This window comes from Manduca sexta, unplaced genomic scaffold (assembly GCF_014839805.1).
Source record: "Manduca sexta isolate Smith_Timp_Sample1 unplaced genomic scaffold, JHU_Msex_v1.0 HiC_scaffold_63, whole genome shotgun sequence".
In the NCBI taxonomy this organism is placed as follows: Eukaryota; Metazoa; Arthropoda; class Insecta; order Lepidoptera; family Sphingidae; genus Manduca; species Manduca sexta.
In genome coordinates, this window is record NW_023595440.1 from 64,323 (window position 1) to 127,274 (window position 62,952).

Below are 62,952 nucleotides of genomic sequence, written 5' to 3' on the forward strand. Positions count from 1 at the left end.
AATAATAAATAAATTATAAAGCTTTGAAATTTGGTGGAAAGGGAAGCTGTCAAATTACAGTAATATTGAAATATGACGTCACAGTACTACCGGCCATAACGCTATGTGAGTGAGAAAAGGACGGCGCGATAACTCCACCACGCCTCCACTTTTGCTCACAACAATATTTAAAAAATCAATAACTGCTTTATTTTTTAACCAACTTTGTTGATTTCACAAAAGAATTTCTTACTATTTTCTGTTACATATAAAATAATAAACTAAAACGTAGGAAAATACTCGATTGTGTGATGGAATCTGAAATATTTTATACATTAACTATCTGTCTTACTAATAAAAATTTTACATTTAATACATTAACAGTTACTTATAAAAAATTCTCAAAACTAAGTTAAAACACAAATTTACTCGATCAGCTGTAAGTCAAGCCGCCATCTTTCCATCTTAATAAGGTTTAAACCAGGAACCGGTGATATTCTTGACATCTATTTAAGTAAATTTAACCACCTCTAAATGCTAAAACAAGTTTATAGGGAAACTGCATTTATACAATACTAGCTGACCCGACAGACGTTGTCCCGCTCTACTATGAATTATCAGCGCGCATTCTGTCAATCGCAGAAATTAAATTTTCTAACGTTCCGCTCAACTTCATTATTTTTTTTCTTTCATAAGAACCTTCTCCTGACAATAACAAACACAACAAAAAAAGAATTAGCGAAATTGTTCCACCCGTTCACGCGTGATAACGTGACCAAGGGAAATAGGGATTCATTTTTATATATATAGATTAATATAACATTTACCTAGCATTAGTAAAACCATCACTCCACGGATCTCTGTTCTATTTTAGTGTTACAGTACACCGTCCCGGATACACGCCAGATCAGGCCATGTGGTATTTGGCGTGTGCCTCGTACGCCCTCCATGTTCCGAGCGGGATATTCCTGACGTTTTAGTATTGTTAGGAACAGAAGCGATTTTTATAAAAATACTAGCTGGCCCAGTGAACGTCGTACCGCCTAACAGACAATATTGATATTTATATTTATAATACTAACGTCACTCAATTGTTTTGTCTTCCCCGAACCCTTCCACTAACACTTAACTTTATGGTATTAAAGTTCAAATTGACTTTTAAGTCTTATTACGAATCTTTTGTATGGGAATACAGAAAAGTGTTTTTAGACTTTTTCAGGCTTTTTTCAATTTTTTCTCTCCGTAAGAACCATCCTCGTACTTCAAGGAATATTATAAATAAATAGCGAAATTGATTCAGCTGCTCTCGAAATTTGCGCTTAGCAACACATTCAGCGATCCATTTTTATATTATAGAATAAGAAATATCAGTGACTTTAGATATAGTTTCATAAGTATTACACAAACCTAATGACCGGTACTACTTTTAATGACCTTGATGTGTCAAGCACCGTATTTTATAGAAAAACATGTCAGAAATACCTTCACAATTTTTTTCACATCCTAACAGTATAATATTATAATAATATCAGCCCTGTATCATATACTATCCCACTGCACGGGCCTCCTCTACTGAGAGGGATTAGGCCTTAGTCCACCACGCTGTAGTGCGGGCAGACATCACACACCCTCAAAATTCTTAGAAAATTATTACTGTCCCACTGCTGGCCTCCTCTACTAAGAGAGATTAGGCCTTAGTCCACCACACTATAGTGCGGGTAGACTTCACACACCCTCAAAATTCTTATAAAACTTCCCAGGTTTCCTTACGATGTTTTCCTTTACCGTATGGTCGTATCGCTTACCATCAGGCGAACAGCAAGCTCGTCTCGTTATTTAAAACAAAAAAAAATCATTCCCACTCTGTCCCAGCTCTAACCGAGACATGCTCACCCTCTACATCACTTAATTTATGTTCTTCGTTACCTATCGATATTGATAATAAACTAATGCGTAAAGAATTCTAGTTTTATAAACTATTTTTAATAGACTAGTTAATTCAAAGACTATGTTTTGGTCGCGGTTGTGCCTGAAAACCTTTCTGTGAACACAAAAGTTGTTTTTTTAATTGCTTTGAATAACGACACGAGCTTGCCGTTCGCCTGTAAGCGATACGACCGCTCATAAACAGTAGAAACACCATGCAATACCTTTAATTGCAAAATATTATTTGGTATTCCACTGCGCTCGCCATCCTTAGACATGAGATATTAAGTCTTATTGTTGTGTATGTGGGATATTTACTAATAATAGAGGCCGGCGATTGGTTTTTACTGCGAAACGTGTTTATTCCTAGAATGACAAAATGAATTGACAATTGACAAGCAAACATAGACAATCACATAGACACACACATATATAATAAAACAGATTAAATTAAATTGGACTTTTACTCAACACTTATTATGTCCAGTAGTTGCACTGGCTACAATGTTCTAACCGGAACACAAGTGACTACACACTGCTGGCGGCCGAAATACACATTGCTGTGGTACCTACCCAGACGGACTCTCGCATATGAGAAACCTACCACCAGTAAAAGTACAACTTAGAACAAGATAGACAACTTAGATACTTGCGTCAGAGGAAGCCCGCAGCCCCTAATGCGATGAAGAGAGCTACCGTTGTAGTCATCATCATCATCTCAGCCACAGGAAGTCCACTGCTGAACATAGGCCTCCCCCAAGGATCTCCACGTCGACCTGTTGGAAGCGGCCTGCATCCAGCGACTTCCCGCGACCTTAGCTAGGTCGACCATCCACCTTGTAGGCGGGCGTCCGACATTTCGCTTGCCCGTACGTGGCCTCCACTCTAGAACATTTCGACCCCAACGGCCATCGGTTCTTCGAGCTATATGCTCGGCCCACTGCCACTTCAACTTGCTAATCCTATGGGCTATGTCGGTAACCTTTGTTCTCCTACGGATCTCCTCGTTTCTGATTCGATCTCGTAGGGAAAACCGTTGTAGTATAGTAGTTCAACTTTTTGCCGCACCATCAGGCTTTGGAATAGTTTGTCGGCGTTTGTGTGGGATCTGGGATCAGCCTGTGTACATCTGGTTGGATTATGACTATATTTGAATGAAATTGAGCAAGATTTCTTTTATTTACATTTATTAACTCGTACGTTAAACAAACTGTTCAATACACATTTTGACACACGGAACAACAACGCTACTCGGCGGATATCAATAGAAACAAAATACGTTTACGAAGACACCTTTAAATACATTATCTTTATTCAACACAACAGACATAATTGTGTCGACTGAGGGGTAATCATCTATCGTCAGTCGTCATTCTATTGGCCCCCATTCCACTTACCATCAGGTACAATGGAGTCAGCCGTGCGCGTTTAAAAATATATTACCATCTTTTGGCAGTCGGGTAAACCTCGCAAAGATAGCCCAGAGGCTTAATTAGTTAAATACGATGTTAAATCAACGGTTAAGTAATTATGCACACATTCCCGCCATTTATAACTAGGTAGACAGAGGCGTTAGTGCACTCTTTTTCGCAATGTGTATTTCATGATGTGATAGCCGAGTGTATTTTATATGCTTATCCATAAGGGTCCGTTCAAGTATTACGTAACGCAATTTTTGAAGATTTTTGAACCCCCCCCATGTAACGCACCGTAACGTTTTCCTGTACGCCCCCGCACCCCCTCCAAAAATAAGTAACTAAAGTTAATATTCTTTTCTAATATTCACAATTATTTTACGCAAAATACCGGAAAGTCGCTAAAATACCTTTGTTATTGTTTTTAAATATAAAATCCAATGTTACATAACGCTTTGTACGAACCCCTCCCGCGCCTGTTACGCATCGTAACGTTTTTCAAGATCCCCCCCCCCCCCCCTTGCGTTACGTAATACTTGAACGGCCTTACCCAACAAAATTCGGTGTTACAATTATTTTTTTCAAAATTGGAAAAAAAACACAAGAATACTTAAATAACATAATATTTATTTCTTTGGCAATTTCAGGCTACGTTTAAACATTAAATACAATATTTTACAGTCTAAAACGAATATAAAATAATTAACGTTTAATACTAAACTATCGTAAATCGTTATTTAATAATAGTTACTTCAAATAATTCATACAACGGTTATTCCATACATACTTAAAGAATGTATTGAATATTTTCACAAAATGAAATCTGCGTTGGGTAATACCGGATAAAGGGGTAATTACGTTATCTCAAGATTACAGCTAAACTGTTACTAACATTAACTATAGTAAACAACTATGGTGTATAATGGCAAAATAATACTTCAGGAAAAGATACAGTAAGAAGTGAAACGGGCTGCCAAGACAAATGTCCGCAGATTCAAAACCCAAGCAGGCCTTTGACTTTTCTAAATTTATGAATATTCTTTGAATTATCGCTTGCTTAACGACGGAGAAAACATCGTAAGGAAACCTGCAAATCTGATAAGTATTCTATAAGAATTTTGAGGGTATGTGAAGTCTGCCCGCACTACAGCGTGGTGGACTAATGCCTAATCTCTCCGTAATAGAGAAAACCCCCGCAGTAGGTCAGTATATAATATTATAATATTATTGTATATTTCAGGCTATATTTTCTGTATTTACAAATATTCTCGCATTTAGCAGTAACCTTGAAACAATGGAATTACCCGTTAATCCGGTATTACCCAACACACCCAATCAACCACATTAGACACACACAGTGACTGCTTTATACCTATCTCTTTACTACACGGCAGTACTATACAGAAACAAAAACGACGGACTTATTAGACAATGTATACAGAGTCATTTTGACTTCGCGTTACTAAATGAAACCACATACTTATCTACTTGAAAATAACACTACAATAAGTTACTCGAACCGTAGATGTCAATAAATATTAATATAATAATAATATCAGCCCTGTATTATATACTTGCCCACTGCTGAGCACGGGCCTCCTCTACTACTGAGGGATTAGGCCTTAGTCCACCACGCTGTAGTGCGGATTGGTAGACTTCACACACCTTCGAAATTCCTATAGAGAACTTCTCAGATGTGCAGGTTTCCTCACGATGTTTTCCTTCACCGTTAAAGCGAACGATAAATTCATAAAGAATACACACGTGATTTTTTAGAAAAGTCAGAGGTGTGTGCCCTTGGGATTTGAACCTGCGGACATTCGTCTTGGCAGACCGTTCCACATCCAACTAGGCTATCGCCGCTTAATATTAATAAAAAGTAATTTTAATTTTACGCGCCCTAATGCCACTACTTCTACTTTAAGAGAATTCGTCGCAGCGACATCATACTTTCAGTCAGAAATACACGCAAACGCCATATTAGCATTAAACTACAAAATGACGAAAAATCAAAACACTAAAACCTTGATTTTTCGTCAAATATTAGTTATTAATGTATTATTTTTGGCATAATGTCAGCGAGGGTGAATCGTATGTGGTTTCATTTAGTAACACAACGTCAAAATGACCCTGTATATTTCTACACTGACTATTGAATGCAATTGACTACTTGGGCCTTGATTCTCTATGTCACGCGTTATTTTTTCAGTATGTATGTGTGGTATATATATCCGCTCAGATAGCGACCTTACACAAGGTATTAAAACCCGCCATAGTGGCCCACGTGTCGCGTTCCGGGATCAGCCTGTGTATATCCAACAGGCGTAATTGTCTTTTAGAGTATTATTTATCCCAGAAACATTATTTCACGCAAAGCTATCGTCGGTTGTAAGCTAATTGATTTAAGCGAAATTTTTTTGCGAAACTAATTTTCATACATAAATAAAATCAGCACTTTTTTTTGTTTTTTTAACGTAGTTAAAATTTTTCGAGAAAAAGTCGCTAAGTCAATTATCCTTCAACCGTGGATATTAATTCGCACTCTTAATAAAATAATGACCCATTCTAAAATTGCCAATTTGTGGGAATCGTCAAACAACCAATTTCTGTTTGCGTCCTTTTAGTTTTTTCCCTTTTCTTTCATGCTATAGGTTTCATTTTTTACCTATCTTTAATAAGCTCAATTTATAGCAACCTAAAAATAAAAGGTAGCAAACAAAAATTAGTTTTCCGACGACTGCCACAAATTAACAATTTTGAAATAGGTCATTATTTTATTAAGAGTGCGTTATATCGCATTGAGTGTAATTTCAATAAATATTGTAAGATTTCACAAATATAACCTGACGTGACTCTTACGACTGTCATAGAGAAAAAAGGGCTCAGAATGTTTCAAATCACTGTGAGGTTATGTTTGAAGGTTTTGCTCGGTCTTCAGTTCTAGTGCCCAAACATGTTGCGGCCAGCCGGTTCTTCCTTTCCCCCGTTTCTCTGCTGAACTTTGCTGTGGACAAAAGGTATTGGTTACTATTTTTAATACATATTTCTATAATATTTACGCGCTGGAGAGACTTGTTAACGTTCGCAAACCAGGCAAAGATTCTCGAGGCCAAAACCCGGCCCGATGGACATTTTTTTAATGCCTTTACTGATGAGACGAGCGTACCGTAGTTCGTAATTTTTACTGGTGATAGGTCTCTCATATGAGAGCCGGCCTGGGTAGGTACCACCGCAATGTCTATTTCTGTCAAGCAGAGTGAAGTCACTGTTGTAGGTTTGAAGAACATTGTAGCCAGTGTTACTACTGGACATAATAAGACTAAACATCTCATGAATGGCGAGCGCAGGGGAATACCACTTTGTAATTCAACGTGTTGGATGGTGTTTCTGCTTATGGATCGTATCGCTTACCATCAGGCGAACGGCAAGCTCGTTGCCTCATTTAAAGCAAGAAAAAAAACTCGAATAAATACAAATGTCATACTCCAATCTTCCAAATAAATGGTAAGAAATGAGTAAGGAAAGGAACCTTATTTCGTCTATGGGGTATATCCGTATTTTTGCAACCACCGGCATTCTCATCAAAGGACAAAAACTAGTGTCGTCCTTCAAAGCAATAAAAAAATAAAAAAAATAAATCGGCGATAGCCTAGTTGGTTGTGGAACGGACTGCCGAGACGAATGTCCGCACGTTCAAAACCCAAGAGCACACACCTCTGACTTTTCTAAAATTATGTGTGTATTCTTTGTGACTTATCGCCTGCTTGAACGGGGAAGGAAAACACCGTGAAGAAACTGCACGCCGGAGAAGTTCTCTATAGGAATTTTGAAGGTGTGTGAAGTCTACCCGCACTACGGCGTGGTGGACTAAGGCCTAATCCCTCTCAGTAGAAGAGGCCCGTGCAGCAGTGAGACAGTATATAATACAGGGCTGATATTATTATTCATTTATATAATAAATAGATTTGAATGACACCCAGAATATAATACACATCCTGGATTGACGTATATATAAAACTGCTTGCGGAAATCGACTTCTGCAAGTTTAAATTGCCAGTATTATCAAATGCAGCATGCGGAGATCTATTTATATCTAAAAAATGCTGTAAAATCTCAACATCCATAACACGTGTACCTGTATATAAAAAATTAAACAGTGTTTACGTTATAAAAGTTTTACGACTTCCTCTGTTTGTTGTAAATATCTACTGACTTTTTGGTAAACTGTATCTTTTACTTCAACTTAGATTATCATCGTTGCAGTCCACAGCTGGACATGAATAAAATGAATCCGTCCTAGCCGAATTTCAGCCACGGCGGCCAATCTCAACGGAGATCAGACAGATATTATACTGCAAGAGTGGGTGCAATACACAAGCACTCTGTTCCTTCTCATAGTCCGGTGAGACGACATGACCGGAGAGAGATCAGCTGGACCAACGGCTTTACGTGCTTTCCGAGGCACGGTATCACACCGCCAACTACCTGACCGAGCTGCGACTGAGTAATTTTTAAGATGGAAAAACCCAGTCACAATTATTTTGTCCCGGGATTCGAGCCCAGGACCTCAGCGCAATAACCGTACATATACCGTGTACAATTTCAACTACGCCACCTAGGCAGTCAACTGCTGGACATAGGCCTCTTCCAAGGTCCAGAGAAGAGCCCGGTGTGCTGTTTTATGCATCCAATCGCTGCCTTCTTGTAGAAATCCTTCCGCCATCTCACCTTGTAAAATTTTCTGACGCCCAGCGGCGGATCTCGGCACACGTTGCGTTTACCAAGTCTTTCTGTTTCTTTCTTTTAATTATCTATACTTATATTATAAAGAGAAACAGTTTGAGTTTGTTTGTTGGTTGGTATGAGGTAATCTTTGGAAATAATGAACTGATTTTGAAAATTCACTAATAGGAAGCTATGTTACTCCTGAGTGCTATATTGCTGTGCTAAGCGCAAATGCGATATCAGGGAAACCTTATTTCGAGATAATCGAAGTTTTGTAAATATAGTTTTGTATGTAAAACTGGGATAGAGAAACTCTTTTAAGGTTTTTTTTTAATAAGTTCTAAACAAGATACCGTTATTTAAGTAAGTTCATTAGATGGGTATCTCTTTAAGCTATCTGACGACGTAAATATCAAGATTTTGTTTTTTTTTTGAGATACCGCTTTTGAGCATAATGGCCCACGTAAATTTCGCATTCCGGGATCGACCTGTACATATCCGATTCCAACAGACATAATTGGGTACCGGACTCATTTTTGTTCTTTACTATTATCAAATATTTACATAATATAAATTATAACACAGAAGGAATTATTGAAATCCGGTAAACAATCAACAAGTTATAAGTCTTTGAATTTCGGTGGAAGGGGTAATTGAAAAGAAACAGTAAAGAGACAAAATACCCACATGTGACATCATCGGGAATTACGACGCGTGCGAAAGAAAGAGATGAAGCGATATCCCCACATCGCGCCCACTTCTGCACATTACAATATTTTAAATATGAATTACTCGCGCATTTTTTAACCAATATTTATGCAGTTTTCGCAAGAGTGCTTCTTTTTCGTATTATTAACCGTTACATATAGAATAATGTACAAAATCAAGCATAGGCCGGTCCCCTATTGTGTTGACTGGCGAGGAATAATAATCTCTCGTCAGTCGACTGTTTATTGGACCCGACTCAATGACTAAATATAAAGAGGACAGGCCTCAAAAATTAGCTATATGAATAAGTTATATTTATGTTAGGCAAATCGACGCAGAATTGTCAATATATATGTCTATCTCTTTTACTCAAAGCTTACTTGGAACGCAACAAAAAGACAAAAATAATTGCTTTCTTCGCATATGGGACTATTTCGTTTACTTCAACACACTGGGACCGCCTTGCGGCAGAAACGCCATTTGTTGCAGGCGAGTCAGCAAGTACATGTAGTGTCAGACGATGTAAACAAATCTTCATAAATATTGAATTTAAAGTAATATAATCATATTCTCAATTGTTCAGTGTGTTTATTAGTGTATTTGTTAAGTTTCGAAAATGACTCAGTGTTGTGTGAAAGGATGCAAATCGAATTCACGCAAGAAAGACCCCGAAATATCTTTTCATAGGTTAGTAACTGTTTTTACCGAAAATTAGCAAATATCTTTGTATATTTACTTTTTGGATTTGTTTTTATCAATTAAAATGATATGTGGATCTGGTTTGTTAAGCTTTGGACTCTTTTAGGCGTGATTTATACACATTAAAATCATTATGTTTGTTTACACACGAGCTTAGGGATGGGTGGGTGGATTTGTTTAGAAATTATTGATATCGATATTTTAACAGACGCCCGTTTATCAGTTACGGTTTTGTCTTTGAAAGAATGTTAGAGCACACATCAATATTGTATTATCCAGAACGACAAACTAAGTGAAATTAGAATATTTTTTTAAGATAACCACAAAATTTAAAAACCAAGGCAAAATGAATTGAGAATATTGAGCGACGTGATTGGAATCCTACACCAAATACATATTTCTTTACATTTTGAGAAGATATGCATAAACCACACGTTTAATTAACGCGAGTAAAGATAACTGTTTTCCAACAATATTCCCGATAAGTAAAATAGTAATGATTATTATACTTCACCTAATAGTAATATTACTTTAATATATTGCTATGAATAAAATTAGAATTGTTACATAAAAGAATAGATAAACATAAAAGAAACAACATAAAGATGAAATGTAAGATATATTTTTACAATTGGCGGTCTTATGTTTCGAACAACCTTTGCATGCACGGAAATAGATACATAATCATATTGTTGTTATTGCAAATAATTATTATAATTGATTATCTTAACCACCATTTTACGGTCATTGATTTTAGTTTGCTGAACCATAGTTATGTTTCTCGATCAAAGAGCATAATAATAAAATAAAATAAAACCAACCAAATAATTGCTGGCTACGCTATCTTATTCCATTTATCATGTATTAAATAAATATCTTAATCTGTAACTTAAATTTTTAGCAAGGAATAGTGCAACATACAAATATAGATCAAACACAACTGGATGTTTGTCACAACAGGTACTGCTTTGTTTAACAATTGTTACTTATAAATCACTTTCAGTTTGTTTGTTTACATTATGGTTTGTTATATTTATATTATGGTAGTTCCTAACCCCTTTCGTATTTGATCTTTTTGGGGCTTGTTTGTCTCTCTTAATTCTTCGATGTCGATACAAAATTTTCGGTACTAGCATATCACTATTGTAAGGGGCGGAGTCGGCGCCATTTTGTTCAGGAAATGTGCCGCATGTCACGTGACCATATTACCCATCCTCTATACTTCTTTTATCATTGACCCGACTCCACTTAAATCAGGTGCAGTGGCTCTTTACTACGCATAAAAAATGGTATTCGTATATTTGTTCAAATATCTAACAAGGATTCTTTCCTTTCTGCTTTGCCATAGTGGTGTAAAATACGAACATCATCCAGCTCTGAAATGGCTCCGCCCAGACGCCTATTGCAATGTTTCCACGAAATAATTCAATCAGTATTTTATTGAGTTTATCTGTGGCGCAGAGGGCCATGTGGCTCTGAGTAATTACGAACCGCGAGTGACGAGAGGGAGCGGCTGAGAGGGAATATTTATTTTTTTACACACAAAACAGGTTACAACATCGATATATCGCAGTCTTAATAAAATAATGACCTATATCAAAATTGTTAATTTGTGGCAGACGTCGGAAAACTAATTTTTGTTTGCTACCTTTTTTTCGAAGTTGCTATAAAATTGAGCTTATTAAATTGAGCTTATTATATAGGTAAAAATGAAACCTACAGCATGAAAAAAGGGAAAAAACTAAAAAGTCGCAAACAGAAATTGGTTGTTTGGCGATTTCCACAAATTGGCAATTTTGGAATGAGTCATTATTTTATTAAGAGTGCAATATGTACTACGTACTAGATTTAGCGTTCCGAACATTCACTGTATTCAACTGAATTGAACTGCAATTCATTCAAACTGACTAGTATTGTCAATATTGACAGCTTGTGGTTGTGTTTGGAGTGGTGCTTATAACATAAGAACTCGAGTCTAAGTGTAAACCTGGATGTCAATAAAAAATATTATCCAAAAAAGTAAAATTATTTGTTGTTCAAGTGAATAAATAGGTCATAACAGTGACGTTTCGGTTGTCATTTTAGTTCATATTTTGAACTAATAGTTTATATGGACGTTCGTGTCTATAGAATATACGTCAATGGGTTACAAACATAATATAGACGGTTGTAAGCTAATTGATTTAAGCGACATTTTTGCGACACAGTTTCATACATATTTTAAATCACTCACTCACTTTTTTCTATAAGCGGCGATAGCCTAGTTGGGTGTGGAACGGACTACCAAGACGAATGTCCGCAGGTTCAAATCCCAAGAGCACACACCTCTGACTTTTCTAAATAATCATGTGTGTATTCTTTGTGAATTTATCGTTCGCTTTAACGGTGAAGGAAAACATCGTGAGGAAATCTGCACATCTGAGAAGTTATCTATAGGAATTTCGAGGGTGTGTGAAGTCTACCAATCCGCACTACAGCGTGGTGGACTAAGGCCTAATCCTTCTCAGTAGTAGATGAGGCACGTGCTCAGTAGTGGGCAAGTATATAATACAGGGCTGATATTATTATTATTATTTTTACTTTTTTCTATGTTTTTTTAAACTAATTAAAATTTTTCGAAAACAATGTCGCTTAAGACAATGAGCCTTTGAACCGTCTATACGTACTTAAAGCTACAAATGAGATTCTTTACATAATTATAACCTAACTTGTGTTTCGCAATAAACTTATAATAGTTCGAGTGATATTACTAAGTAATAATGGTAAAGAAAAAAAAGTAATACTGGAATCCCGGGTCGGGCCAAAATGATAGTCACTTAGTTGTTCCATCTTAAATATTATTCAGTCGCAGCTCGGAGTCAGGAAGTTGGCTGTGATACCGTGCCTCGGCACGTAAAGCCGTTGGTCTGATCTCTCTCCGGTCACGTCTCACCGGACTATGAGGAACAGTGAGTGCTTGTGTATTGTACACACTCGTGCACTATAATATCTCCTGTCTGATCTCCGTTGAGATTGGCCGCCGTGGCCAAAATTAAGAAGGAATCGTATGTAAACAGTAGTATTGAAACAAGTTCCGGATTTATATTTTTTATGAGTGTAGGCCACTTTATTTCCGCTGCCCCATGTATGTTGTTTTGTAAAATACTTAATAATTTTCCATTTGTTTGTATTATGGAAGGCACTGAAGTTAAATAAACGAATAATTAAATCGAGTGAGCGTCCTCTGAAATCTGCCGGCCCTAAGTGGCTGCCGTCCATAGGCCGCGGACTATACGGCCTATTTACAAATCCAGGACTGATTGGAACAAAATTGTATTGTACAAATCGCTACATCTCTAGTCTCGCACCGCCCGCCGCCACGCGACCAGATCTCACTAGTCTAATAATAATTATGCTGAAACACTGTAAATCGAGTTTTTATTGATGCTAAACAGTTTCCCGCCGTTCAAAGAACGTTCTGGAACTTTCCCCAGGGAATGAAAACTCCTTTCATAAACTTTATTAAGTCTATATTGTGGCAGAGTTCTAAGATTATATAAAGCGGACATTGGGAAGAGCTATACAAATATTTTGCGCTTGTGATGGTTCAATCTACCGAGAAATATCAAAATATCAATGTAAAGTACCATTTCTTCCATATTTGCACGTTTTTAATACGCATTTCTTCATAATTTCTGTAAATATGTCACTATTTTTTTCCATGCCATAATTTGCAAGTTTTTAATGTGAGTATTAGCATATTTACTGTAAATATTATTTTTGTATTAATATCTAAGGACTTGTAACACGAACAATCGGTAATCACTTTTGGAGCAAAAATTTGATCCTGATGTTTAGTTTATAACTAACTACTAATATATTGTTTAATGTCTGATAGCTATTTCACAAAAAAAATTACCGCGGCTCACCTAGATATAATAAATTTATCGACATGATATTAAAGGTAAATGATTTTATAGTATTTTGTTATTGCTTTGAATGAGAGACGAGCTTGCCGTTCGCCTGATAAGCGATACGATGCATAAACAGTAGAAACATCAACACCTTGAATTATAAAGTATTGTTTCGTATCCCACTGCGCTCGTCTGAGACATGAGATGTTAAGTCTCATTATGTCCAGTAGTTACACTGGCTACAATGTCCCTCAAACCGAAACACAACAGTGACTACACACTGCAGCTTGGCGACATTGCGGTGGTACCTACTCAGGCGGACTCTCACATATGACAGACCTACCACCAGTAAGAATTTATTTATTTATCACACACAAAACAGTTTATAATCGGGTACACATTGTATGCAAAATTGCTTAGTCTTTTAATAGAATCATAATTCAAAACTTGTGTTCCGGAATTAATATTAAATATTAACGAGATATCAAATGTGAAATTATCTAATAGTAACTATTAAAAAGCAGCGATAGCCTAGTTGGTTGTGGATCGGACTGCCGAGACGAATGTCCGCAGGTTCAAATCCCAAGGACACACACCTCTGACTTTTCCAAAGTTATGTTTATATTCTTAGTGAATTATCGCTTGCTTTAACGGTGAAGGAAAACATCGTGAGGAAACCTGCATATCTGAGAAGTTCTCTATAGGAATTTTGAGAGTGTGTGTAGTCTGCGCCCACTACAGCGTGGTGGACTAAGGTCTAATCCCTCTCAGTAGAGAAAGTCCGTGCAGCAGTGGAACAGTATAGAATACAGGGATGATATTATTATTAACTATTAATGCTAACTGCAATGTAAATTAAAGTAGTTACACCTCTACCTACCCTGAAAAGGGAAAGGCTTGCTATAACTGTAGCACTATCGGTACAGTAGTACTGGCGCCTATAAGTGCACGCACAGACACCGTTATCTACATTTCAAGAGCGTTCCCCAGTGAATCAGAGTCAAGTGGCAACGTGTGGTGCAGTATACATACTTTATACATTTCATTTTTATATTAGTACCAGCTTTTGCCCGCGGCTCCGCCCGCGTTATAAAGTTTTTCGGGCTAAAGTTTTCCGTTATAAAAATCACGCTATATATTTTTCCGGGAACTTATATTCTTCCTAGGGTCTCAAACTGTCTCCATACCAAATTTCATCGTAATACGTTGGGTAGTTTTTGAGTTTAACACGTTCAGGCAGACAGATGCAGCGGGGGACTTTGTTTTATAATATATTTTTGTAGAAATGGTAGTTCCTGAGATTAGCGCGTTCAAACAAACAAACAAACTCGTCAGCTTTATATAATAGTATAGATAATTGGTGCAGTTATATATGTACTTTTAAGATGTCCCCCCTTATTCATAGACGTTATTTATCTAAGGACGGAGAATTGCTGTGATAACAAATCTGTTTTTCAGCTTTGTTTATCTGACAGCCAACTAGATTCAAATTGTATCTCGATATTAGCCAATCACAACGGCCTTATGTCTACGCACTACAAAGGCTGCCATGCCGTCAGCACTGAGACACAGATTTATAATCACAGCAATACTCCGTCCTTAGATAAATAAGGGCGTTCATTTTTATATTTGTATAATATCAGCTCTGTATTATATACTGTCCCACTGCTGGGTCTCTGCTACTGAGAGAAATTAGGCCTTAGTCCACCACGCTGTAGTGCGGGTAGACTTCACACCCTCAAAATTCCTATAGAGAACTTAGCTATGCAGGTTTCCTTACAATGTTTTCACAATCAAGCGATATTTCACACACACTTAACTTTAGAAAAGTCAGAGGTGTGTTTGCGTTTCGCATCGGATATTCGTCTCGGCAGTCCGTTCCACAGCAACTAGGCTATCGCCACTCAAATAATAATAGTTTTATATCAATGTCTAACATTCGCGTAAACATAAGAAATCATTAGGGGTTTTATAAGTACCTTAATAAAGTGTATTAGTGTATTTCGAAGGTTGAAAGTCTAATTTACTTAAGCAACATTTTTTTTACGCCACTAGTTTCACACATATTTAAAATCAGCACGTTTTATCCTAAGATGTTTTATTACATAGATACGTTGTCCGAGCTCAATACTGGCAAGACGAAAGCAAGGTAATTGCCCGACATTATAGTCAACCTCTAACCACTGTCGCGGCTAGTCGGCTTACTAACTTTTGTATTTTTATAAATAAAATACCTTCCTGTGTTTTTAGACAATGTACAAATTATACTCCAACTGTGAATGAAAAACCTTTTCATTTCATACGTTAGTAATAAGTATACACTATTTAACCTATTTTTAAACTAATAAATGCATTTTATTCGACTGTCATGGCGACGAGGCGGTGGACGCTCGGGTCCACTCGGGCTCTCTCGGGTCCACTCGGACTCTCTCGGGTCCACTCGGGCTCTCTCGGGTCCACTCGGGCTCTCTCGGGTCCACTCGGGCTCTCTCGGGCCCGCTCGGGCCGTATCAATGCGAGCCGCTAGGGCTGTGACTATAGTAAATACTGCGCTGTTTTTATGTGCAATTTTGTTAGTGTATGACGCGTCTATTTGTAAACGTCAATGGTTTTATCTATGTTTTTTTAAATTAGTTAATTTTTTTCGAAAAAGTATGTCGCTTAAATCAATTAGCCTTGCAACCGTCGATTTGTATGTCTGTCTGTGGTTTTGTAGCTTCTATTCTAACTTAGAACGGACCATCGGTAAATATGTACTACGTACTAGATTTAGCGTTCCGAACATTCACTGTTTTCAACTGAATTGAACTGCAATCCATTCAAATGGACTTTAGTATGGTCAATATTGATAGTCCCTGGTTGTGTACGGAGTGGCGCTCATGATATAAAAACTCGAGTCTAAGAGTAAACCTAAGAAATATTAATCAAATAAGCAAAATTATTTGTTGTTCAAATTAATAAATAGGTTATAACAGTGACGTTTTGGTTGCCATTTTGGATCAGCTTTTGAACAAATAGTTTATACGGACGTTCGTGTCTATAGAATATACGTCAATGAAATGGACCAATTGTGATACGATATTTAAATTAGTTTTAATATATAAAAATCGTAGGCAAAGGACATCAACATACAGCCAACTAACCTGAGCGTCAGCGGGTCTTCTCCTCGGAGGGGTGTGGTGCAGGTCGGCTCTGAACCCTCCCGCGGGCTCTCCATCCGTCTCCAGGACCTTCAGCAAGTACGAGATGTAGGAGGTCGCCAGCCGAAGTGTTTTGATCTGGACAAAAACAAAACGGAATAAAACATTAATTTAATTTTGGGAATATCTCATTGCCTCGGAAGAGAGCTCAAACTTTTGATCAGTTATAGACGGGTTTTAATAATATTCTTAACAGTTGCTAGTTATGGACAGTTTTTTGACAGATACCAGTGATGAACAGTTTTTTTTACTTTTTGACAGTTACCAGTAATGAATAGTCAGTTTGTAGACAACATTCACGTATTGGCTGAGTATTAAAATACAAAAAAGCATGGGAATGATATCGATAAGTCTCTTGCTATGATATTTCATACCCATACATAATTTTAGTGTTAACGATTGTCAATGTGCATATCGCTACAACCCTGATAGAGTATTGATTATCATCTAATTGGTGTAATTATGCCGGCCTGTTTGTATCAGAGGCTGATCTCAGACGCGTACGTGGGCCACTATGGAGAGTTTTAGTTGTGTGCGATCACAATTCGGACGAAAACAAGTAATTATATTTTACATAAACGGCTAGTTTAAACTTTTTTAATGTTTCGAATTGATGTATTTTTAATAATCAAAATGGCAGTGAAATTTGTGTCTCCCCCCCTGTAGTTTAAACTTTGAATAACCGTTTATAAAATCAAATACAAAACCCGCTATAGCACTCCACGTAAGGCTCGCATAATTGTGCTAAATAGCAATAATCATCTCTCGTCAGTCAACACTATTTAAAACTCTGCGTACCATCAGGTGCATTGGCTCACTTTGCGTGCCCTTCTTAAGCAATATCAACCCTGTATTATATACTGTCCCACTGCACAGGCCTCTACTGAAAGGGTTTAGGCCCTAGTCCACTACGCTAAAGAGACATTCGAAATTTAAAAAAGAATAACAAAAGAAGGGGCCTCTATAATATACTGTCTCATTGTTACACAGGCCTTTACTGAAAGGGTTTAGGCCCTAGTCCAACACGCTAAAGTGACATTGGAAATTTAAAAAAGAATAACAAAAGAAGGGGCCTCTATAATATACTGTCTCATTGTTACACAGGCCTCTACTGAAAGGGTTTAGGCCCTAGTCCAACACGCTAAAGTGACATTGGAAATTTAAAAAAGAATAAAAAAAAGGGGCCTCTATAATATACTGTCCCATTGTTACACAGACCTCTACTAAAAGGGTTTAGGCCCTAGTCCACCACGCTAAAGAGACATTCGAAATTTAAAAAAGAATAACAAAAGAAGGGGCCTCTATAATATACTGTCTCATTGTTACACAGGCCTCTACTGAAAGGGTTTAGGCCCTAGTCCAACACGCTAAAGTGACATTGGAAATTTAAAAAAGAATAAAAAAAAGGGGCCTCTATAATATACTGTCCCATTGTTACACAGGCCTCTACTGAAAGGGTTTAGGCCCTAGTCCAACACGCTAAAGAGACATTCGAAATTTAAAAAAGAATAACAAAAGAAGGGGCCTCTATAATATACTGTCTCATTGTTACACAGGCCTCTACTGAAAGGGTTTAGGCCCTAGTCCAACACGCTAAAGTGACATTGGAAATTTAAAAAAGAATAAAAAAAGGGGCCTCTATAATATACTGTCCCATTGTTACACAGGCCTCTACTGAAAGGGTTTAGGCCTTAGTCCAACACGCTAAAGAGCCATTCGAAATTTAAAAAAGAATAACAAAATAGGGGTTTCTATAATATAATGTCCCATTGTTACACAGGCCTCTACTAAAAGGGTTTAGGCCCTAGTCCAACACGCTAAATTGACATTCGAAATTTAAAAAAGGAAAAAGCAAGAAAAGGGGCCTCTATAATATACTATCCCATTGTTACACAGGCCTCTACTGAAAGGGTCTGACTTAGTCCAACACGCCGAAGAGACATTCGAAATTTAAAAAAAAAAGAGAAACAAAAAAAAATTGGGGGTAAAAGTTTGAGTCTCAACCGTGAGGCATGGTTACCTTGGTCATCTTAGTGTCAGGCAGCACATGGGGTATGTGCTGGCGTAACTTAGAGAACGCCGTGTTGATGCTCTGGGAACGTTTCCTCACCATCTGAGTAAATGGTGAGATGCTTTTAACCTATATATATATATCAATGTTACTTGTTTTAGCGTCAAGAGGTGGTTAAGAATTGCTTAAATAGCTAGTAGTCTTCGAAACGTTGGGAGGAAACTAAAACATTAAAACCGCGATAAAATCCGAAAAATGTTTAATTTTAATGCTTAAATAGCTGTCAAAACATCACCGGTTCGTAGTTTAAACCTTATTAAGAGGCAAGATGGCGGCTTGACTTACAGCTGATCGAGTAAATTTATATTTTAACTAAGCATAGCTTTGCCAAATTTTTATAAGTAAACCTGTATTTTCCCTGTTTTTGCAACATTTTTCATTATTGCTCCGCTCCTATTGGTCATAGCGTGATGATATATAGCCTATAGCCTTCCACGAAAAAAGGGCTATCCACCACAAAAAGATTTTTCAGTTCAAACCAGTAGTTCCTGATATTACCGCTTTCAAACAAATAAACTCTTCAGCTTTATATAATAGTATAGACTAGACCTGGCGTTTCGCACACTCATTGTTTTCAACTGAAGTGTACTGCAATGCGGTATTGGTTGCCATTTTACTTGCACTCTATTTTAATCGCTTTAGCACTGCATGTTTATAGTTTGGTCGACGACTGATGTTCATATGAACGTGTTAGAACTAATGAACGAATAGTTTATATGAACGTTCGTGTCTATATTATAATAGTTCATTATTTTATTAAGAGTGCGATACTATGTTTTAGTATGTACTTTATTCTTACCTTAGATAACTTCGTATCCGGCGGCACATTAGGTATACATTCTCTGAGATCTGAGAAAGCCGTGTTTATACTCTGAGTCCGTCTTCTCTCCTTCTTGTTGGCTGTGGTTCTTCGTTTCGCTACTCTGATGAAGGAGGGCGGCGCGGGGCGGTCGTAGCGTAGAGGGAGTGCTTGCATGTCGCAGTCGAGTCCTGGGAGTGATTATGTTAGTTAATTCTGGGTGTGGTTATTTTATTTAATTCTGGGTGTGATTATGTTTTTTAATTCTGGGGGTCGTTATGTTATTTAATTTTGGGAGTCATTATGTTATTTAATTCTGGGTGGATATGTTATTTAATTCTGGGTGGATATGTTATTTAATTCTGGGGGTCGTTATGTTATTTAATTCTGGATGTGATTATGTTACTTAATTCTGGGAGTGATTATGTTATTTAATTCTGGGGTATTTATGTTATTTAATCCTGAGGATTGTTATATTTGGTCCCGACTTTTGGGAGAGCTAATAAGATATTGGAAATGACAGGTCTGGTATGGTACACTCTACGTAATACTCAATAGGTTATCGTCGTCAAGAAATGGCGATTACTGCTACGTAATAAAAGTTTAACAATAGAATGAAATAAAGTGACATTTAGTTCTAAAGATGCTAGTCTTATTCTCTACCCGCCCTGTGGAATGGGGGCGAATTTTGGAGAATTCCACCACGGTATCCCCTGCCTGTCGTAAAAGGCGACTAATAGGGGCCATCGGGGGGTCGTCGGCGGGCGGCTGGGGGCCGTCCGCCCTTAGTGTACGTTGCGCACATCTCGCACAATGTGATGACCACCGAGATGGACGGCAGCGTGGAAGGTAAGCCTCATGCCGCCGTTGACGCCGAGAGCGTCCTTCGGTGCGCGGGGGCTTCGGAGCCCCCCTCCCCCCATAGGAGACTGGCCGCAACAGGTGGCACCGCGCAGGGTCGACTGCAGACGAAAACTTAGACATTTCCGTCAGAGGAAGCCCACAGTCATCCCTAATGCGTCGAAAAGGGCCACCGCGGAGTTTTAATTAGTATACCGTGCGTTGTATACAGGTTAGGGACTCGGCCCATCCCTTTTTAACTTTTGTAACAAATTTAATTTTTTCTAAACAATGTCGCTTACGTCACTTAACCTAGAGTCGATGTATTTTCGAAAGTAGACTACAATCTTCCACACATAGCGAGGCCGACTTCCAGCCGGCCACCCCCCACAAACACCAAACTCTCACAGTGACTCTTAGCAAACACACTACAGTGAAACACGGAAAAAATACACACACGTAAACTAGATACAGTGATAAGTTTCCACAAGGACATTACGGACACTTACCAGCATTGTTCTGCCCATACGTGTGGTGTAAAGGATGATGATACGCGTCGAATGCCTCGTTACTCGTTATTTGCATCTCTTCGTAACCTAAAATGAATAAGTTATTAAAAAACGGTCCTATGTACTTAACAGTTTGTTAAACAGACATATGGTTGTAGTTTGCGAATTCGGAATTTGCGAAAATGGAATTTTACCGATATGGAATTTGGCAAACCTGGAATTTTCGAATATGGAATTTTATGGATTTGGAAATTTTACGAATATGGAATGTTGCAAATATGGAATTTTGCAACATTTTTTAAGCATTTCGCTAAATCCTAGAATCAATAAAATGTAACACTTACCATAATTTCGTCCTATGTAATGCGTATTGTCGTGATACACGTCTTGGGAATCGAACTCTTGACCATCTGCGTTCGTGGCCGGCCAGTACACTCCACCATCCATTGGGCTGCCTGTTAAAAAATCTCAATTTTATATATTAAGTAAAAGATGCTTGGAACTAAATTTAGCTAAATTCAACAGACTTTAACTTTACCCTTAGCACGAATGACTTTGTTTAAATTAGTAAATTATGGCCATGAATTTAAATCTACAGAGAATAGAGCGTTCAAACAAAAAAGTTTAAGACAATAGAAATTGGCATACAGAATACCATTCCACACTAATTTCACGATGATACCACGGTGTTACGAGTTTACTTTCATAGCGAATGGGGCTTGTTTACGGGCACAATGACACCACTACACCTGATGGTAACGAGTGGGGTCCAATACGTCGACTGACGAGAGATTACCCCTCAGTCGACACAATTATGTTGGAACTGGATATACACAGGCTGATCCCGGATCGCGACACTTACGTGAGCCACTATGGCGGGTTTTAACACCTTGTGTATTTACAGTACTATTATATTTAAGCTCCTTTGTTGATAAGACCATTTTTAATGTGGTATTTACGTATATTTAATAAAACAACGTTTTTCAGGGTCTTGTCAGTTCCTCTTTTTTATCTTTATTTAAGCAACTTCGTCATATTTTTATGACACTGTCCCTGCGTACGTCCGTTTTTGTTTGTGTTTACTCATGTTTCCTACATCTTTCTGCTGCCAAGTAATAATGTGTAGTCACTGTTATGTTCTGGTTTGAAGGACATTGTAGCCAGTGTAACTACTGGACATATAATTAACATCTCATGTCTCAGGCGAGCGCTGTGGAATAACAAACACTTTGTAATCCAAGGTGATGGTGTTTCTACTGTTTATGGATCGTATCGCTTATCATCAGGAGAATAGCAAGCTCGTCTCCATTCAAAGCAAAAAAAACCTGCGTTGCAATTAATATTTCATCAGTTAGTGTTTTGAACTATATATAAAATACATATTATCCACAGCACCCAAGTCAGATACAACTCCCCCATCGTCTGCCTTACGTTAGCTAACATATTTTATATTTATTATTATTATTTTGTAACTAACATGTACGTGTCACCTAATTTGAATAAGTTGTATACATCTATTTGGATTCTGACTAGCCATTAATCCACTGTAATGTAATTAAGATTATTATTGTCAGTAATATGTTTAGTGTATCTTTATAAATAAATATATACCTTGGTGCGACGGCTGACAGTAGAATGGCGGCTCATATCGCTCGAAGCACTCGTCTGATGGTGACATGCTGCCGTAGCTGGACATCTGGCGTGGTCCTAGCAAAATAATTACAATTAACAATAATATGAAATTAAATGTTTTATTTAAACCCGTAAAATTTTATACATTATTAGCTTTAATTACTGTTCATACGTTCATTATAATTTACTAGATTTTGCTCGCGGCTTCGCCCGTGTGAAGGAGTTTTCCGGAATAAAAGTCTTGCTAAAAAAAGTGTTACGTGCCGCTATCCTAGCCGATGACATCGGGCGTTTCCGGAAGTATTCGGCTGCGCGGGCAGGCTGGCAGAAGAGAAGATATGTCACGCGGCGACTATTCTATTATTATTCTCTCTGGCTGGACGTTGTCAAAAGAATGCCTAAAATTGTATTCTGTAATTATTTTGCTAATATAATGTTTACTGTAAAAGAGCGTTTTACATTCAGAAGTGGGATTATACAAATGATAATTTGAAGTTACATTGAATTCGAATGTGAAGAGAACTATCGGAATAAATCTGTGGTGAATCATTGAATGCCAAAATTAAAATTACCAGATTCTCAGATTTTAGTTACCATGGCAACGTCTACGTCTGTTGAAGTAAATATGTTGGGAATGCATATGGAATTGATGTCTGCACATTACTACGATTCACGACATTCATAAGAAAAACTTCGTTATGCCTGCTGCTTGGCTCACTGAAGAGGCTGTTTTTTTTTAGAAACTAAATCATTGGAGACAGGAATGATTGGAGTCATGTGTAGTCAAATCGGTGGCGCAACACTTCAGGCTGACAATGCGAACGTGCGTAACTGTTTAATTTATTTAATCTGATCTGTCTGTGGCCGTGAGCCTTTTGATCATATTCTGTCTGTAGCCATGACCATTCTGATCATATTCTGTCTGTAGTCATGAGCCTTTTGATCATATTCTGTCTGTAGTCATGAGCATTCTGATCATATTTTGTCTGTAATCATGAGCATTCTGATCATATTCTGTCTGTAGCCATGAGCATTCTGATCATATTCTGTCTGTGACCATGAACATATTCTGTCATTCATTGTCTGTGATCATATTCTGTCTGTAGACATGAGCATTCTGATTTGTGTTGCTGGGCCCCTATTTGTTTTAAAAATATAGGTACCCAATTCAGTTCTACTTTCTCAAATTTATTTTTGTGAATACCTTACGGTATTCACTTTGCAGGATGGCCGATGTTACGTGCCGCTATCCTAGCCGATGACATCGGGCGTTTCCGGAAGTATTCGGCTGCGCGGGCAGGCTGGCAGAAGAGAAGATATGTCACGCGGCGACTATTCTATTATTATTCTCTCTGGCTGGACGTTGTCAAAAGAATGCCTAAAATTGTATTCTGTAATTATTTTGCTAATATAATGTTTACTGTAAAAAGAGCGTTTTACAAAAGGATCCGATTTAATTATATTTATGGCTCACTATTTTGGTCATAGTGGCTTCCACATAAAAGATATATGCTGTCGCGGACTTTTATTTCTATCTATTTAAGACCAACAATCCTACAGTACATCATCTTTTTCTAACTCCAACGGTTTAGGCAGCGTACGCTAAGATAGCATTTTTTTTTCGACTTACTTGATATGTATAGTTTATATTATGAAAAAATTACACAGAATCATTATAAATTGTAGCCTATGTGTTATTCTGATGTATAACCAATATTACTGTAAAGTTTCACCATCTGGTCTGATGTATAACCAATTTTACTCTAAAGTTTCATCCAAATCAGTTCAGTAATTATTTCGTTAAAGAGGAACATAGAAACATACATCCATACATCCACCCTCACAAACTTTCGCATTTATGATATTAGTAGGATGTTTAGCATTCAGGTATATTCTATGGACACGAACGTCCATATAAACTACTAGCTTTTGCCCGCGGCTCCGCCCGCGTTATAAAGTTTTTCGGGCTAAAGTTTTCCGTTATAAAAGTCACGCTATATATTTTCCCGGGAGCCTATGTTCTTCCCAGAGTCTCAAACTGTCTCCATACCAAATTTTATCCTAATACGTTGGGTAGTTTTGAGTTTAACACGTTCGGGCAGACCGATGCAGCGGGGACTTTGTTTTATGATATATTTTTGTAGAACTTTTTAAGAAGAACAATCCCGTCATACATTATTGTTGCATAACTTTAACCGTTTACGCAGCGCACGCAACAGAAGCTCTCAAAACTAATAAATTGTCCGCGTTTTTGCATCATGTTTCATTACTGCTCCGCTCCTATTGGTCATAGCGTGACGATATATAACCTATAGCACTCCAGGAACACAGGGCTATCCAACACAAAAATATTTTTTCAGTTCGAACCGGTAGTTCCTGAGATTAGCGATTACTGCTCCGCTCCTATTGGGCATAGCGTGATGATATATATAGCCTATAGCATTCCAGGATCAAAGGGCTATCCAACACAAAAGAATTATTCAGTTCAAACTCCTAGTTTCTGAGATTAGCCGTTACTGCTCTGCTCCTATTGGTCATAGCGTGATGATATATAGCCTATAGCACTTCACGAACAAAGGGCTATCCAACACAAAACGAATTTTTTGGTTGAAACCGGTAGTTCCTAAGATTAGCCATTACCGCTCCGCTCCTATTGGTCATAGCGTGATGATATATAACTTTGAGCACTCCGCAAACAAAGGACTATTCAACACAAAAATATGTTTTCAGTTCGAATCGGTAGTTCCTGAGATTAGCCATTACTGCTCCGCTCCTATTGGGTATAGCGTGATGATATATAGCCTATAGTACTCCACGAACAAAGGGCTATCCAACGCAAAAAGAATTTTTCAGTTTGGACCGGTAGTTCCTGAGATTAGCCATTACTGCCCCGCTCCTATTGGGTATAGCGTGATGATATATAGCCTATAGCACTCCACGAACATAGGGCTATCCAACGCAAAAAGAATTTTTCAGTTTGGACCAGTAGTTCCTGAGATTAGCGCGTTCAAACAAACAAACAAACAAACAAACAAACTCTTCAGCTTTATATAATAGTATAGATTTGGTCAAAATCTGAACTAAAATGTCAACCAAAACGACACTGTTATAAACCATTTATTCACTTGAACAAAAAATATTTTTACTTATTTGCCTAATATTTTTTATGCAAATCCAAATTTACACTTAGACTCGAGTTCTTATATCATGAGCGCCACTCTGTACACAACCGCAAGCTGTCAATATTGACCATACTAATCCGTTTGAATGGATTGCAGTTCAATTCAGTTGAACACAGTGAATGTTCGGAATGCCAAATCTAGTACTTAGTATATATCGATGATGTTTAGAGTGAGTTACCGCAAAAACGTATTTTCTTTCTTTCAAGAAGCTTATCAAGAACCGGATAGCTAGTAGCTTTCTTATTGCTAAAAGAAACTCAGGTACAATACTCCGACAGCTAACTCAAACAGATACACGGATGTCTATTATCTGAAGTATGTGGAATATAAACAGTACATGTGTGCCCCACGTGCGCGCTCCGGACACTTGACACAGCTTCATACTACAAAGATTTATACAAATAAATATTAGTAACTAGGGATTATCCGATAGCCTAGTTGGTTGTGGAACTGCAGGGACGAATGTCTGCAGGTTCAAATACCCACAGCACACCTCTGACTTTTTAATTATGTGTGTATTTATGAGTGAAGGAAAACATCGTGAGGAAACCTGTACACCTAAGAAGCTCTCTATGTGAATTTTGCGGGCGTGAGAAGTCTACCCGCACTATTACGTATTAAGGCCTAATTCCTCTCAGTAGACGAGGTTTGTGCAGCAGTGGGACAGTATATAATACAGGGCTGATACAGGCTAGGGTTTGAGATACAGTTTTGCTCTCATGTGCAATGTCAGCTGATTTTAAGTTCGTCGCTTCTTAGTCAGAAATAAATCCAACCTTAAACTCAATAAAATAAAGCAACAAATCCGTCATATACCTAATATAGTTAACTTTATGTGTGTTTTTTTATACTTTTATTGTTTTTCAGTGTGTGTAGAAAACTATTTAAGTGTAAAAGAACATTTTTTGAAAAATTATTTTATGTCTTTTATCGTGGTTTATCTTTCCAAATCAAAAAAATCCTTGCCAATGAACACTGATTCCTGCCTAGAATAATTCGCTAGGCTATTGACATTAAAAATCATCCAAATTTCAATAGAGATGGTTAAAAGCTTGCACAAGTCTGGGATCCAGTTCTACATTTAATTAAATCGGAACCCAAAAGACCGGACAGACTTCAAGACACTGAGCTCGTTCTGCGTAGATCGGACCGTCAATTTTTTGTTGTATATTTGTAAAATGTAGGTAGATATTGTAACTTTTGGGGCAACCAACACCTCAGTCCCCCCGTGACCAAGAAGGCAGCAAAATTTTCGAAACTAACAGAATCCGAAATTCGTTTAGGAAAGAATGAAGTATTATTAAACAAAAATTTAGCGTAGGAATCAAACTATACGCCGCTAAAGTCAATGTAACGTTACGTTAGCAAAAAATTCTAAACAGAAGTCTTATTCGAACTCAAGTGGGGAACATTTTTTGTTGAAACGTAATCTATGAATTATCTACACATTAGTGTTACGAGTAGCGAATGTTTAAAATATTTTCAAGTTCATTTTTAGGTTATTAGATAGGCAAGACTCAAGATACAACTCGGATAACTTAAGTAAATCATACGTTACGCATAGGTATTCCAAAGACTTAAATACTCTGCCTTTCTAATACCTATGTTTTATTATTAATTTTGAATTTTGTGGATGTTAACTGGTTTTTGTGGGTAGAACTTATTAGTATTGAAATATATCGACCCCCAAGAACACAGTCTCATCTGCAAAATGTCTAGTTGCAGTGTGAAGGTTTTAAGTTAAATTAAAATATAAATATCAATTAAGTACTCATTTCAAAACTATTGATTGTTATCAAAAAAATTATTGTTATTAAAAATGTATTTAATTACGACTTTGAGGTGAGTAACTGATATTTATATTTTCACACTGCAACTAGACATTTTGCAGATAAGATTTTGTACTTGGGGACCGTCTTTATATTATAAAAAATAAATAGTATACCGCATGCATAATTTGTGACTACGATATTAACAACTTCTGGGTGTAATCGCGGTTTTTTTATATTATATTTTTCTCTCGACGTTTCGAAGACTGCAGCCTTCGTGGTCACGGGAGGAACTGAGGTGTTGGTCATCCAAAAAGTCAATTACAATACCTACCTATACTTAACAATAATATATTTTCCCGAAACGCGACACACGTGGGCCACTATGGCTTAAACACCTTGTGTACGGTCGATATCTGGGCGGATATAAAATATATCCTACCAGGATTGATTGAATTATCTTTTATTATTTAAAGTTATGGTTGTTTTTGCAACTGTTATTTGTATTAATACCTTTTTGGTAATAATATGACGATAAGCTCGCCCTATCAAATAACTTACTATTACAAAGTCCTGGGTTAATTTTTACCGTTGCAAATTATGTATTATTTTTTTTTCTAGTTAGAAAAATGTCTGAAGACAATAATTTATGGTTCTTTTTTTTATTTTGTTGTAATTATAGAGAACTAGCGACCCGCTCTGGCTTCGCTCGGGTATAACATAACAAAATAACAGTATTTCTCCACTATTTAATGGATGTTATTATACACAAACCTTCCTCTTGAATCACTCTATCTATTAAAAAAAAACGCATCAAAAATCCGTTGCGTAGTTTTAAAGATTTAAGCACACATAGGGACAGAGAAAGCGACTTTGTTTTATACTATGTAGTGATTTCCACTGAAAAATGTGATATATACAAATACATTAAACTAACTATATAGTTAGTTATAGATTGGACGTCAGGGCCAAAGTTTTACTTCAAAAGTTATTACCAATTGGTAATAAGTCGCTGTCTTATTTGAAATGTCATTATATTAATGCAAAAATAACATATTTACAGGAAATATGATAATATGCGTATTAAAAATATGCAAATCACGTTATGGAAAAATGTGAAGTATTTTACATTGGTGTTTTGCTATTTTACAATAGATTGAGTAACCATTGCATGAGTATATAAATTTTTGTATGACAATCTTTCCAATGTCCGCTCTTTATAATCTTAGAACTCTTTGGATATAATATATAATTCAATTTGCATGCCAAAATAGCATAGAACTTGTAATAATGAGTCGAAGTGAGGTTCCTAGTTGCGCATTCGACTCTTCGGGAAGAAATCGTGATTTTCAATTTATGTAATAATTCCCATTAGGTTAAAGCCATTTCATTCTTTGTTTCATATTAAGTAATTAAAGAGCTTTTAATTTTTTTTTCTGGTTACAAGCACTTTGTTGCTGCTATTAATTAATATTGATAAATAGGTTACTTACTGTTTTATGTGCAAGACGAAATCATTCAGACACCATATTCGGCACAAATTTAAATAAAAATAATCCACATAAACACAAAAAAATCGATAAACACCTGTATAAGTTTTAAATATTTACTGGCCACTGTTTTTTAATTTTATTTAAATACGTCAATATTAATATTCACTATTTTCACACATAAAATTGGAATTATATTTTTGTTTCCTTTACCGAAAAAGTAACCTTTTATGTTTTTGTTTATAGATTAAAATCTTTTTACAACACGACTGTCGCTTTTTGACGAAATGTCAAATAACACAGACGAGATGTGGGAAGATCCGCCTATCCCGTACTAAAGATTAAAGAATGCAACAATGTCCCCTCTCCCGAAGGAAGATGGGAGTGGCTTAGCATTTGGCTGTAAAAAGGTCGTATCTCCATCTTATTTCAAAAAGGCGGGAAATGAACTTTAAGAACGAGTCATTAAGAACGAATGAGGGAACGAAGGGCATGACATTCATTTATTTAATGAGCGATTATAAGTTATGCTTTCAACAGCTAATTTATTAAGAAAAGATCTAAATTTCTATTCTGTACTTTCATTTATAGCTATAGAATGTCTTGACCAGGTATTTTTGTTAAAAAAACTAACGTCAAGTAACAGCTATCGCATCGAATGATTGAGATTTCCGGTGACCAAGCCCCTCCCATTCCTAATCACTACTTATTTCTTCTACTTAATGCTGTAAGCGCGTTAATTCTTGCATGGTGTGGATAGTTAAGTGGTAGTAATACACTCCTATGATATATCCGCTTGGATAGCGACAGCACACGAGTAAAACCCACAATATAGGTAGTCTAAGATGTTTTTATTACATAGATACGTTGTCCGAGCTTAAGATTGGCAAGACGAAAGAAAGGTAATTGCCCGATAATCACTTAGTCAACCTCCAACCACTGTCGCAGTCGGCTTACTAACTTTTTGTATTTTTATAAATAAAATGCCTTCCTGTGTTTTTAAATGATGTACAAATATATTCCAATTGTGAATAAAAAAAGGTTTCATTTCATACGTTAGTAATAAGTATACACTACTTATCTTATTTTTATTAATAAATGCATTTATTCGACTGTCATGGCGACCAGAGACCAATAAACTAGATGGTTACGGCGGTCGACGCTCGGGCCGTATCAATGCGAGCTGCTAGGGCTGCACAAGTATGTGGCTATAGTAAATAGTGTGCTGGTTTTATATGCATTTTGTTAGTCTGTCACGCGTCTATTTGTAAAACGTTATTGGTGGTAATCACGTTTCAGAATCTGTATATCCGAATCCATGAGGTATACTTGGTCCATATAACCTAATTCCTGCTTCCCTTTCGTAATTTATGTAAAATTAATTATCAGAATGATTTGTAGACCGCATTTATGCATATTATAATTATATGTTTTGTCGGATTCCCTTTTGGAACATTTCATCCGTCGCCTGCTGTCTACCCCTTCGGAGATAACGCGTGATGTATGTTAGTGTATATTATTTTATATTTTGTTTTATTTAGAAAACAAACAAGTGTATAGATAGATGACAAATAAGTAAATGTTCAAATAGTAAATTACTGTACACTCAACAACTTTTTCACGGATTACTCAAAGTACTTAATACTTATAGGTACAGTGAGATTACAATACAATATACATTTGCTTTACTTGTTTTGGTGCATCGACATTTGTTTTTTAAATACCTACTACCTATATTTTTGTTAGCGAATATATCTGTTAAGTAGTAAAATAGTTATTATAAATTTTGACTAATCTATGAAGGGGCGGACGTTCACCGCATTTTACGACACAAATTATAGTTGAATAATATCTGCATAGAATCTGCATTGTCGATCAGTATGTTCTTTATACACACCGGTTTTTTTTAGTATCGGACCCCGGAGTTAATACCGGGGGAATCTTGCGAATGAGATACTGGAATCCGCTGATTTAGCGACTGCAGGGTCCTGGAGGAATGTTGGGAGGGGATAGCTGGGAAGAAAGTGTCATGGGAGAGACGTTCCCGCCCTCACACCCACTACAACTCCTGTAAGGATCAGCAGTGACATTGTATGACACTGAGCGGTGAAGCTCGCCGAGTCTCAGGGAACACTATGTCATTATACCACAACGAAATCAAATAGAAAGATAGAGAGTTGGAAATATTAATTGTCCATTACACCTACCTTGATTATTTCTGCACCACCCTAAGTTTAATTGTAGAGAATGCCTATGGCATTATGTCCGCCTGTATACTTTTGTGTATAAAGTGCTAAATAAATAAATTGTCCAACCTTCCATAGCAAAGCGGGAGACAAAATAATGATTTAAGTGACAGGAAAGTAGGAAATCTCTTAGAATGAGAGGAAGAAGGCAAGGAAAAGTTCGTGATCCCTCATAGGCCTCAATGTGTTACAACCATGAGGTAACTAACTAACTAAACAAGGAACGAGATATGACCTTTCTTCTTTGGACATCAAAGCTCCTCCTACAATCCGTAAGTTTAGAACTATAGTTATCTCTTTCTTTTACTGTTCTATCTCATTGGTAGTGGTGGCTAGGGGATTGCAGAGGGAGGTCGCGTACATTCCAGAGCCCCTCTGAGTTTCAAATTATGGATGTTATCGAGGTTTTTATATTATCATTTTCTCTGTTTTGAAGGCTTTGCGGCCTTATTGGTCATGAGGTGCTTTGATATCCAAAAAGTCAAAGTAACAATATTATTTACCTATACATATTATGAAACATAGTCCCTAAAAGCTGTCTGTATATGATCGATTTTCTCAAAATCTAGTGAACGGATTTATATAAATTCACTGAAATATAATGAATGTTTGTGGGCGGTCGTATCGCTTACCATCAGGCGGACAGTCAATTAAGCAATAAAAAAAAATACGCCTCTATAGTGTTGAAGACACGTAGAGGATCAAAAATTAATCATGTGATTAATTATTAATTCGTTCTCTATACCTATGTTCTAACGTCATTCGTAAACTATAAACACTATCATTCACGGAACATTATCTGTGGTTTTAAATATCATAGGCGTTAACTGCATCCACCCATGCCTTGTTAATTACTGAAAAAAAGTAAAAAAAAAAACAAAACCGAAGCGGCGCGTGTCAAATAGCAATCAAATTAGGCGTCTCTGTTGTCAATTTTGCCGCGTTTTTTATGAGTTTTGAGTTTGGAACACACTTAACCGTTTAAAATTCGAAACATTATTTTTTTATGTTTTTGTTTTCATTTTATTATTTACTAGCTTACTAGCGGCTACGACCGCGTGAGAATGTTTTTTAGGTTAAAGTTTTACGTTATAAAAGTCACACTATATATTTTCCCGGGATAGAAACTTTAAGCATATTTTACTGAGCGCACGCAACGAAAGCTCTCAAGAGGAATCAATTTTCCCTGTTTTTTTTTTTAATGATACTTCGCTCCTAATGGTCATATTGTGATGTTATACACCTTTTTAGATTTACCTGATAAATGAGCTTTCTTTGAGGAAAAATAGGTTTACTTCAATGTCTAACAATATATTGTATCTTCAATAAAAATCGGTAATGAGTTATGGCTATTAGTTATGTTATGTCAACTGACAAGATACCTGCAAACGCAGATGACATTTTGGACAGAAAAAGTGTTGCTTCTGTTGCTTTATTTATTATTCTGAATTTTGATATTGGACTTTGTGCCAGACATATCAATAGACTCAAAATGTAGATACTTACTGTTTTTTAAAACAAAATGGCGTAACAAACACGAAAGCTTGAATAAAAATTTGAAGACTTTTTTTCTATTTCATTATTAACAGAAATTGTTCTAAATCATGATAAAACCTCTTCTTATGATTAAAAAAATAAAATAAAGTGATGCATATTATTATCTCTTTTTAAGCTTAAATAAATTCCATTGGAACCGCGCTTAGTAAATCGCGGGGTTTATATGATTTGTCAAGACTTGGACCGTTTTTTACATACTAATTAATCTCCAGTGGGCCGTTACAGTTTCGAATATCGTTTACAAAATTCAAACTGATTTTATAGGTTCAAAGCTTTCGCTGTTTACTTTTTAGTGCATTTATGGCCAGTTTTTTTTTTATTTTTTACACACGTTTCAGTTTACGAAGATCTATATCAATGAGGCCATTGTCGTTTCGTGCTGTTTCAGGATAATGTAATATTATTACATTTAGAAGCGGCGATAGCTTAGTTGGGTGTGGAACGGACTGCCAATACGAATGTCCGCAAGTTCAAATCCCAAGGGCACACACCTCTGACTTTTCTAAACTCATGTGTGTATTCTTTGTGAATTTATCGTTCGCTTTAACGGTGAAGGAAAACATCGTGAGGAAACCTGCACATCTGAGAAGTTCTCTATAGGAATTTCGAAGGTGAGTGAAGTCTACCAATCCGCACTAGGCCACCGTGGTGGACTAAGGCCTAATCCCTCTCAGTAGTAGAGGAGGCCCGTGCTCAGCAGTGGGCAAGTATATAATACAGGGCTGATATTTTTATTATGTATGTAAAGAATCAAATTCACACGCACAAACAACGCCTTTTACCTTAGGAGGGGTAGGCAGTGATAGTACTGGCGCACCCAATTTCCAGTATGCGTACGTCCCATGATGTGATAAAGAAGAGCCTATCGAAATATCACAAATTCTGGACTCCGGGCTGATACTGAGTAAAAAATCATTTTGCTCGACCCGGGGTCAAACCCGAAACCTCAGCACTGCAGTACCGTAACACAACTATGCCACCAAGGCATTCAAATTCAAAAAACTAAAGGCACAGAAAATAGTTTTTCTCAAACTTGAAGTTACCTAACTACTATTTTTTTTTATTTTTTTATATATTGAACCTAATATAAAAACAGATAAATCCATAAATTTAATCAAATAATTATATTAAAGCACTATAATTTAAACAAATGCGAAAATGAAACAATGAAATTACTCAAACCCCATCTAGAAGCCGCCATATTTAATCTAAATTGGCGCGAAATCACTCTAATGGCGCACGTCAAAATATTTATATCAGTATCTAATAACAATGATTGCGGATTCGTGTTGATAAAATAATTTCGTTAATTGCAGAGGGGTGTATAATTTGATTTGGGGTGACAATTTTTCATTGTGGTTATTGTGTTGTGGCGGGAAGATAACTCCATGTTTGATGGGGTGAATAGAAATTATGGAGTGAAAAGAAACAATAATATGATACAAATAAACTTAACTCTAAATACTGTAATGTAAAGCCTTTTTTGACTAGCACGCCAAAGTGACCTAACTGCACCTAATGTAAGTGAATTGATGTCTGTTAGTATTTTTGCTTGTCTTCCGGGATCTCAAAATTATATGCAGCGTTATAAACAAATACTTTTTATTAACTTTATAAGAAACATGTCGACTACATTTTTAGAAAAACCACAATGAAATAAACAAAGCTAGTGTTGCACCACTACACCACAGACAATGTATAAAAATCTTAACAGACTATATTTATGACATGGGCATTGCCTCTCTACAATGTCCAATGGAATATAGACTGGCGAGAGATGATTACTCCTCAGCAGTCGACACAATTATGCCGGCCTGTCGGAACTGGATATATACAGACTGATCCCGGAACGCGGCACGCTTACCTAGGCCACTATGGCGAATTTTACAACCTTGTACGGTGGTCACTATCCGGGCGGACATAAAATATATCCTACCACAAGCAAAAGCCTATTCGTGATGGATAGACTACCTGATAAAAATCGATACTATTCCGCCTTCACACCCACAACTACTAATATTACTTATAAAAATTTCGCAGTTATGCTTAGTTAAAACACAAATTTACTCGATCAGCTGTAAGTCAAGCCGCCATCTTGCCTCTAAGAGGTTTAAACTAGGCACCGGTGATGTTCTTGACAGCTATTTAAGCAATTCTTAACCGCCTCTTAACGCTAAAACAACTTTATATGTAAGACTACATCTCATGTAAGCATGTTCGTCAGTGGCACGCATTTTATAACACCGAGCGGTGAAGCTCGGCGAGTCTCAGGGAACACTAATTAGTCTTAAGAAGTCTTAACTCGCAACGAAATCAATCAAATAGAAGGTTAGGGAGGTGATCCAAAGATTTCAATAAGATATCCAGAGGCCGTCCCGTATGTGCCGAAGCTCAGCGCGGTTTTGGTTGGTATGCCCGTGTGGAGTACACAGGGGTTAGAGACTCGGTGCAATGCTCGCTCGAATGCTATACTCCCGAGTATCATTGGGCCCGGCCGTAAGAACGGTGAAATCAACATTACCATTCTACTCACCGAAGTGATGGTATTGATAACGCGTTTTACACCCGCGGAAAAAAAATTATGTGCTGTTGCTCGCGGCTTCGCCCGCCAGTAAGCCGTTATCATAGTCTTTAACGCAGCAAATATATTTTTCCATTTCTCTCTACATCAAAGCGTGACATCAAATTATGAACTATATCACCGACATTCACAATTGGAAAGGCAAATGTAAAGCACCACGAATAGAAAGGGTCCTATCATTTGAGCACATCATATAATATGCGTGTTGCGTATAAATACAATATGTATAATATGTATGCCACAATTAATATTATATGCTAACGGTAATATAAAATCATGAACTTACTTATATGAATTGTAGATAGAAACGTTCTGGGCTTGTCAAAGCGCCTGACCGATTTGTGTCAGCAATAAAATGCACATATGCGTTTGACCATATAACTAATGACAGTTGCTTTTTAATAAATCAATATTTACTCCGTACCTACCGCGTAGTAAATTTACCTGTGGTAGGTCTCTCATATGCGAGAATCCGCCTTGGTAGGTACTACAGCAGTGCCTATTTCTGCCGCCAAGCAGCAGTGTGCAGTCACTGTTGTGTTCCGGTTTGAAGAACATGTAGCCAGTGCAACTAAACATAATAAAACTTAACTTCTCATGTCTCTGGATGGCGAGCGCAGTGGAATACCATTACATTTTTTGTAATTCAAGTAGTTGGATGGCGTTTCTACTGTTTATGGGCGGTCGTATCGCTTACCATCAGGCGAACGGCAAGCTCATCTCGTCATTCAGAGCAATAAAAAAACGTATTCATTTAGTTTTTAAAAGTCAACGTATATATATGTGAACACATTGTGTGGTCCCAAGTGTTTCAATTGATTTATAGTTTAACTAATATTGAATCACACATTTTTAGAATTCAGTGTTCAATCGAGCTTGCTATTATCTTTAGGCAGGTGCTTTATAAAAAATATAACCTGACCAATTACATAAAACACCTAGCCATGTGATAAAATATGAAACTATTTTCTTATACTGACAACGTTTTCAAACTAATCAAAACAGGTGGACCCAAAGCAGGTTATTTTCCCTCAGGATAAAAGTAAAACAACCACATTTTAATATTTATTTACTAAACACCACACATGACACCACACTCCCCACCTTCCCCCCGAACCTAAACTGCGGAGTCGGTATCACGCACTTCAACTTCATCTTCTCGGAGAAATGGCTTATTAACTCTTCTTCTGTCCAGTTGCATGATGTTATTATGAAAAATCCTGAAAAAATAAAACTTATTACTTTCCGATTTTACGTTTAACAGTGAAAAGGTTTACGCCACTGTAGAGGAACAGATGGTTGCGTTCCTCTATGGCAGGGGAAGATCTCCAGACAGACAGATGCGGCGGGGGACTTTAGTTTATAATATATTTTTTAAGAATGTAACAATTCCGTAGTACATGTTTGTTACTTAACTTTAACTGTTTACTCAGCGCACGCAACGGATGCTCACAAAAGGAATAAAATTTTCCCGTTTTTACAACATTTTTCTTTAATGCTCCGCTCCTATTGGTCATAGCGTGATGATATATAGCTTATACCCTTCCTTGATAAATGAGCTATAATATTATAGTAGATTATACAAAGCTAAAGGGTTTGTTTGTTTGAACACGCTAATCTCAGGAACTACTGGTTCGAATTGAAAAATTATTTTAGTGTTGGGTAGCACATTTATCGGGGAAGACTATAGGCTATACTGCCGTGCTAGGCTCAAAAGTGGTATCTCAAAAAAAAAAACAAAATCTTGATTTTCATGTCGTCAGATAGCTTAAAGAAATAACCAATGAACTTACCTAAATAACGGTGTCTTGTTTAGAACTTGTTACAAACCTTAAAAGAGTTTCTCTATCTCAGCTTAAGTAGGTTTTAAGGTAATAAGGTTTCCCTGACATACTGCTTTTGCGCTTAGCACGGCAGTATATAAAATCATTGTATGTATAAGTATAGATTACTGCTTCGCTGGCGCAGTGGTATTACATGTGTTACGACCTCAGCCTGACGTACCGCGTATGCAACAAAACTAAATCGAGTCAGTTAGACTTTCCCGCCCTCACACCCACTACAACTCCTGTAAGGATCAGCAGTGGCATTGTATGACGAGCGGTGAAGCTCGCCGAGTCTCAGGGAACATTATGTCATTATCCCGCAACGACATTAATCAAACAGAAAGATAGAGAGTTGGAAATGTTAATAGGGGACCGGCCTGTGTTAGATTTTGTACATTATTCTATATGTAATGGTTGATAATACGAAAAAGAAACCCTCCTGCGAAAACTGCATTAAAATTGGTTAAAAAATGAGCCAGTAATTCATATTTCAAATATTACTATGTGCCGAAGTGGGCGCGAAGTGGGAGTATCGCTTCATCTCTTTCATTCGCTCGCGTCGTAATGCCCGATGACGTCACATGTGGGTAATGCGCCTCTTTTCTGTTTCTTGTTACTTACCCCTTCTACCGAAATTGAAAGACTTATAACTTGTTGATTTTTTACCGGATTTTAATAATTCCTTCTGTGTTATAATTTATATAACGTAAATATTTGATAATAATAAAGAACAAAAATGAGTCCGGTCCCCTATTGTCCACTTCCCTCTATAGCAAAGCAGTCAAAGGGCCGTTCAAGTATTACGTAACGCATTTGGGCGGAGGGGGATCTTGTAACACGTTACGATGCGTTACAGGCGCGGGAGGGATTCGTACAAAGCGTTATGTAACATTGTTTTTTTTATTTTAAACTAGCTTCCGCCCGCAGCTTCGCCCGCGTGGATTTCGGGTTTCAAAAATGGAGAAGGTGCTCAATTTGTCGGGATGTTTTTTTAATTTATGGTGGTATGCAGGTGGTCAAAAATTGTCCATAACGAAAACATGCATTTTAAAGTAAAACAAAAGAAATAATATCGTGAAGCCAACCAAATAACTAATGATATATTAAATTTTGTGACTGTTCAATTTAGTCGGGTCCGCGATATCACTTTTGTTGAGTTTCAGAACGCGACATTACATTATTATATTCTGTGCTCCAACGCACACTGCTTTGATGTTAGGAACACACCTACATTGCTTAGACAACAGTGAACTTTATACAATAGCAATAAAGCTCAAATTGACTCTACGTATTAGTTAGAAAACGTATGTATGGGAAATAGAAAAATGCTGTTTTGAGTATTTTCCCGGCAATTATTCGAATTTTTCTCACCTTTTAAACCTTCCCTAGACCTCCACGAATAATTCAAGACCAAGATAAGATAAATCCGTTCAGCCGTTCTCGAGTTTTAGCGAGACTAACGAACAGCAATTCATTTTTATATATATAGATAACAAAGGTATTTTAGCGACTTTCCCGTATTTTGCATAAAAAATTGTGAATATTACAAAAAAAAATGTCACTTTAGAGTTACATAACTTTTGGAGGCGGGGACGTACGGGAAAACGTTACGGCGCGTTACAATGGGGTCAAAAATCTTCAAAAACTACGTTACGTAATACTTGAACGGCTCCAATCAGTAAAATACTTACCGTCATCTGCCATCATATCATTAACTTGCTGTATATATTTTTCTCTGTGTCGTTTGGGATGCTCCGGATTCAACGATATCGCATCGTACGTGCCTTTATCATGTATTATACTAAATTTACCTAATTTCCTTACATCACCTTCTGTTATATCAAATATCTGAAAATATTTTTACCGAGTTATAAAATATTTACCAACTATTTTAAGCACTGGATTTTGCTCGCGGCTTCGTCCGCGTAAAGGTTTCCGGGATAGAAAGTAGTCTATAATCTTCCCAGGGTCTTAAACTATCTCCATACCAAATTTCATAAAAATCCATTCAGTAGATTTTGAGAAAATTGGTAACATACAGACAGACAAGGAGACTTAGTTTTAATATGTATAGATTATTGACTTCCAAGTAGCCTATCATATCTAAGAGAAGAAACAATAAATTTTTACTTTTTAGTGTTTAATTATATAGATATTGGTTACAGATAAACCCATAAATATATATATGCAGGTGCAAAACCTTAAAAAACCCTCTGACTTTCTAAAGACACTTGTCCATTGCATTCACAAGGAGTACACTGTATTCTTTGTGAATTGCTTGCTTTAACAGTGAAGGAAAACGTGAGAAACCCTGCATAACTGAGAAGTTCTCTATAGGAAATATGAGGGTGTGTAAAGTCTGCTTGCACTGCCGCGTGGTGGACTAAGGCCTAACCTCTCAGTAGTAGAGGAGGCCCGTGCAGCAGTGGGACAGTATAATACAGGGCTGATATTATTTTTAACTTACTTAATGTAGGGCACATTATAGAATAGCTATATTTTCCTGGTCAAAAAAACAGAAAGTTACCTCAAATTTAATCTCTGGAAACTCTTTCTCAGCAACTTTCTCTGCAAGAGTGATCGCTTCCTGACAGTAATCTACTCCCAGGAGGTTTGTGAAGCCCTCCCTAGCTAGTTCTGTGAGAGTGTAGCCATTACCACAACCTGGAATAAAAAAATAATACTTATAACTTAGAGCCATATTAATAGATGTTCTGAAGTGAGATATACAACAAACATCATGCATTTATCTCTGAAGGGGTATGCAGAGTCAGAACCAGGGCACCCACTTCTTGCCAAGTGTGTTCTGTCCCATGATGTTATAGGGGAGCCTATCGCCATATCGGGCCCAAATTCCAGACTGCGGGCTGATACTAAGCAGAAAAACATTAATATCACTGCCTAATCCGAGATTCGTACCCAGGACCTCAAAGTGATGCTGTACCGAAGTGAGATATAAGATAAGATGTAAAATAAAGTTAGCATCTTAAGGGATGCTGCTATTTAATAAACTGATATTAACATCTCAAAGGCTATAAATGAAACCCATGAGTTGACTCCATGTAGTCAAAATACTACAAATTTCTAATAGTAAATTTCTAATTATTTTTAAAGTATTTTGTACTTATCAACAATCATGTTTTCTTTACTAAAAATAACTTAGATTCGGCTTAGTTTAAAAATATAAAATATTTAGATGTTTTAAAGTTTTGGACTGGTTTAGCTACTTTTACGGCTGACTGTATTTAATATGTGCCTTTGTTTTCATTTCTAACAAACATCCAAGCACTTTCATGAGTGTTCGCCTATATAATTTAAAAAAAATAAAAAAAATAAAAATGACATTTCAAATATATTTGTTTACATTTCATATTTCTCTTCCTGAAGCGAAGTATTAGCAATTTTGTAATAATTATTACGCACTGCACTTACCTAAGTCAATAATCGGGCTAGATTTGTCAACACCAGAATTGCAAATCCATTTTATAGCCCTATAAGCACTATCTTCGCCGAACCACACATCACCTGGGTCACCATGTTCGTCAAAGTTAATTATTTCCTTCGTGTAAGCGTTTACCCAGTACTGCCGTGTGCCTAGCTCAGACGAATCTAGCTCTGTGTCTTCCATTTTTATAGAAATGTAGAAAAATAAATTCGGAATGTTTTGTTTTTTATTTAGTGTTTTTAGGTTATGTCAGTGTTGCACCAAATACCAATAATCATATGTTAGTCGACTTTGTATCAATTTTATTCCATTTGAAAGCTATAATATTAACGGGTTTTTGGGAAATTTATATTTGATAACGTAAATTGTATTTATGAAGTGAAGTGACATTAAATAAACACCAAAAAAAATCATACACATGCGAAGTTTTTTCTCAAGGGTTAAGTTAGGTAAATACAATTAGTCGATTTAGTAAGCAAATGCACGATGGTCAAATCTCATGTCATTCTGACATTTCGAAAGTAAGCTGTTTATTTCGAAAATGTTAAACTTATTTTTATAATATTTACGGCAAATAAAACCAAAAATTGGAAAATGCTTTATGTTATTGTGAACAAAATTGTTAAGAATAAAACAATTACGATTTGTTTGTTAGGATTAATTTTGATTTGTGAGTGACTGAATAAATCTAATTTATAGGCATGTTTTTTGATTCATAGTTATATTATATTAGAAGATAACCTATTATAATCAGTTATTTCTGCAGATTTATTATAAAACTTTGATTAATCGACTAAAAAAGCTTAAAAATAAGTCCACAAAAATCCTTCTAAATACTAATCACTGTTGACATTTGGAAACCGAACGCGCCCTGTGATAACAAAATTGATTTTTTTCAGATTTTTATCCAACACAGGTGAAAATGACCGATCAGCCACCGAGATCGTCTTGTATATTTTGCAATATTGTAAATAAGTTAGAAAATACGGAGATATTATACGAAGATGAAGATATTTGCATATTTCGCGACATTAAGCCAGCGAGCAAATTCCATATTTTGACGATACCAAAGAGGCACATAGAGGATGTAAAAAGTTTGACTTCCAGTGATAAACCTTTAGGTGAGTTTTTAAAAAAGGAAAAAATATATATTTTTTAAAAGTTTCTATGATGTAGACCACAGTGTAGACTGTAATTTTGTTTGAGTATTTTGGTGAGAATTTTAAAGTTCCGTCTTTGATTCTCAGGTCATGTAATTATTTTTTTTTACTTTGATTTTAAATCTGAATTAATTTCCGATAAATTTGGCACCAGTAATTTTGAGTGTATTACTATTTTGTCCTGTTATTTATTGAAATAGTGCCTTTATAGTCTAATGGCAACCTATATCTGCAGATGGACTTTCAATTCCACAAAATATCCTAGTATTTCTAGTGTCCTGCATTGAGAAATTTATACTATTATATAAAGCTGAAGAGTTTGTTTGAACACACTAATCTCAGGAACTACTGGTTCGAATTGAAAAATCCTTATAGTGCTGAATAGTTCATTTATCGAGGAATGCTATAGCATATAGGCTATATAACATCATAGCCTATAGGCTATATAACATCACGCTATAACCAATAGGAGTGGAGCATCAATGGGGAAAATTTACTCACTTTGAGAGCTTCCGTTGCATTGGATGCAACAAACATGTATAACGGGATTGTACCTCTGAAAATGTTCTTAATAATTATATGAAGTAAAAACTATCTTTGTTGCATCACAGGAGTAGCCTGTGTATGTATATCTGGTTTTAAAAAGGCCGACATAATTGTAACAACTGGCAAAGGATAATCCCGTGTCAGTCAATAGGTACTCTATAGGTGGATACACTTTGCCATGCATATATAAGAATTTCCTAATTATCAGTTCAAGGTTGTATTTCAGAATAATTTTGAAAAATCAATGCAAAACCTGGCTATGCGGGTGATATCTTTTTATGTAATTAATTACTTGGGCAATTATCTAAACTACAACACTGAATGAAAAATTTTGTGACAATTTAGTTACATCCAGTTTGAAGTGAAGGATAATTTTGGCTGTTAGGGGTGGCTGATTTCGATACGTAAATGATTTAAGGAAGATCTCTGTAGGAATTTTAAGGGGGTATGAAGTCTGCCTACACTACAGCGTGGTGGACTAAGGCCTAATCCCTCTCAGTAGTAGAGGAGGCCCAGCAGTGGGACAGTATATAATAATACAGGGCTGATATTATCATTATATTATTAGGAAGACAGTTTGTTCTACTGATATGCCTGTACCCTGCAATTCTCGATTTCACTTGTTAGCAAAATATTTGTCAACTTTGAACTTATTATTTTAATTAAATGTCATGGACACGTCGTTATCACCAGTGAGGATAAATAAGCCCTTACCCCCCCCTCCTGAGGCAAGTCTTGTACACTCGGTCTCCACACCTGCACGCCAGCACGAGGGGACATTTGTTGCAGCTCTAGACACACAGTTCAGTGTATACCTAATGGTTGTAACACATTGAGGCCTATAAAGGCTCGTGAACAGTTCCTAGCCTTCTCCCCCTAAGTGGTTTCCTTCTTCTCCCCCACACCGCCTTCCCAGCTATCCCCAAACTTTCCTCCAGGACCCTGCAGTGGCTAAGACGGTGGATTCCAGTATACCATGCGCGAGTTTACCCCGATGTTGACCGTGGGGTTTGATACCAAAAAAAAAATCCTAATCTAATTAACCTACTACATTATGTAGCAACCTAGATAAGTAACAGTAGCCACTATGGCAATTCTTGTGCGCTCTGTCTCCATACCTCACGCCTGCACGGGGAGTCTATCGCGGCCCTAGGCATACAGTTCAGTGTATACCCCATGGTTGCTATTACACATAGGGGTTTATGAGGCTCGTGGACATTTCCTCTCCTAATCGCTCCGCCCATCCTGTTATTTCCTCTTCATTCCTCCTTTCCCCTATTTCTCCTCTTCCTCTCTTCCTCCAGGGCCCCGCAGTCACTAAGCAGGGGGAACCAGTATACCGTTCGCAGATTTCCCTCCGTGTTCACTCCGTGTTCACTGTACTTTAAATAAAAAGGATAAGTAACAGTTGCCAACACCTTAGATTATACTTGTGAGATTATGTAAAAACTCAAAAGTACCCGGAACCGGCGGGAATGCATGAAGGTTAATGTAGGTGGAGGAAGCGCGAGAAGTATGCCAGGATCGTGCAAAGTGGCAATCTATAGTCTCTGCCTACCTCAATGGGATTAAGGCGTGATACTATGTATGTATGTACTATCAGCTATTTGTACCATTGTGTTGTTATCATGCAATTCCATCTTATCATTGCAAACGATTTGCAACATAATTATAATTGTTCTCGTAATGTTAATGAAAGATTATGCCTCATAAAGTAGAGTCCGGCACATAAGTACTTTTTACTGATAGGTCTCTCATATGCGAGAGTCCGCCTGGGTAGGTACCACCGCAATGTCTATTTCTGACACCAAGCAGTGTGTAGTCACTGTTGTAGGTTTGAAGGACATTGTAGCCAGTGTAACTACTGGACAGGAAACTTAACATCTAATGTCTCAGACGAGCGCGGTGGATTACCAAATACTTTGTAATTCAAGGTGTTGGTGTTTCTACTGTTTATGGATCGTATCGCTTACCATCAGGCGAACGGCAAGCTCGTCTCGTCATTCAAAGCAATAAAAAGATACCTGAATAAATTGAAAAATTGAAAGCCTCTACACACTTTTGTGTTCTTGTCAACATCAATAATCTTCTTAAAAAATAAAAATATAAGGGATTTATTATACTTCACACAAAGAAAACAAATCAATAAAATCTAATGAGTATTATAAATAATCACAATAATCAGTCCTGTATTATATACTGTCCCACTGCTGGGCCTCCTCTACTGAGAAGGATTAGGCCTAAGTCCACCACACTGTAGTGCGGGCAGACTTCACATACCTTCAAAATTACTATGGAGAACTTCTCAGGTATGTAGGTTTCTTCACGATGTTTTCACCGTTAAAGCAAGCGATAATACAAACATAACTTTAGAAAAGTCATGTGTGTTTGGGTTTTGAACCTGTAGACATTCGTCTCGGCAGTCACTTCCAAACACAACTAGGCTATCGCAGCTTCGACTTAATGAACATGTCTTGTTGCTTTTGTTGCTGACTATACTGTTTTTGGAATATTGATTACTTTTATCTATAAAAGGAAATTAACATTATTTATTGTGATAATGGGTGTTTTTATATTCGACCGCGCAGTTAACAACGAAGGAAACTTAAGAATGAGATACTGGAATCCCCCAGTTTAGTGACTGCAGGGGCCTGGAGGAAAGTTGATAGCTAGCGAGGGGATAGCTGGGAAGTGTGTGGAAAGGAACCCTCTTAGGATGGGAGCAGGGGAGCAGGGGAGAAGGTCAGAAAATGTTCGTGATCCCTTATAGGCCTCAATGTGTTACAACCATGAGGTATACACTTAACTGGGTGCGTAGAGCAACGGTAAATGTCCCCCCGTGCCTGCGTGCATTCGGTGTGGAGACAGAGCGTACAAATAAGACTTTCTGGTGAGGAAGAGAGGGAATAATTGTTGTTGGTGTGTGTCGACACACACATCTTTTATCCCTAAAAAGTAGGCAAAAGACGCAACTTTAGTAGATGTCAGTATAACTGTGATTAAAAAAAAAATCAAACCCTATTTTTTATAAACGTTTTTTATCTAAGGACGGAGTAATGTGATAACAAGTCTGTTTCTCAGTGCCCAACGGTACTAAGAAACAGACATAGGGCCGTTGTGATTGGCTTAATATTGAGATACAACAATATTAGCCAATCACAACAGCCCTATGTCTACGCACTACGAAGGCTGCCATGCCGTTAGCACTGAAAAACAGGTTTGTTTCACAGCTTTGCTCCGTCTTTAGATAAAAAACGTCTATGAATACGGGCCAAAAAGTTCTAAGGTTATATAGAGCGGACGTTGGGAAGAGTTATACAAACATTTTGCGCTTGTGATAGTTACTCAATCTACCGCGAAATAGCAAACATCAAAGTAAAATACTTCATATTTTCTTCCATATTATTTGCATGTTTTTAATGCCCATATTAGCATATTTTCAAGCCGACATCAAAAAAGGAAGAGGTTCTCAATTTGACTGTATGTTTTTTCTGTAAATATGTTATTTGTATTAATCTCTAACGACGCTGACATCTTGTCACACGGACATTTCAAACAAGACAACGACTTATTACCAATTACTAATAACTTTTGAAGTAAAAATTTGGACCTGATGTTCGGCCTATAACTATACTGTTTAATAATCAAAAACAAACACACACGCATTTATCCTCGAAGACGTATGGCGTATATATTGCCATATTGGGCACAAATTACAGACTACAGCTCAACAAAAAAAACAAATGTCTCTTTGCCCGATCCGGGATTCGAACCCAGGACCTCAGAGCGCTGCCGTACCGCGCATGAATTACAAGTACGCCACCGAGGCTATTATAATCAGTCATACTAATAAAATTTTTGCAAAGCTATGCTTAGTTAAAACACAATTACTCGATCAGCTGTAAGGCAAGCCGCCATCTTGCTTCTTAATAAGGTTTGAACTAGTAACCGGTGATGTTTTTGACAGTTATTTAAGTAATTCGTAATCATCTCTTAACGCTAAAAAAATTTTATAAGTAAGACTAATAATGTCGAAATTTTCTTTCTGTGGTAGGCGAGGTATGCCCATTAGTGGTACACTATAATTATAATAATCTGGTATTATTTAAGTATTTTAAAAGCGATTTCGTTAATTAAAATCTAAATATATATAGCTCAAAGGTGACTGACTGACATAGTGATCTATCAACGCACAGCCCAAACCACTGGACGGATCGGGCTGAAATTTGGCATGCAGGTAGATGTTATGACGTAGGTATCCGCTAAGAAAGAATTTTGATTAATTCTACCCCAAGGGGATAAAATATGGGAGGAAAGTTTGTATAAATCTTCTTAGATTTTTGACTGGTTGAACTGAAATTAAAGATTGAAGCTACTATGACGAAGACGTTCGCTTAAATAGGATTTTGATAAATTCAACCCCCATGGGGATAGAATTAGTTTGAACCTATCAGTACCGGGAAAATATGTAGCAAGACTTTTATCATACTGTAGACTTTTATCCCGGAAAACTTCACGCGGGCGAAGCCGCGAGCAAAAGCTAGTAATCAATATAATCCAATGGAATGAAAAAATATTTTGTTACAGTTGAAAAAATGCTCTCTGTATCCAAAAACCTGCTGACATCAAACAACCTCACAGTAGAAGATGCCAGATTTGGATACCACTGGCCGCCATTCCGGAGCGTGAGGCATTTGCACCTACACACTATTGCGCCAGAATCTGAGATGGGCCTCATATCTAGGATGGTGTTCAAAAAGAACTCGTATTGGTTTGTGACGGTGAGTTAATTTTTGATTGTACGGCAAAGTGCACTGCATCTGCTAGTGAGAGTTGTAATGGAATGTCGACTTGACCGTCTTGTTGTAGTTGTATTGTACATAGTTAGAGTATATTTACTGCGCTGAGGTGCTGTAGAATCCCGGGTCAAAATTATTGTGACTTTTTCCATCTTAAAAAATTACTCAGTCGCAGCTCGGAGTCAGGAAGCTGGTATGATACATGTGCCTCAGCACGTAAAGCCGTTGGTCCTGATCTCTCTCCGGTCATGTCTCACCGGACTATAAGAAACGGAGTGCTTGTGTATAGCACACTTGTGCACTATATCTTCTGTCTTATCTCCGTTGAGATTGGACGCTGTGGCCGAAATTCGGTTAGGAATCACTTACTAGAATGTCGACTAACGAGGGATGATTACGCCTCAGTCGACACAATAGGGGACCGGACTCATTTTTGTTCTTTATTATTATCAAATATTTACGTTATATAAATTATAACACAGAAGGAATTATTAAAATCCGGTAAAAAATCAAGAAGTTATAAGTCTTTCAATTTCGGTAGAAGGGGTAAGTAACAAGAAACAGAAAAGAGGCGCAATACCCACGTGTGACGTCATCGGGCATTACGACGCGTGCGAAAGAAAGAGATGAAGCGATATTCCCAACTCGCGCCCATTTCGGCACACAGTAATATTTGAAATATGAATTACTGGCTCATTTTTTAACCAATTTTAATGCAGTTTTCGCAGGAGGGTTTCTTTTTCGTATTATCAACCATTACATATAGAATAATGTACAAAATCAAACACAGGACGGTCCCCTATTGTGCTGACTTGTCTCTAACCGGATGTTAAAGATATGTCTACGGGTAACACCCCGGTCGAGCCGTGCTCATGCTAATTACTTTTTTTTTGTTTCAGCCGGAATACGTCGTTTCAAGACTATGAAGAAATTAACGAGAATTTAGTACAATTTCCATTTATATAGTTTTTATAATTGTAGTTGGTGTTAATAATTGCTTGAACGGTGTGGGAAAACATCGTGAGGAAAAATTATAAAAATTTTATTCTTTGTATAAATTCATTTATAAGCTGCGATAGTTATGTGTGAAACGGACTGCCGAGACGAATGTCCGCAGGTTCAAAACCCAAACACACCTAAAGTTATGTGTATTTGTGAATTATCGCTTGCTTTAACGGTGAAGGAAGAAATGAGGAAACCTGCACTGAGAATTATATAAAAAAATCAAATATAAGGTCCGTCTACGCTACAGCGTGGTGGACTGGGTAAGATCGGATGCCCAAACGAATTTAAAAAACAAACAACTTCTAAAAATATTTTAAGATTTTTTTTTTCGACTTAGTATAATCACCTAGATCATTCTCAAAGTTCTAGATTCCCAAAGTGGTTCAGGTGGACACGAAGCCCCCCTCCCCCCTCCACATGGGTAAAGACTTGATGGGGGTTTACGTTGGCGTGACCAAAATGGGGTCCACGAATACTTATCTGGTTTGATAGTAAAGTACTAAAATGTTGGCTTGACTTCACCTGTCAATGTAGGCAGATATTGATAGGGGTCGTAAGGCACGGTGACGACAACATAACTGTCCAGGAAGGTCGGTAGTTGTAATGCACTTTCAAGAAACCTAAAAAAAAGGTCCACAGAACCAGCTAAATTTTGAAAAGGGTCTGTGGCGGTACAATTATTGCATACAGCGCCATCTCGTCAACATCACCGGAACTGCAAGATGAATATTGGCAATTGAGAAATAATGCTCAATAATCACGCTAGATGGCGATAAACGATACTGGCTTGCGATAGCAGAATTTGCGCAGTATATATACCACCTCCGAATAGGAACCGTCGGAGAGGTCGCGGTCGGTCACAAACATCTGCCTGACTAGAAATCTTCCCCCTTCCATAGAGGAACGCAACATCTGTTCCTCTACAGCGGTGTCTACCTTTATGCAGCTAAAGATCTATGGGAAAAAGTTTAGGAAACTCTGATAAAGATCAACCGGCATGCGCAGCGTTGCACGTCCACCTGCAAGGTGGACAGAGTACTTGATAAAGGTTGCAGGAGCATGCTGGATGTATGCTTTCGAAAGGTCCGTCTGGAAATCTTTAGGGAAGGCCTATATTCAGCAGTGGGTTTGATGTGACTGATGATTACCACCTATATTGCAATATGTTCCATTCATGGAATAGGGGACCGGACTCATTTCTGTTCTTCATTATTATCGAATCTTTACGTTATATAAATTACAACACAGAAAGAATTATTTAAATCCGGTAAAAAATCAACAAGTTATGAGTCTTTCAATTTCGGTAGAAGGGGTAAGTAATAAGAAACAGAAAAGAGGCGCAATACCCACGTGTGACGTCATCGGGCATTATGACGCGTGCGAAGGAAAGAGATGAAGCGATATCCCCAATTCGCGCCCACTTCGACACACAGTAATATTGAAATATAAATTACTCGCTCATTTTGTAACCAATTTTAATGCAGTTTTCGCCGGATAGTTTCTTTTTCGCATTATTAAGCATTACATATAGAATAATGTACAAAATCAAACACAGGACGGTCCCCTATTTAAAATCCTTAAAGACGGTTTTAGAATTCGAATTATACCTACGACGGTTCTTCTCAGATTTTCCTTGCAATAAAGCCCCAGCAGTGGGACAGTTATAATTGACATAACAGGTTAAGGGTACAATATTGTGATTTGTATGTTGACGCGAATGTTATATTGAAATAAAACTATTTTACGAATTTTATAGTGGTTTTATCTATATATATAAAAATGAATCCCTATTTCCTTGGTCACGCCATCACGCGAGAACGGCTGCAACGACGTCACAATATTTTTTGTTGTGTTTGTTATTGTCAGGAGAAGGATCTTATGAATGAAAAAAATCAAAAATTTGCGGGAAAATTTAAGAAACCTTAACGACAATATTAATTTTATATAACTGTCAATTGTTTGAAATAACTGTCAGCGATTGACAGAATGCGCGCGTGCATACATAGTTAGATAGAACAACGTCTGTCGGGTCAACTAGTTTGTTATAACTTTCTCCTGACGTTTTGAGTTGCCGATTTTCGAGACTTCATGTCTCGGGGCTGAGGGGTTGCAGAACTTCAACACTGTGAGCTCATTCTGCGTAAAACGGACCGACAGCAGCTAAAAAAATTAAAAAGTTTCTGTTATACTATAGCTGCAATCATTGACGTACCTATATTCAATAGACACGAACGTCCATATAAACTGTTTGTTCAAATCTGAACTAAAATGGCAAAACGTCACTGTTATAACCTATTCATTCACTTGAACAACAAATAATTTTACTTATTTGACTAATATTTTTTATTCAAATCCAAGTTTACACTTAGACTCGGGTTCTTAGATCATGAACGTCACTCCATACATAACCATACGCTGTCAATATTGGCCATACTAGTCAGTTTGAATGGAATGCAGTTCAATTCAGTTGAACACAGTGAATGTTCGGAACGCCAAATCTAGTACGTATTATTTACATATATATCGATGGCTGCCACCGTTTATTTATCGGTGATTTTGCCAATATCCATTAATAATAGCAGATAAAAAGCAAAAAGAGACTATAAAATCACATCGAAAGTCTTAAATTTCTTTAAGTTTTATTTTGGTGTAAGAATTATATTAAATATTCATGTTGGTAAAAATTGTAAAAAGACAATTTATGGTGGCTTTATATATCTTTTGGAATTATGAGAAATGTTCACTGTAAATTACATAGAATCATAATATATTAAGGAGTTTGGTTATAGAGAGACGACATTCAAAATGTCATACAAAAATTTTGTGCTTATTCAATGATTCAATCTACCTGATATTTAAAGCGACCCCACTGCAAATGATAAGTGTATGTCGACTGACGAGAGATGATTACCCCTCAGTCGACACAATAAGGTACCGGACCCATTTTTGTTCTTTACTATTATCAAATATTTACGCTGTATAAATTATAACACAGAAGGAATTATTAAAATCCGGTAAAAAATCAACAAGTTATAAGTCTTTGAATGTCAGTGGAAGGGGTAATTAACAAGAAACAGAAAAGAGACGAAATACCCACATTTGACGTCATCGGGAATTACGCCGCGTGGAAAGGAAAGAGATGAAGCGATATCCCCACAACGCGCCCCCACTTCTGCACGTTACAATATTTGAAATATGAATTACTAGCCCATTTTTTAACCAATTTTTATGCAGTTTTCGCAGGAGTGCTTCTTTTTCGTATTATTAACCATTACATATAGAATAATAAACAAAATCAAACATAGGCCGGTTCCCTATTATCGGCCTGTTGGATGTTAGAACCGCATATACACAGGCTGATCCCGGAACGCGACACGTGGGCCACTATGGCTTTAACACCTTGTGTGCGGTCGCTATCCGGGCGAATATAAAACATATCCTACCACTAGCAAATAAAATATATATAACCTGCCCAAGAAATTAAAACCGGCGCCATATTATATATATAATAATAATAATAATAATATCAGCCCTGTATTATATACTTGCCCACTGCTGAGCACGGGCCTCCTCTACTACTGAGAGGGATTAGGCCTTAGTCCACCACGCTGGCCTAGTGCGGATTGGTAGACTTCACACACCTTCGAAATTCCTATAGAGAACTTCTCAGATGTGCAGGTTTCCTCACGATGTTTTCCTTCACCGTTAAAGCGAACGATAAATTCACAAAGAATACACACATGATTTTTTTAGAAAAGTCAGAGGTGTGTGCCCTTGGGATTTGAACCTGCGGACATTCGTCTCGGCAGACCGTTCCATACCCAACTAGGCTATCGTCGAAATTATATATATATATGGAACTAATTTCTTTTACTGTGTCAACTTTGAAACTAAAAAGCAAAAATGGCGCATACAGGTTATTCATTTTCCCTGTTAGGCTTGGCAGGCACGCATTTTTCCTTTTTCAGGGGTAAGTAGAAATGTAATATATTTTGCCAGATAGGTTTTTAGAAGGTGGCGTCCCTGCAGTGTGCACTGGGAAAAAGAAATCTACGAATAATGAACTCCCCCAACTTAGCGACTTACATTACGTACTACAAAAATGTTTCCATAACTCGCTTAACAGATGGCGTTGTATAATAAATGTAAATACACACAATTGTTTCAACACAATAATTCATGCATTGAAAGACTGACTCTTATTTAATTTGTGAAAATAAACGGCGCATTTAAAATATAATTTATACTCCGTTCAAATTAAATATTGAAAAATTTAAGAATGATATATTTAATTAACGCGGTTACACAAATAAAAGTAAAAATGTCCACTTGCTCTCAAACAGTGTGCTAGCGCTGTTTTATTACGTTTTATGACATTATAACCGTAATTACTGGACATTCTAATGTCTCAGGGTACACAGGGCTGCGGAGTGCCATGCAGTATGTAATTCGAAGTTGGCTTGATGTTTGCCACTCGGTGACGTGCCGAAACATAGCAAGGGTTGCGTAGCAATGTGTACGTGTTTTTAACAAAGGTCAGGGTCAAGGGTGTCGCCAAGCAGTGGGGTGGGGGAGGGTCAGCCACCCCCCTAGAGATTCTAAAAAAGTTGCCAAATGTAAAGCAATGAAAGTCCTAACTGACTTGACTTGCTTGATCATTCCGGTACGTCAAAACTCGAATGAATCACCAAGTCCATTCCTAATATTCCTTACGCTCAATTACGCTCTGCTCTGTTATTGTTAAAGTGGGAGACTGGGCAGGAGGAACATGTGCTTTCGACTTTATCTACAATTCATTCTTTTCTCATTCTCGATATAAACTTGCCCGATCCCCCCTGAGCCATCGGCTGTCAACGCTTTTGGTCAAGAGGCTTATTCCGTCTACGCAAAGACATCTTTTTGCAATTATGGGGTTCCAATCGACGGAATTTCAAAGGGGGTTCGGGTAAAGAGGGGATTTTTCCGTGCTTTTATCTATACGGCTATAAAAGCTGTCTCTCAATTAGAACACCCGTAATAGGGGACCGGCCTATGTTTGATTTTGTACATTATTCTATATGTAATGGTTAATAATACGAAAAAGAAGCACTCCTGCGAAAACTGCATAAAAAATTGTTAAAAAATGAGCGAGTAATTCATATTTAAATATTGTAATGTGCAGAAGTGGGCGCAATGTGGGGATATCGTTTCATCTCTTTCTTTCGCACGCGTCGTAATTCCCGATGACATCACATGTGGATATTTCGTCTGTTTTCTGAGTCCTGTAAATTACCCCTTCCACCGAAATTCAAAGACTTATAACTTGTTGATTTTTTACCGGATTTTAATAATTCCTTCTGTGTTATAATTTATATTATGTAAATATTTGATAATAGTAAAGAACAAAAATTAGTCCGGTACCCTATTGCATAAAGACGGCTTGCCTCCGTAGACAGAATATAATCCGCTGCCAACAAAAAAAAATTTAGTAGATAATGCAAAAACAGTTATATAGATAGTTTGCGGATTCAATTTTTTATAATTTGAAAGACTTTGGATAAGAAAATGTAAAGAGGTGTTAATAAAACCACTATGACGGATCACTATTATTTAATTTGATATCTTATTTAAGGCGATACCTCAAGGTCCATTTTCATACATTTTGTTTCACCTTTAATCTGGGTAACTAAACAAGTATTGACAAGTAAAGAATTTAAATTCAAGTCTAGTTAGTGATTAGTTCTCGCAGTTGAAAGAAAAACGTAAAAATAATTAATAATCATGGATATTTCTGCCTTTAAAATTTCGTCATATTAAATTTTAAAGGCCGAAATATCCATGATTCCTTTTTTATTCATGCTACTTACAGATTTCATTTTTGACCTATCTTTAATAAGTTCAATTTTATAGCAACTTAAAAAAAAGGTTGATAGTTTTTTGACGATTCCCACAAATTAACAATTTTGGAATACGTCATTACTTTTTTAAGAGTGCGCTGTATTGGCAAAACTGCAGATTTGGTATGTTTTTTCTTTCTAGCAAATCATGTACCTACTTATGTAGTATCATTTATTGTAACACTTTTTTAATAGCTTGTTATTTGCGAATAAATGATTATCATTATATACTTAGTTTTTATTTATTTGAACAGCCAACAAAACATACACCTTACATAGTTTTTTTATCAATTCAGTAAGTAATTGCTGCAGTTAAATTAAAAAAAAAAAACAATTTTAAAAGTTACTTTTTTACATTTTGACATACTCTTAAATATATAAATGCATATAAAAATGAATCCTCCTATGGCGGGTCGGCCAGCGATATTTGGATTTTCCATTCAGTATTAGCCCGGAGTCTGAAATTTGTGCCCAATATGGCGATAGACTCGCATTCTATCATATCATAGGACGGAACACAGGCAAAAAAGGTGCACTGTTTTCACTTCTGCTTAAGGCGTTCCTCCGGCAAAACGGCGGGCTAACCGTATTTTTAAAGGCTATTAAAGTAATTTAAAATACTTATGAAAAAAATCATCATTCTACAATGTAATGTTAACTTTGGTAGTTTGAAAATTTCATAAAGAACTAAAATTCTTTTTTAAACCATATATAATAATATCAGCCCTGTATTATACTGTCCCACTGCTGAGCACGGGCCTCCTCTACTGAGAGGGATCAGGCCTTAGTCCACCACGTAGGCTTAGTGCGAAATAGCAGGTTTAGCAGTTATTTAATTGAACCTAATCCTTACCACTCCGATTACAGTAAACCAATCAAAAGTAATGTACGCATGTCAAAACACTTTGGTCTAATTGGCCAGATTATTACGATAGATCGAAAAGAGGTAAGAATCTTTCCTTAAAAATGGCGGTAATAAATACTTTTTAACAAAAAATGAAACCGCCTTAAAAAACCACTAAAAACTAAAAAATAATTTAACACTACCTTTATGCTGGCTACCAATTCTGGAGTCGGTGCCTAATAACAATCAAACATTGTTTTCGTACATTTGATCATGTATTTGTCTAGCTTAACTAGGAATATTAATAACTAATGTTTAATTTTTATTAGGCGACGAGGTTTTTGAAGGCGAATTAATTTTTTGTTCAAATATATTTATTTTTGCTTTTTTGTGTTCTAGTAATAATCATGATACCAAATGGCAAACGCCCTTTCAAACATACAAATAATTGACTAAACCAGTCGAAGCCTCTTCGCATAACTCCTTACTGTTCAGGACCTTCCATCATCAGCTCAGCTACATGAGATGATGATAACCATATACAAGCACTTAAGTTACTTCATAAAATTTGCTACAAACTTGGGCCTTTAAAATTTGAGGGCTGCCCTCGATTTCTCCAAGATGCAATCATCATAATTGGTGACTATGTGACCACTTCAGAAGTATTTCCTTTCGGATAAAAAAATAATTTTGATAATCGGTCTACTTTGGCGTAACCGCGAAACAAACAAAAAAACATACAGTCGAATTGAGAATCTCCTTTTTTGAAGTCGGTTAAAAAGTAGCGAAAACCCTAAGATGTTTTTATTACATAGATACGTGTCCGAGCTCAATACTGGCAAGACGAAAGTAAGGTAATTACCCGACTTGACGACCAATGAGCGTGCACTAACGTTGTTACATAACTGTCGATGTATATATATCCTTTTCTAACTAATGTGTGCTGCATCTTTTTATTCCTTCTTCGAGCCAATTTGTAATTATATGTACAGGTACGTGAATATAGCAAATAATGCGTCGTTTTTAAGTGCCATTTTGTTAGTGTATGACGCGTCTATTTGTAAAACGTCAGTGAGAGAACCCGTTCAAGTAATACGTAGACAAAATAGTAATATGACCCCCGCTCGCACCCCATCCTACTCCACCCCCTTCCGCCTTATCAAAAGTAAACACAGCTGTTTCTATTCCCCCACTCCAATACTTACGTAAGCATAGGTATAATATTTACAAAATGTGGTTAAATTTCTTTATTATTATTTATTTATCAAAAAAGAATTTAATACGTATTGATGACGTAATTAAACCTATCCCAGATGACATCGGACACAAGGAACCCATCACCTCCTTTGGGCAGACTTGAACGGCTCCAAAAGTATGAAAAATGTTGACGTATTCTATTTGAGTATTCTATAGACACGGACGTCCATATAAACTTTGTTCAAAATCTGAACTAAAATGGCAACCAAAACGTCACTGTTATAACCTATATATACACTTGAACAACAAATAGTTTTACTTATTTGACTAATATTTTTTATTCAAATCCAAGTTTACACTTAGAGTCGAGTTCTTATATCATGAGCACCACTACGTTAACAACCACAAGCCGTCAATATTGACCATACTAGTCAGTTTGAATGGATTGCAGTTCAATTCAGTTGAACACAGTGAATGTTCGGTACACCAAATCTAGTACGTAGTACATATATATCGATGTGAAAAATGTTGACTATTATCTATATAAATAAAGAGGAATAACCAAATTTGTGTACGTGCTTAACATCCAAATGACTGCACCAAATTGGATAAATCTTTATTTCATGTGTTCGTTATTGTTAGGAGAAGGTTTTTATGAAAAATCATATTTAAAAAAATTATAGCAAATATTGCAAAATCTCAGAATAGTGAGTGTGCGAATGAGACAGTAGACTGTGAGATACTTATAATACTATTATATTACTTCAATCAAAGCTAATTCATATTTACTTATAATATATAAAAATTATAAAACAATGTCTCCTTTTCTGTTTGTCTCTACATTATCGATTTTCTCAAAATCTACTGAACGGATTTTTATGATATTTGGTATGGAGATAGTTTAAGACCCGAGGAAGGTTCTAAACTTTCTATCTCGAAAATTATATAGCGAGTGTTTTATCCCGGAAAACTTCACGCGGGCGAAGCCACGAGCAAAAGCTGGTTTAAAATAAATACGTTATAAATAAGGCTAGAAACGACACGTAAGTATAACAATGTCATTTCTAGAGTCTTCTTAATTTTCGTTTTCTTTCTCTTAACATTATTAAGTAAATACTTCATAATTATTGACTCACTACGTCATAATCAAATATGCTTTTGTAATATAAGTATTTCGTATATTCATATTTACGTTTCTCGACAAAATTGAATGACTTTCAGTAATGCTAATGAGAGATATGTAGGAATTGTTTCTAAAGACGGAATTAAGGCAAAGGAGATATCCAAAAACGTTTTATTATTTAACAACAATGTTAACCACGATAATATATATGTATTTTGATAGAAATCTTTAATAAGCTTATTGATTTTAATCATTTAATTTTAAAGACTTCATTTTTTGAGATTTTTGAAATTAAATTTTACTTAAAAATTACATGTAGAACGAACGCTTTCGAAATATAAATGATGCTACATTGGAACGCACCCCCGAAAAAAAGTAAAATTGACAAAAAAAAATATTTGTCTCTAAGAATACTTCTAAGGAATAACCTCGAATGTCAATTTTTTGTTGTAGTTTTTTTCTTATTTTTCTTTTATATCCACCTGTTTTGAGTCCGCCAACGATAACAACTAACAGCTACTAATGTAAAAAAAATACTAAACTTTAAGTAATTACCCATTCCGCCTTTTTTAAGCAATTAATGAAGTAATCTTTTAAGGTATTCTGCCGAGACAATGCTTTCTTATAAATTATAATAGGTCAGAGGTTGTGGCTAATCGTCCTTACACAATAATTTACGCATATAGAATACAATATAATCATATATAGACTGAACTAAAGCCAACGCAAAAAGAAGTAAACCACCGCAATGTCTATTCTGCCACCAAGCAGTGTATACTGTTATGTTCCGGTTTGAAGGACATTGTAGCCAGTGTAACTATTGGACATAATAATTAACATCTCATGTCTCAGACGAGCGCGGAATACCAAACAATACTTTGTAATTCAAGGTGTCGGTGTTTCTACTGTTTATGAATCGTATCGCTTACCATCAGACGAACGGTAAGCTCGTGTCGTCATTCAAACCAATAAAATAAAAAAAAAACTGTTAATAATATCTATAAGTGTAGATATTATAGTCTACGGTCTTGCAGCTGTGAATTATAATTCATGCAACTGACAATTTAATTTATTCATGTTTTATTTACGAGAAATAACTATTATTTCATTGAATAATCAGCCCTTAAAATACCATTACAGGAATTGCGCGCAATGCGATAATTGCCATACTATCAGAGCTTCGTTTGCTAGTGGTAGGATATATTTTATGTCGGTCTGGATAGCGACTGTACACAAGGTGTTAAAGCCATAGTGGCCCACGTGTCGCGTTCCGGGACCAGCCTGTGTATATCCAGTTCCAACAGGCATAACTGTGTCGACTGAGGGGTAATCTCTCGTCAGTCGACACTATTGGACCTCACTCTCTACTATTGGGTGCAATTTGGTTCCTTTCCTGTGCCCGCATAAAAACAACGTTGAAAATGTGAGAAATATCACTGAAAGTTAAATTGTTTTCGCTACGAAAACCTATCGGAACGTAGAGAGACCACGTGACCACAAGCGTCATGTGATCTTAGCGCATGCCCTCGCAAGCTTCGCACGAATACGTGTTCCTCTCCTGAGATGTTTTTATTATAGATACGTTGTCCGAGCTCAATACCGGCAAGACGAAAGCAAGGTAATTGCCCGACTTAACGGCCAATGAGCGTGCGGCACTAACGTTGTTTCGTAATTGTCGATGTATATATATCCTATTCTAACGAATGTGCGCTGCATCTTTTTATTCCTTACTAGCTTTTGCCCGCGGCTCCGCCCGCGTTACAAAGTTTTTCGGGCTAAAGTATTCCGTTATAAAAGTCACGCTATATATTTTCCCGGGAGCCTATGTTCTTCCCAGGGTCTTAAACTGTCTCCATACCAAATTTAATCTTTATATGTTGGGTAGTTTTTGAGTTTAACACGTTCAGGCAGTCAGATGCAGCGGGGGACTTTGTTTTATAATATATTTTTGTAGAACTTTTAAGAGGAACAATCCCGTCATACATCATTGTTGCATAACTTTAACTGTTTACGCAGCGCACGCAACGGAAGCTCTCAAAACTAATAAATTTTCCCCGTTTTTGCAACATGTTTCATTACTGCTGCGCTCCTATTGGTCATAGCTTGATGATATATAGCCTATAGCATTTCAAAAACAAAGTGCTATCCAACACAAAAAGAATTTTTCAGTTCGATCTGATATTTCCTGAGATTAGCCATTACTGCTCCGCTCCTATTGGTAATAGCGTGACGATATATAGCCCATAGCACTCCACGAACAAAGAGCTATCCAACACAAAAATATTTTTTCAGTTCGAACCAGTAGTTCCTGAGATTAGCCATTACTGCTCCACTCCTATTGGTCATAGCGTGATGATATATAGCCCATAGCACTCCACGAACAAAAGGCTATCCAACGCAAAAAGATTTTTTCAGTTTGGACCGGTAGTTCCTGAGATTAGCCATGACTGCTCCGCTCCTATTGGGTATAGCGTGATGATATATAGCCTAGAGCACTCCACGAATAAAGGGCTATCCAACGCAAAAAGAATTTTTCAATTTGGACCGGTAGTTCCTGAGATTAGCCATTACTGCTACGCTCCTATTGGTCATAGCGTGATGATATATAGCCTATAGCACTACACGATTAAAGAGCTATCCAACACAAAAATATTTTTTCAGTTCGAACCGGTAGTTCCTGAGATTAGCCATTAGTGCTCCACTCCTATTGGTCATAGCGTGATGATATATAGCCTATAGCACTCCACGAACAAAAGGCTATCCAACGCAAAAAGATTTTTTCAGTTTGGACCGGTAGTTCCTGAGATTAGCCATGACTGCTCCGCTCCTATTGGGTATAGCGTGATGATATATAGCCTAGAGCACTCCACGAATAAAGGGCTATCCAAGGCAAAAAGAATTTTTCAATTTGGACCGGTAGTTCCTGAGATTAGCGCGTTCAAACAAACAAACAAACTCTTCAGCTTTATATAATAGTATAGATTCGAGCCAAATTGTAATTATATGTACAGGTACGTGACTATAGCAAATAGTGCGCCGTTTTTATGTGCTATTTTGTTAGTGTATGGCGCGTCTATTTGTAAAACGTCATTGTTCCTCTCTTCCTATAACTTGGATCCTTCAAGTGGAGCGTGAAAATAGTTATGCAAGCCGACATGACTGTGCCGACAACGGTGTTGGTATCTTTGGCCGGTCAGGACTATGGACTTCACTTCGCTTACCATCAGATGCAGTAAAGCCAATTTGCTGAGGCTCGAAAAAAAATTACGAGTCAGTCAGATTTACGGACGGTTTTAAAAACTATTGCAATCTTAATCTGTAGAATAAATCAGTCAAAATAAGTCATTTGTTGGCATGTCAAAAGCTTTGTTCTCATTGGTCTATTTCACTATGGAACGAAAAAACCGTTTAGATTATTTTTTCAAAAATGTCAGAGTAAATTTGATTATTTTAATTTTATACACTGTTATAATGTATTTTTACATCTTGAATTACACTACCACGTAAAAGAAAGTAAATAATGTAATAAACACATCTGTGTGTAATTTAAACTCATAAATAATACCACGGAAAGGAAAAATGTATTTTTCCAATTTAAGATAGTATGGCAAATTTTATAATTGCATTTGATTTGGGTTCCTTTAGTTTTATTTATTTATAAAACCATATTACTTCTAATACATTTTTAAGTTACTTAATGAAACCATATTCCTCTTTAACTCTGCTAACATTGTGCAAAATATCATTCGTAAATAATGAATATTTTCGCCGAAAATGCCGGTTTCATTATTCTAATTTTTACCATTTTGTAGTTTAGTGCGAATGTGACGTGTGCGAGTGTATTTCTAACTGAAAGTATGATGTCGCTCAATTAAATTCTCGTCATGTAGTACTGACTTTGGCGTATGTAAAATAAAAATTATTTGATATTAATATTTGTTCGAAACTTGCGCTTTTTTATAACCAACTTCAAAAAAGGAGGAGGTTATCAATTCGACGTCTATTTTGTTATGTTTTCATCAGAACTTAGTCATTAACTCATAAACTGATTTGGAAAATTATTTTTATGTATTTCAAGGAATATACCTCCAGATTGATCCCATGGATTTTTTTCAAAATCGCTTCAGTAGTTTGGTTTTAAAACTAAAATAACTGGAGTAAATACATCGTCCAAGTACTTAAACTAAATTGTGGATTTTGCTTTCCTGTGACCTTTTTATTGCTTTGAATGACGAGACGAGCTTCCCATTCGCCTGATGGTAACGATATGACCGCCCATAAATAGTAGAATAAACACCTTGACTTACAAAGTATTGTTTGGTACTTCACTGCGCTCGCCATCCTGAGACATGAGATGTTAAGTCTCATTATGTGCAGTAGTTACACTGGCTACAATGTCCTTCAAACCGGAACACAACAGTGACTACACTGCTGCTTGGCATCAGATTTAGCCATTGCGGTGGTTTATTTCTTTTTGTGTTGGCTTTGGTTCAGTCTATACGTGATTATATTGTTTTCTATAAGCGTAAATTATTGTTGTATTGCGTTTTGAGATTCTGGGTTCGAATCCCGTTCCAAGCAAGATGATATTGGGTTTTTCTATTCAGTTTAAGTCTGAATAGGTCGGACACGGCGATAGGCTCGCCCTCTAACATATAGGACGGAACACTTCTAAGTTAATTTTTCGCAATATAAGATCCGGAACCAAAATGTTCGATAATGTATACAATATTTAAACAGCTTGCAAATTTAATGGATTAATTTGTTTGTATGAGCCATTGTTCTGTGTATATAAAAAGAGAAATGTTCTGAATTTTGACAAAACACATCATGCGCGGCCTTACTGCTCTCGCTTTGGTGTTGGTAAGTACCATTTTCTACTATTTACTACCATTTCCTATAATAATTATATTATTTGTAGGTCTCTCATATGTGAGAGTCCGCGAGGGTAGATACCACTGCAATGTCTATTTCCGCCGCCAAATAGTGGTCGCTGTCGTGTTCCGGTTTGTAACATAGTAGCCAGTGTGACTACTGGACTATAAGACTTAACATCTCATGTCTCAGGATGGCGAGCGCAGTGCAATGCCAAATATTTTGTAATTCAAGGTGTTGGTGTTTCTACTGTTTATGGATCGTATCGCTTACCATCAAGCGAACGGCAAGCTCATTTTTGCTTTGAATGACGAGATGAGCTTGGCGTTCGCCTGATAGTAAGCGATACGACCGCCCATAAACAGTAGATCCAACACCTTGAATTATAAAGTATTGTTTAGTATTTCACTGCGCTCGCCATCCTGAGACATGAGATGTTAAATCTTATTGTCCAGTAGTTAGGTACTCTGGCTACAATGGCCTGGCCTGTTAATCGTTCTACAAATAATATTTTTTACATAAGTTATGAATAGAAAACCAGCAGGAATCGGATTATAGACGCTTCGCCACGGACACAACATATTTCCTATAGACTAATATTTTGTTTTTTTTGGTTTCATTTATTCTTTAAGGGGACGGCAAAGGCTCTCAGCCATACAGCCTAGTCTGTCTTCTTTTACTAATATTTTGTAATTTAAATTTGTTTTTTTTTTTTTTATTTTCAGGTCGTGGTGACAGTAGAATGTCTGCCACGTAAGTGTTTTTTTTAAATATGATGTATTTTATACAGAGACACTGGGTAGGGTAGTTGCGTGTTTCATTTAGTTTATTATTTTATATGTAACAGAAAATAATATGAAAAAGAAATTCTCCTAATTAGCATCAAAATTGGCTGAAAAATAAAGCCGTTATTTATATTTGAAATGTTGTGAGCGAAATTGAGAGCGTGGTGGGGTTATCGCGATGTCCTTTTCTCACTCACGCAGCGTTATGGCCGATGTCACTGGCTGACGTCACATTTCACTATTACTCTAA

The 62,952-nt window shown here is 36.8% G+C and overlaps 3 protein-coding genes across 6 annotated transcripts; 1 reads left to right on the forward strand and 2 right to left on the reverse strand.

Annotated features, from left to right (window-relative positions):
• Positions 1 to 5,508: 5,508 nt before the first annotated feature.
• Positions 5,509 to 29,314, reverse strand: LOC115451903 (heart- and neural crest derivatives-expressed protein 2). Of its 2 annotated transcripts, XM_030180312.2 has the most exons (8): positions 28,841 to 29,314; positions 22,376 to 22,471; positions 21,109 to 21,219; positions 20,765 to 20,851; positions 19,416 to 19,606; positions 18,566 to 18,658; positions 16,489 to 16,623; positions 5,509 to 6,324 (listed from the first exon to the last, which is right to left on the reverse strand). In XM_030180312.2, the coding sequence occupies exons 2-8, from the start codon at positions 22,458 to 22,460 to the stop codon at positions 6,229 to 6,231; spliced, it is 798 nt and encodes a 265-aa protein (XP_030036172.2). In that variant the 5' UTR covers positions 22,461 to 22,471; positions 28,841 to 29,314; the 3' UTR covers positions 5,509 to 6,228. The 2 variants fall into 2 exon arrangements, with proteins under 2 accessions (XP_030036172.2, XP_030036173.2); XM_030180313.2 differs by lacking the exon at positions 18,566 to 18,658 and having other exon boundaries at positions 28,841 to 29,312.
• Positions 29,315 to 36,273: 6,959 nt separating this feature from the next.
• Positions 36,274 to 40,758, reverse strand: LOC119193526 (EEF1A lysine methyltransferase 2-like). The gene is made up of 4 exons (XM_037447154.1): positions 40,480 to 40,758; positions 39,575 to 39,711; positions 38,739 to 38,895; positions 36,274 to 36,441 (listed from the first exon to the last, which is right to left on the reverse strand). Exons 1-4 carry the CDS (start codon positions 40,673 to 40,675, stop codon positions 36,287 to 36,289), a joined length of 645 nt encoding a protein of 214 aa, XP_037303051.1. The 5' UTR covers positions 40,676 to 40,758; the 3' UTR covers positions 36,274 to 36,286.
• A 240-nt stretch (positions 40,759 to 40,998) lies between these two features.
• On the forward strand, positions 40,999 to 48,055 carry LOC119193527 (histidine triad nucleotide-binding protein 3-like). Of its 3 annotated transcripts, none has more exons than XM_037447157.1 (4): positions 40,999 to 41,191; positions 41,392 to 41,613; positions 46,786 to 46,979; positions 47,897 to 48,055. In XM_037447157.1, exons 2-4 carry the CDS (start codon positions 41,415 to 41,417, stop codon positions 47,921 to 47,923), a joined length of 420 nt encoding a protein of 139 aa, XP_037303054.1. In that variant the 5' UTR covers positions 40,999 to 41,191; positions 41,392 to 41,414; the 3' UTR covers positions 47,924 to 48,055. The 3 variants fall into 3 exon arrangements, with proteins under 3 accessions (XP_037303054.1, XP_037303052.1, XP_037303053.1); XM_037447155.1 differs by having other exon boundaries at positions 40,999 to 41,162; XM_037447156.1 differs by lacking the exon at positions 40,999 to 41,191 and having other exon boundaries at positions 41,320 to 41,613.
• Positions 48,056 to 62,952: the final 14,897 nt, after the last annotated feature.

Coding starts and splice junctions, on each gene's coding strand:
- LOC115451903 (XM_030180312.2), bottom strand. CDS start 22,460: ATGTCCAGCTACGGCAGCATGTCACCATCAGACGAGTGCTTCGAGCGA. Junction 21,220..22,375: donor CTGTCAGCCGTCGCACCAAG/GTATATATTTAT, acceptor ATTTTTTAACAG/GCAGCCCAATGGATGGTGGA. Junction 20,852..21,108: donor TTACATAGGACGAAATTATG/GTAAGTGTTACA, acceptor TATTCATTTTAG/GTTACGAAGAGATGCAAATA.
- LOC119193526 (XM_037447154.1), bottom strand. CDS start 40,675: ATGGAAGACACAGAGCTAGATTCGTCTGAGCTAGGCACACGGCAGTAC. Junction 39,712..40,479: donor TAGCCCGATTATTGACTTAG/GTAAGTGCAGTG, acceptor TTTTTATTCCAG/GTTGTGGTAATGGCTACACT. Junction 38,896..39,574: donor TTCCAGAGATTAAATTTGAG/GTAACTTTCTGT, acceptor AAATATTTTCAG/ATATTTGATATAACAGAAGG.
- LOC119193527 (XM_037447155.1), top strand. CDS start 41,087: ATGCTTTATGTTATTGTGAACAAAATTGTTAAGAATAAAACAATTACG. Junction 41,614..46,785: donor TTCCAGTGATAAACCTTTAG/GTGAGTTTTTAA, acceptor ATTTTGTTACAG/TTGAAAAAATGCTCTCTGTA. Junction 46,980..47,896: donor ACTCGTATTGGTTTGTGACG/GTGAGTTAATTT, acceptor TTTTTGTTTCAG/CCGGAATACGTCGTTTCAAG.